The 57659-nt window shown below is 50.2% G+C and overlaps 1 protein-coding gene across 1 annotated transcript; it reads left to right on the plus strand.

Moving 5' to 3' along the window:
• The first annotated feature begins 29930 nt into the window (after positions 1-29930).
• On the plus strand, positions 29931-56098 carry OVOL2 (ovo like zinc finger 2). Its single transcript, XM_040981185.1, has 4 exons — positions 29931-30030; positions 30692-30927; positions 41265-41454; positions 55782-56098. Exons 1-4 carry the CDS (start codon positions 29931-29933, stop codon positions 56096-56098), a joined length of 843 nt encoding a protein of 280 aa, XP_040837119.1.
• Positions 56099-57659: the final 1561 nt, after the last annotated feature.

Genomic DNA, 57659 nt, shown 5'->3' on the forward strand with positions numbered 1-57659 from the left:
AACAGCCATGTGGGATACCAGCACCGTAGGCAGATGATTAGCCTGCTATACCACTGGGCTAGCCCCAAAAGCTGATTTTTGAGAGGATAAAATCAGTAAGACTCTAGGTAGGCTGACCCGTAGGGAACAAAAAGTAGGGAGAGTATAAATGATTAAATACCAAAAATTGAAGAAGGGATAGGGGCAGGTGTTTGATATAGAAGCTAAGTTGCCATCCCAGATGCCTAGGTTGAGTCCAGTTCCCCTTCTAATCCCAGCTGCCCACTGAAGTAGTTCAGTGTGCACCACTCGTGTGGACATCCACACCGAGTTCTCGCCTCTGGTTTACCCTGGCCCACCCCTAACTGCAGTAGGCTTCTGGGTAAAGAAATGGACTCAGTTTCTCTCTCTCCTCTCTGTCTCTCTGTTTCTCCATCCCTCTCTCTCTCTCCCTCTTTCCCTCCTTCCTTCTCTCTGCTTTCAAGTAAACAGAAACAGAAATGCACACACACGCACCCCCCCCCCCAAAAAAAAAGAAAAGGGGGATATCATTGGAGTCCAGGGACATGAAAAGGGCAGTAAAGGTGTGATATGCAGACAAGCGTTTGACAAGGCTTTGAAGTCGTTATTCAGGATGCCTTCGTCCCACATCGGAGTGCCTGGTTAGAGTCTTGCCACCCAAGCAGGCAGCGGGTGCTGATCCAAGGACCTGAGTTCCTGCCAGCTACATGGGAGACCCAGATTGAATTGTATGCTCGTGGCCCAGCCGCAGTTGTCGCAGGCATTCAGACAATGAACTAAGGAGATGTCTGTCTTTATCTTTCAAATAACTAAAAATAAATCAATAAGCATTTTTTAAAAAGAAAGACGCTATTCAGCCATGAAGAGCGATGAAAGAACACAGGCATATTACTGCATGAAAGAAGCCAATCTCAAATGGAGGGCAGCATTAAGACCAAGGAGTCAGGGGAGGAAATAGAGGAATTTTTTTTTTCAAAAGATTTATTTTCATTATTTTTATTGGAAAGGCGGATATACAGAGAGGAGATACAGAGAGAGAGGAGATACAGAGAGGAAGATCTTCCGTCTGATGATTCACTCCCCAAGTGAGCCGCAACGGCTGATACTAAGCCGATCTGAAGCCAGGAGCCTCTTTCAGGTCTCCCACGCGGGTGCAGGGTCCCAAAGCCTTGGGCCGTCCTCGACTGCTTTCCCCGGCCACAGGCAGGGAGCTGGAAGGGAAGCGGGGCTGCCGGGATTAGAACCGGCACCCATATGGGATCCCGGGCGTGCAAGGCGAGGACTTAACCACTTGCGCCACCGCGCCGGGCCCCTAGAGGAATTTTTAAGGTGGCAAAAACACTCTGTATGAACACATCCCATGTCCAAGTCCATGGGAAGTGCAACACTGTTTTGGTCATATTTTTGTTACTGTAACCAAACCTAAGGGTAGCTGCTTAGAAAGGAGGAACGTCAATTTTAATTCATGGTTTTGGAAGCTCTCAGTCCAAGGTTGGAGAGCCCCATTGGTCTGGTACCACACGAGGATGAGGCTGAGAAGGAGCAGGATGTATGGAGGAGCGTGGAGAAGCCACATGGGATTCCTCTGGCTGACAGTTAAGATCCAGCCCTGCAGCCAGCACTAACCACCAGATGTGAATGTGGACAATCCTTCGGATGATTCCAGCTGCACCTTTGAGAGTCGGCTGAGTCCCTTGTACCACACAGCGGGAATTACCCTTCCTTCCGGTGTCCTGTGAGGGTTCTTGTTCTCCAGGAGCTGTGACAAATAATATCCGGGCATTATTGTGCAAGGCAACAGCCACATCCATATCAGAGTACTGGTTCATGTCTGTACACTAATTTTGATCCAGCTCCCTGGGCAACAGGAGAAGTAGCCCTCTCTGAGTTATGTGAATTCATCTGGGGGAGATGTAAGTTTTCATCATTTGTCAATAGCAACCAATTTCATAAATATCACACTTCTTAATCATAGTTTAAAATTTGGTTGTCTTAGTTTTTGCTTTGAATGCCTTTTCTATATCATAAGGATAGGCTGAGAGCATCTTGGAAACTTGAGAAACACTAAATGTAAAAAATTACCGAAGAAATTAAATCAAACCTAACATACATAGATAACTTCCTTGAAAAAGTTTGGAAGCTCCAAGGAATTTGAATCATAAGACAAAACTGAAGCAGGGGCTTGCTTTGTGGCATAGCGGGTAAAGTCGCCACTGGTGATAACAGCATCCTATATGGGTGCCAGTTTGTGTTCTGGCTGCTCCAGTTCCTAGCCAGCTCCCTGAAAATGACCTGAGAAAGCAGCAGAAAATGGTCCATGTATCCAGATTCCTGCCACTCATGTAGGAAACCAGAAAGCTCCTGGCTTCAACCTGGCACAACCAGGTCATCTGGGGAGTGAACCAGCAGATGGAATACTGCTCTCTCTGTCATCTCTCCTCTCTCTGTAACTTTGACTTTCAAATACGTATTTCCTTAAAAAAAAAAAAAATACAGAACAGGTATAAATCACACTAACATGAGTATTTTTTTAAAGATTTATTTATTTTTATTACAAAGTCAGATATACAGAGATTAGGAGAGACAGAGAGGAAGATGTTCTGTACAGTGATTGACTCCCCAAGTGAGCACAACGGCCGATGCTATGCTGATCTGGAGCCAGGAGCCAGGAACTTCCTCCAGGTCTCCCACATGGGAGTAGGATGGGTTTGGGCCGTCCTGGACCGCTTTCCCAGGCCACAAGCAGGGAGCTGGATGGGAAGTAGGGCTGTTGGGATTAGAACCGGCGCCCATATGGGATCCTGGCGCGTTCAAGGTGAGGACCTTGGCCACTAGGTCACGCCACCGGGCCCTAGCATGAGCATTAAAAAAAAAAAAAAAGAATAATACACTCTCAGAAAACTTTTATAAATCACACACACACACACACACACGCGTCTCTCTGGACAACCAGGCATGAATTCTGATCTACGCTCTTTTTACCATGGAAAAGCAAGCTTTTCATTCTTTTAGTGCGAAAGTCAATGTAGGTGAAGGTCAATGTCCCTCTCAGCATCACACTGATGTTTTAGGTGCTTTTAGAACCGTTTTTTTTTTTCTCTCCCCATCCCCCAGGAAGAGGAGTGCCGTTTATTGTGGTGCAGCTGCCTTTACACCAAGCAGGACCACATCCAATTGTGAACTTGGTGAACTCCAAACACCATCACCCCCGTGTTATCGATGGCAAATATTTATCGAGGGCAGGGATGGCGTCTTTGTCCTCCGTGTCCCCAGAGCCCAGCACTGTGCCCTGTGCGTGTTTATTGAGTGGAGATAAGGAGTCTGCGGTCAAGAAACCGACAATTGACAGCGAATGTTGGCACTTTGGGAGCACTTCCTACACATGTACAGCTCCAGTGAAGCCACTCGAGGATGTTGAAGGACTTTGAAACGGTGGGGTGTTATTTATCCTAGTAAAAGCACAAATCTGAAGTGTAGAGCTCCGTGAACTTCAGCAAAGGAAGCTATGCTCTTGGGTACATGACAGCATCTACCCTTACACCCGTGACACGTCCTTTACACGCCTCTACATCCCCTTCCCATTGGCATCCTAAATCATCCTATTGCCGTTTATACAGCACACTGTATAAAAGGAACCTTCCTATGTATTCTTATTTAGTTATTATTTATTTATTTTTATTGGAAAGGAAAATTTACAGAAAGAAGGAGAGACAGAAAGATCTTCCATCTGCTGCTTCACTCCCAAAGTAGCCACAACAGCTGGAGCTGAGCTAACCCAAAGCCAGGAGCCAGGAGTGTCTTCCAGGTCTCCCATGCAGATGCAGGGTCCCAAGGTTTTGGGCCATCCTCCATTGTTTTCTCAGGCCATAAGCAGAGAGCAGCCAGGATATGAACTGGTGCCCATATGGGATCCTGGCACACACAAGGCAAGGATTTAGTCACTGGGCTACTGTGCCAGGCCTGTGGTTTTTTTGTGTTTTTTTGTTTTTTGTTTTTTTATTTTTCATATGTGAATTCTTTGCACCTGTGGGCTTATTCTCTGCTATTGTGTATCCTGATATCTTATCTTTTTAAAATTTTCAGATTCTTTTATTTGTATTTGAAAGATTTACAAATAGGAGAGACAAGCAGAGAGAACAAGAGTGAGATATTCCACCCACTGGTTCATTCCACAAATGACTGCAACAGCTACAGCTGAGTCTGCAACTTCTTCTGGGTCTCCCACATGGGTGCAGGGCCCGAGGACTTGGGCCATCATCTTTTGCTTTCCTAGGCCATTATCGAGGAACTGGATAGGAAGTAGAATAGCTGGGAAAAGAACCAATGTCCATATGGGATGCCAGTGCTTCAGTAGAAGGATTAGCATGTTATGTCACCATACTGTCCCCTTTTATTTATTTTTTTGCTCATTTATTTAGTTGAAAGAGTTCTTCATCCTCTGGTCTGTTGACAACAGCCAATGTGCACAACAGATGGGGCTGAGCCAGGCCCAACTCAGAAGCCAGAATGTCCATACTGGCTTCCAAAGACTCCTCCTGCTGCCTCCCAGCATATGGAAAGCAGGGAGAAGAAATCGGGAGTGGAGTTGGGACTTGCACTCAGACACTGCCATTAGGATGCCCACATCCCAGCAGCTGTGTAACCTCTGTACTTTAATTCCCACCCTGGTCACAGGGTCCTGATATGTTTCATTTGAGTGGGTTCAGCCATTTAGTTTCCAAAGTGGTTGAGCCAGCTCTCGTCGTTTAAGAAGTATGCCTAACATTCTAGCCATTCTTATAGGTGTTTGTACAAAATAGATGTTAAGGCTTGTCATATAAATCATGGAAGGAGGGCTTGATGAGGTAGCCTAGTGGCTAAAGTCCTCACCTTTCACTCACCAGGATCCCATATGGGTGCCAGTTTGTGTCCCAGGCAGCCCGGTTCCCATCCAGCTCCCTGCTTGTGTCCTGAGAAAGCAGTTGAGAATGGCCCAAAGCTTTGGGATCCTGCACCTGTGTGGGAGACCTGGAAGAGGCTTGAGGCTCCTGGCTTCGGATTGGCACAGATCCAGCCATAGCAGCCACCTGAGGAGTCAATCACTGGACAGAAGCTCTTCCTCTCTGTCTCTCCTCCTCTATAGCTGACTTTTCAATAAATATAAAGTAAATCTTTAAAACAAACCAACAAGCAAATCATGGAAGGAACTAATGGTCTTCTTCTGGGTAGTTTGCAGTGGGCCCTGCTCAGATCGCCGGGAATCCTGTAGAGTCCCACAGCTATTGCAGGTGCTGTTGCTGAAAGCTTGCAACTGGGACTGGCTCTGTTGTATCCCCTTGGGCACTTGGAGCTCTGGCAAGGTTTTCAACCTTCCCTCTGCCCTCAAGCACAATCTCTCTCTCTCTCTCTCCTCTCTCTCATATACATACACAGACAGACACACACTGCAGCCAAAGTACAGGGGCCCAGTTTCCTTGCTTCAAAGGCAGGCTGGTTCACAGTGTTGTAAGTTCAGTTTCACAGCTCCCCACGGGTTCCAGCTGAGAAGGGGAGAGGAGCTTTCTCCTCCTGGCCACTCTGCACTTCTGTCACAAGGCCTTCCTGGGGAGCACAGATCCCCATTTGCAGCTCCCACCATTAGGGAATCTAACCCAGGACACCTCTGCCACATCCCTGCTTTCATCCTCTCTCCCCAGAAGCTCTGCTTTAAGCAGCTTGACTGCCCAGTTGGAGGGGTACCTCACTGAGTGGTCGCTGAAACCAGGACGTGTTCAAGTTTCTCCTTCAGCTTGCCCAGCAGAACCAGGGGACACCAGGGATCCTCCTGGGCCATGCCCCTCGCCCTCAGGCCCCTGCCTCCACTCCCCCACCCCCTTTCAGATTGCTTCCCACCTCCTACCCCCAGGGACAATTCCAACATCTTGGAACAATACTCCCCACCTGCTGAGAATTTTCAGCTTTTCTGTGTTTTTCTCCCTCAACTTTCAGCTTTTATCAACATACGTACTCTTTCATATCCTGAGATTTTTTTTCAAAAAGATCTGTTCATTTTTATTTAAGAGAAAGAGAGAGAGAGAGACAGAAAGAGAGATTGAGAGAGAGAGGAGTAAAGAGATCTCCCCAGATGGGCACAATGGTCAGAACCGGGCCAGTCTGAAGCCAGGGGCCAGGAACTGAGAGGTTCCTCTGAGTATCCAGCATGGGTACAAGGGCCCAAACACTTGGGCCATCCTCCACTGATTCCCAAGTTATTTTAGCAGGGAGCTGGATTACAAGTGGAGATGTCAGGACTTAACCATGGGAGATGCCGCAATTGCAGAGCACAGCTCAACTTACTATGCCACAGCCTCATTCAGATCCTGAAATTTTTATCACTGGGTAAATTAAAAGCTAGGTAAGGGGCTGGCATTGTGGCATCAAAGGTTAAGCTACCGCCTGCTATGCCTCCATCCCATATCGAAGAACCTGGTTCACGTCCCAGCAATGCCACACCACTCATCCAGCTTTTTGTTATCATACACTGTGGGAGGCAGCAGATGACAGCCCAAGTTTTTGGGTTTCTGATATCCATGTGGAAGATGCAGTTTGTGGCTCCTGGCTTCAGGCTGCCCTACCTCTAGCTGTTGTAGACCTCTGGGGAGTGAGCTAGTAGATGGAAGATCTCCTCCTATATCGCTCCCTCTTCATCATTCTTTCAAATAAAGGAATCAACATTTAAAGAAAAACAGAAGGAGAAGGAAGAGGGAAAGGAGAAAAGAAAGCATGGCAGTTAGGGCCTTTAAACTTTTCAAGATGTTTCTGTATTTATTTCTCTTTTTAAATTATTATTTTATTTTGATGATCTTAACATAGTTGATTAGGGCACAAAGGGCCAAGGGCTAGAAGAAAGTGGTAAGACCATTGTTTCCACATTCTCTTTTTCCTTTCCTGTATCTGGGGCGAGGGCAGAGAGAAAGGGAGAAGCCACACACAGCCTCCCAGCCATCCCAGAGGCCCGATGTGGGGCATGCTCCAAGGGCACTGTTCAAATGCTTTTGATAGTTCCACAGTTCTGAATTGCTGCCCATCTCACCATTCCAAGCACGATGAAATCTCCCCAGAATCCACTGGCTGACATAATCCACCTTATCTCCATTTGCCCAGATTTTCACTGCCAACATTTGTCTGGGGTAGTTGATCAATTTGTTCTGTCCTTCATCCTCTGTGTGGCACCAGGTGTCCTCTGCAGGCTCCAATGTGCTGCCCTATCCTCCATGTGCACCTAGATACGCTGTCCACTGCTCCATCTGAGCAGTTCTGGGCCAATTGCTGGGCCAGTTCTGCCTCCAGCCCTGTCTTCTACACACACCAATGGATGTTGGGGCCCAGTCCACCACACACTTGGCCCTCACACAAACCAGTGGGAGATGCAGCCTAGTTGGAGTGGCCCACAATAACCCCAACCAGGCCCGCTCCCGGCCCCAGTTCCCCTGCTTGCCAATATGTATGGCAGACTGGTCCCACATCCCATTCAGCTCTCATATATGTCAGTAGGTATTGAAGCCTAGTTCAACCCAGCCAGGCCCACTCTCCAGCCCACACATGTGCCTGTGGGTGCCTTTCTGTCTAGTCATGCCTGCCCCAGTCCTGGTTCTCATGCTCACCAGTCAGAGTGGCAACTCAAGAGGGAGAGGCCCACTATTTCCTTAATGGGCCCACTCCTACTCCTGGATTATGCACTCCCCAGGTGGTTTTGCAGTTTAACTTGACAGAATTAGCCCCCAGTGCTAGTATCTGCTAGCTGATGCTGCAGCAAAGCCCAACCAACCCACACCTACTCCGAATAATGGTTGAAAAGGTAGGAACAGTCAAGCCAGCTTGGCTTTTCCCTGATCCAGCTCACACGAGGCCAACAGATGTTGTAGCTGTACTGGGTCTGCTCTGCCTCTATCCCAACTCACACTCTGCAGCCCCCCATGCAAGGCCCCCCCACCAGCCTTGCCCCTTCCCTCCCTGGTTCTCACGTGTGCTGGTTGGGTGCTATGGCCCAGTCTGGCATGGCCTGCCTCAACTTAGCATTTGCCAGTGGGTGTTGTAGCCTGGCTCGGCCTGGACCTGGCTCAGCCCAGCCTAGCCTGGTCCACACGCAGACACAGCTCACACTTGGCTCAGCAGGGGCATAAAACTAACCTAGCCTGTTTTACACCTACCTTGGTTCTCATGAGCACCAGTTATTGCTGGAGTCTAGCCCAGTCTGGTGTGCCCGCCCCAGTCCACACTGGTGCTGAGGGATATTGCAGCCATATCCAGACCAGAATGCAGTTTCCATTCCAGCCTCCACACTCACCAGTGGAAACCACAACCCAGCCAGGGTGTCCCCTTAGTTCCCCAACCAAGCCTGTTCCAAGCCATAGATCTTGCACGTGCCAGTGGTTGTTCTGACCCAGCCTGTCATAGTCCCTCACCTGTCATGACCTTTGCCTTTGGATGCTGTAGCCTGACCTGACCCAGCCTGCCCCCAGTCCTACCATTTACTGGCCCCTACGTGGTAGACCCAAATCAAGTTCCTAGCTCCTGACTTCAGCTTGGCTCAACCCTGGTTGTTTTAGGCATTTGGGGAGTGAATCAGTGGATGGAAGATCTCTCTCTGTCTCTTTGTCTCTTCTGTCTCTCCTTCTCTCACCCACAATCCTATGATCCTTGATCCTTCTCACCCTAATCAAATATGTAAACATCATCAAAAACAAAATTTTTTAAAAGGATAGAAAAAAAGAAATGGTCAGATAAACTGATTTGTGCTCAGATGTTCATGAGATTCATTAATTTTATGGCTTAATTCATATTTGTGTAAAGGGACCCAACCTTAGAATTAAGTATAGGGACTATAAATATCAAAAACTGTATTGACTTCTGTTTTGAAGTCCTTGTGTCTTTTATTTTTTGTTTTTATTTTTTGAGATAAAGCTTCTGAGAGAAGGAGAGACAGAGAGAAAAATCTTCCATCCACTGGTTCGTTCTCCAAATAGCCACAACGGCCAGAGCTGAGGAAGCCAGGAGCCAGAAACTTCTTCCAAGTCTCTCACATGGAGATAGTTTTGGGCCACTCTCTACTGCTTTCTCAGGCCACAAGCAGAAAGTTGGATGAGAACTGGAGCAGCCAGGACACAAACCAGCACCCATATGGGATCCCAGCACTTATAGAGAGAGGATTAGGCCACTGAGCCATTGTGCTGGGTCTTGAAGTCCTATATGTCTTATTGAATTTCCACTATTCCCTGCAGTTGTCAGTTGGCTGGTTTATTGAGTCCATTCAATTGCGAGGCCCTGAGATCAGGAAATATGTTCGTCTTAGCACTCCTTCCCAGCGACAGTGGCGGGTATATACGATCCATGTTTGTGGAAGCAGCAGGAGTGAGGAGGGTAAGGAGAGAGAGAGGCCTGGCTATGGGTCTGGAGGTGCTATGAGTGTGGCTCCCAAAGCTTCAAGCACCGGAAGCTTGCTCCTCTGGGTGCTGGAGGTGAGGTGCTAGGACTTTTAATACGTGGGCCTGGAGCTGCTTCTGCTAGCACAGCAGGATATTGCAGCACTTAGGTATGGGGCAGGATATGGCTCTGCTCCCTAGGCAGTTTCCGTCTGATGCACCTAGGAAAACAGCTAAAGATGGATATACCTGGGCTCCTGCCATCATGTGGCTGACCACGATGGAGCTCCAGCCTTCAGATTTTGGCTTGGGCCAGTGCTGGCCATTGCAACCACACAGGGAAAGAGCCATATAGGATGAAAGAGCTCTCTATCTCTCTCTTTGTAACTTTGCCTTTCAAACAAATACCTCTTAAAAATACATACATACATACATACATACATACATACATCTCTCTGGTTTCTTGTCTGACCATGTGATCTTTTCTCCTTGTGTTGTCCCCCATGTTGAGATGCAGCTGGAATGCCCTCACCACTGCTGCCTGGATGCAGGTGCAGGCATCCTGCTCTCGACTCTCCAGAACTGTAAGCTGCCTAAACTGCCCTTCTGTGCTAACTGTCCAGCCTGAGCTATTTGGTTAGGACTGACACTGGCAGGAAGGGACGTCAGTTGAAGGACACGCACTGCTGCCTGGCAGCTTCACCCAGTGACAAAGGGAGGCTGTTTCCATGCTCTTTGAGCCCGTGCTGACCTTGTGACTTGCTCTCCCTGACAGAGAGCAACATGCACCAAGAGGTTCCAGTTCCAGATCCTGGTGGCATCCGCAGTCATTCTTTGTATAGCTTGTCCCCTCCCCTGAGGCAATTGTGCTGTAAGGAGGCCAAAGGGGTCAGTACAATGTCTCAACTGGCTAATCCTCCACCTCCAACACCCAGAATCCCAGATGGGCACTGGTTTTTGTCCCGGCTGCTTCACATCCCACAGCTCCCTGCTTGTAGCCTGGGAAAGCACTCAAGGATGGCCCAAAGCATTGGAACTCAGCAGAAGTTCTTGGCTCCTGGCTTCAGATCAGCTCAGCTCTAGCCATTATGGCCATTTGGGGAGCGAACCAGTGGACAGAGGATCTTTCTCTAGCTCCTTCTCTCTGTAAATCTGCCTTTCCAATAAAAACAAATAAATCTTTCAAAAGAAAATAAAAAAGAAAAGAGTTACAGATAGAAGGAACAATCGAGAGTGATCTTCCACCTGCTGGTTCATTCTCCAAATGGCAACAATGGCCAGAGCTGGACCATTCTGAAGTCAGGAGCCAGAAGCATCATCTGGGTCTCCTACATGGGTGGCAGGGGCCCAAGAACTTGGCCATCTTCCTCTGCTTTCATAAGCAAGGATCTGGATTGGAAATGGAGCAGCTGTGATAGGAACTGGCGTCCATATGGGATGGCAGTGCCTCAGGCAGAGGTATAGCCTACTCTACCACTTTGTGAGCCCTCCAAAAATTTGTTTGCCAAAGCAGAGTTGGCAAAATGTAGCTTTTGCTCATTCTGCCTGAGTCCTACAGCACCAACAAACAGCAGCCTGGAGCAAGGCTTCAGCCTGCCTGGGGTAGGCGTGAAACATGGGGTGGGAAAAGGAGTCCAGGGTGCTAAGTCCCCACAGTGCTGTATGTTGTTGTGAGCCTGCAGATGTTTCCTCCTCTCCCCCTTGGGCTGTACAACAACTCCTGGCTGCTGACAAGTTGCATTTCCCAGCCTGCAACACTGGGACCAGCGTCAAGGAGGTGGAAGTGCGTGAAGGCAGCACCTTGTGGAGTATCTCCACCTTACCAGAAGCCACTTTTATCCGTTTTCAGATCCCGGAGTGTGGAGACGGTAAAGACTGATCTTGGAACAAGAAGACAAGAACAGAATCCTGACTGGGGAGGGGCAGAGCAGAAAGGGCAGGGAGTTGGCAGAACCACTAAAGCCAAATAATCCAGGTCTCTGAATGACCCCTGTGCCCACTGGATGGTGACACATGGAGGAACTAACTTCTTGCCTAAGTGCCTAGATGCAGAGGAAGCACTTTGTTCCAACATATGATCTCTGGGGTTTCCTAAGTTTCCACTGGCCACCCCCCAGAAGCAGGGACATGGGCTTTGGAATCGCCCAATGGACCAAGGTTGGGCAGACTCACACAGTAGTCTGGAGCCCAAGCAGCTGTAACGGTGAAGTTGCGTTCAAGGTCGATCTGGTCATATTACCTGGGGGCTTCTCTAAGTGTGGTCCCTGGAACAGCCTGTTGAAAATGAATAGGTGACCTGGTCCTGGGTGTGAACCAGCTCGGGTCTGGAATATGGCCATCTGGGTGTGACTACAGGGATTCAAGGCACCCTCAAGCTGGAGGACCGCCAACTTTGATGAGTCGTCACGCTTTGCCTGGAAAGGGCCAGGGGTGGACATTTTAAGCTTTGCAGTTTGCTTGGTTTCCATGGCAACTGCTCAGCTCTGTCACTAGCTAGGAAAGAAGCCAGAGAGGCCAGGTAAGTAGATGGGCCAGATTTGTTCTCTGGTGGGCCTTGGAGACAGAGACTCCAAGTGTTTGGAGTGTAATGTGAATGCCAGCAACACAATTGCCTTGTTTTTAAGAAACATAATGTAACCCCTGTGTCTCCTGCTCCCTTCTTATCATTCTTGATTAATTCCTAAATTTTTTTAAATTTATGTTGCTTTAAAGTTAGTTACAGAAAGAGGGAGAGAGAGAGAGCTCTTCCATCCACTGGTTTAGTCCCCAAATGGCCACAATAACCAGAGCTGGGCCAGTCAGGAATCAGAAGCCAGCAGCTTCTTTCTGGGTCTCCCACACAGGTGCAGGGTCCCAAGGTCTTGGACTATCCTCTGGTGCTTTCCCAGGCCATAAGCAGGGAACTGAATCAAAAGTAGAGCAGTCAGGGCTTGAACCAATTCCTATCTGGAATGCTAGCACCAGAGACAAAAAATTAGCCCACCATACCAATGTGCCGGCTCCTATACTCTTCTCCTTTTTTATGAAAGGCTTATTTTATTTATTTAAAATGTACATTTAGAGAGATAGAGATTTCATATTCTCTGATACACTGCCCAAATGCCTGCAGATGGCCAAGCCTAGGTCAAGCCAGGAGACTGGAATTCCACCTGTGTCTTCCTTGTAGATGGCAGGAAACCAAGTGCAAGCCCCCAGGATGCATGAGCAGGTGGCTGGAAAAGAGGCAGCGTAGCCAGATACTCCAGTGTGACAAGAAGGCATGCCAGGGGAGCCACAACTTTTGTGCCATTCTTTATCCTCCAGCCTCCTGTAGGCACGTGGAGAAATCCCAGTTCTGAATGGCTCATCTGCCTCCAGGAACCTTACCACACACCCTGCCCACTCCCCAGTCTGCTTTCCATGAAATCCTACAACAAGTAACCACTTAGGGATCAAGGTCAAGGGCAGTGAACAATGCCTCTTCTTGTAGTGGCATGGGCACTTTGGACATGGAGCAGACCTGGGTTGTACCCCATGTGGGCCTGGGGTAGATGGCAGATGGGTGTCTGTGGCGTAGGAGGCCACTCTGCTTGCCTGTAAGTCCTGACATGTCTCTCTGGGGGCTCAGATTCTTCCAGAAAGAAAATAGGGGTGCACTGCCTTGGCACCTTGCCCGGAGGTATCCCATACATAAACCTAGATGGCCTTGCTCACTGCACAGCTAGGCTATATGTACATGTAGATGTAGATACATACATACATACATACATAGTACTCCTAGGGCCATGGTGAACAAACCATGATATTAAATGGAGCACTAGGGGCTGATGCAGTGGTTCAATAAGATATTCCTTCACCTATAAGCACCAGTATCCCATACGGGCATTGGTTCATGTCCCAGCTCCTCCACTTCTGATGCATCTCCTTGCTTATGGCCTAAGTAGGCAGCAGAGCATGACCCAAGTCCTTGGGTCCCTGCACTCACACAGGAGACCTGGGGTTGACTCTTGGCTTCAGATTGGCTCAGCTCTGGTTATTGTGGCCATTGGGGACTAAACCAGTAGATTGAAGATCTCTTTGTCTCTCCTTTTCTCTATAAATCTGCTTTTCAAATAAAAATCAGTAAATCCTTACAAAAATACAGAGCACTAAGACAAAAATGGTGCAAACAAGGTAGTTAAATCAGGATGTTGGAAGCTGTTGCTACGTAACATAACACACTTACAAGTTTTTTTTTTTCAGAGATTTATTTTTTATTGGAAAGTCAGATATACAGAGAGAAGGAGAGACAGAGAGGAAGATCTTCCATCCGATGATTCACTCCCCAAGTGAGCACAACGGCCGATGCTATACCAGTCCGAAGCCAGGAGCCAGGAAATTCTTCCAGGTATCCCACATGGGTGCAGGTTCCCAAAGCTTTGGGCCGTCCTCCACTGCTTTCCCAGGCCACAAGCAGGGAGCTGAATGGGAAGTGGAGCTGCCAGGATTTGAACCGGCGACCATATGGGATCCCGGCGCTTTCAAGGCGAGGACTTTAGCCGCTAGGCCACGCCGCTGGACCCTAACTTTTTTTTAATGTGTAGAAGGAATGCACTCTAAAACCACGATAAAAAACCTCAGATATCTAAACCAGTAACACTGTCATGTATCACCAGTTTTTCAAGTATCATGGACTGTTTAAGTCTTACATAACTGAGCGCAGTAGGTTTGTTTACACCAGTGTCACCCAAATTCCTGAGTCACACGTGGGCTTCACAGCTCTAAAGCTGTGGCACCCCCAGGTGACAGGAAGGTCTAAGCTCCTTTAGGATCCTCCGGGGCTCCCCGGCCCCATCTTCAGCTGTGTGTTGCAGTCTGGGACACTGTGATGCAGTGCAGGACTTCATTCATAGGCAAGCAGCTCATTTCAAAGATGATCTCAAGCGAGCAAGGAAGCAAAATAAAGTGGGAAGGGGTGACAAAGCCTATGCTACCAAGCAGACCTCCCTGTGGGTCTTCCGGGGGCCCCATATCCCTGGGCAAGCCTGGCACACTGCGAGGACTAGGCCTCAGAGCTGTCCCAAGCTGGGGTTCCCCTCCGGCCCCCCATCTATCATTCCTGTGAAGCTCTTTCCAGGACACTCAAATTCTGTAGAATTTTTGGCTTGTCTGTTTTCCAGCCACATTTGCTCTCAAGTACCCCAGGTAGAGGACTTGAGGTTTGGAGGTAAATGCTGAGCAGATGTGTGCAGCACACGGTACCCTCCCTTGTCCCAACAGTCAGGGTCTCCTCCCAGTCCAGGGCTGGAACCTTCTCTGCTCCATCCAGTAGGAGAGACATCATCCCCCTCTTCTGATAAAGAAGAATCTGGATTGCTTACTGTGGAAATAAATAGCAAAAGCTCCTGTCAGTCCTGCCCCTGAGAAAGGTAAGACAACTACCCAGGGGCCGAGGCCTGGCCCACAGGCTAAGAGAATGGCATGGTTGAGTTGTCTGGCAGGTGTATGTATGCTGGCTCAGAGGCAGCACCCCTGGAACAGCATCCAGAAGGGCAGGTGTCCAGACAGAACTCAGGACAGTCACCAGAAGTGCAGAGAGTAGGAGTGGTTATTGGCTGCCATGAATTCTTTTACTTAACTATTTTATTTATTTGAAAGAAGCAACCGTGCCAGAACAATGGCTAAACTGGCTAATCCTCTATTTTATTTATTTACTTATTTTTTAATTGTTAATTGTTAATTTTTTAATTGTTATTAACATTGTATTATATGATACAGTTTTATAGGCACTGGGATTCCTCCACCTTGCTGCATAACCACAGTTCAAGTTCAGTTGAGATTCCTTCATTGCAAGCATATACCTAGCATAAAGTCCAGCATCTTATTGTCCAGATAAGTTCAGTGGCTTCTTGGGGAGACCTTCTCTGGTCTGAAGGTAGAGCTAACAGAGTAAAGTTCCGGTCAGTTAAAAGCCCCAACAAAACATCAGCATCAATATACAATGTTATGGAATTAATTGACATAGTATTGAGTAAACAATATGTTAAAAATAATACAAGTTCAATTCTTCAAAACATCTGGGTTGAGACAGTATCAATGACAGGTTCAAACAGTAACAAACAGGGCCCAGCGCGGTGGCGCCAAGTGGTTAAGGTCCTCGCCTTGCACGCCTGGGATCCAATATGGGCGCTGATTCTAATCCTGGCAGCCCCGCTTCCCTTCCAGCTCCCTGCCTGTGGCCCGGGAAAGCAGTTGAGGACGGCCCAAGGCTTTGGGACCCTGCACCTGCGTGGGAGACCCGGAAGAGGCTCCTGGCTTCAAATCGGCATAGCATCGGCCGTTGCGCTCACTTGGGGAGTGAATCTTCGGACGGAAGATCTTCCTCTCTGTCTCTCCTCTCTGTATATCCGCCTTTCCAATAAAAAAAAATAATAAAAATAAATCTTTAAAAAAAAGTAACAAACAACCAAACAAAAATTACAAGTTAAATCAAGGCAAACATGTGGTATCTAACCTTTTGGGATTCGCTCATTTCCCTTAGCATTATAGTTTCCAGTTGGGACCATTTAGCCACAAAGAACTGCATTTTGTTTTTTTAATAGCTGAGTAGTATTCCATGGAGTAGATGAACCAAAGCTTTCTTATCCAATCTTCTGCTGATGGATATTTTGGTTGCTTCCATGTTTTTGCAATTACTGATTGTGCTGCTATAAACATAGGGGTGCATGTTGGTTTGTCGTGAAACAGGTGTTCTGGATATATTCCTAGGAGTGCTATTGCTGGGTCATATGGTATGCAGATTTTGAGTTGTTTGAGTGTTCTCCAGACTTAATCCTCTATTTTCAAGCACCAGAATTCCATAGGGGTGCTGGCTCGAGGCCCAGATGATCCACTTCCCATCCAGCTCCCTGCTTATGGTCTTGGAAAGCAGTAGACAATGGTCCAAAGCCTTGGGACTCTGCACCCACATGGAAGACCCAAAAGAAGCTCAGCTCAAGCCATTGTGGTTGTTTGGGGAGTGAACCAGAAGATGGAAGATCCTTCTCTTTATGTCTCTCTTTTTCTCTGTAAATCTGCCTTTCTAATAAAAGTAAATCATTTTTTTTAAGGCACAGGAAAAGGCCAGAAGCTTATCGTGGTATCCCACATGGGCTCTGCTATTTTCCATGCATATTAACAGGCTGGATTGGAAGTGGAGCAGCTACAACTCAAATAAGCCTGTCTGATTTAACCACTAACTACAACAGCAGCCCTCTGGAAGGGCACTCTTGTTTGCCCCTTTACACTGTTTTTTTTTTTAAGACGTATTTATTTTTATTAAAAAGGCAGATCAAGGCATGGTGCAGTAGCCTATTGGCTAAAGTACTCGCCTTGGCATGCACCTGGATCCTGTATGGGTGCTGGTTCCTGTCTTGGCAACTCCACTTACCATCAAGCTCCCTGCTAGTGGCCTGGGAAAACAGTGGAGGATTGCCCAAGGCCTTGGGAATCTGCATCCACATTGGAGACTTGGAAGAAGATTCTAGTTCCTCGGTTCAGAGTGGCTCAGCTTGGCAGTTGCAGCCTTGGGAAATGAACCAGTGGACAGATCTTTCTGTCTCTCCTTCACTCTGTAAATATGACTTTGCAATAAAAAAAATAGATCAATCTTTAATAAATAAAGAAAGAGAGAAAAAAAGAAATATCAGATTTACAGAGAGAAAGAAAGGCAGAAAGAAAGGTCCTCCCTCCACTGATTCACTCCCAAACTGGCCGCAACTTTGAAGCTGAGCCAATCCCAAACCAGGAGTTAGAAGTTTCTTCCGGGTCTCCCACGAGGGTGCAGGGTCTCAAGGCCTTGGGCCATCCTCTGCTGCTTCCACAGGGCACGAGCAGGTAGCTGGATGGGAAGTGGAGCAGCTAGGACATGGACCAGCATCCATATGGGATCCTGACACTTGCAAGGTGAGGATTCAGCCACTAAGTTGTCACACTGGGCCCTTCGCATGGTTTCTTTGGAAGGATGTTCCCAGATAGCCCATGCACAGGAGGAGCAGCAGGTGGGAGAGGGTTGTAGCCCATCTCCTGGAGGGGAGAACCCTACGTAGAGTCATGTCATCCCCAAGGATGTGCATGTACTAAGCCCCAGAAACCTGTGAAGATGCTGTCACCTGCTAAGAGGAGTTCAGGTTACTAATGGAATTGAGGCAGCTAATCAAATGATAGTACTTTTTAAAAATTTATTTATTTTTATTGGAAAGGCAGATTTATAGAGAGGACAGAGAGAAATCTTCCATTTTTTGGTTCATCCTCCAAATGGCTATAACAGCCAGAGCTGAGGCAATCCGAAGCCAAGAGCCAGGAGCTTCTGCCAGGTTTCCCACATGGATGCTGGGGCCCAAGGACCTGAGCCATCCTCTGCTGCTTTCCCAGGCCATAAGTAGGTAGCTGGTCGGGAAGTGGAGCAGCTGGCAAAAAAAATCTAGCACCTGTATGGGTTGCCAGTTTAGTCAAACATGCTGGTGCCATGGTTACGTAAGAATCTGTCTTGAAACAGGAACAGATGAACTGATATATCTGGATGTGTTTCAGGATAATCCCAGGGATGGAAGGGTGAATGTGGGTTGTCAGAACTGATGATGGGTGCCTGGGATTGCATTATAGTGCACTATTCTATGGTAGGTTACCTGACATTTTCCAAATACCAAATTTAGATAGTAATGACACTTTAATACTGAAGTCTCCCTCTTCGTTTGTTTATTTGTTTGCTTGTTCTGTTTTTCCCCGGTGGAAACCTGCCTAGATCATGTTTTCACAGCCAATTGTCTTGAATGGATCTTCTTTACCTTTTGCTCAGGTCCTCACCTTCCAGCGTGCTGTTACCCTCTGCAGCCTCACCTCAGCTCTCTGTCCTACCCCAGCACTTGTGGGGAGAAGTTCCCCAGGCCCTTCACAGCCAAGGGGTGTCTTCCTGCCATCAACAGTCTGGTCATCCCTGCCTTTTCAAACTCTCCCCCAAAGCAGGACCCCTTGCCCCAGACAGTAAGGACTGAGGCTCATCTGGGCGGCCTCCTGGGGTGATACTCTCCCAGCAGAGGTCAGCTGGGACCCCAAGTCCCCCTCTCCAGACTGATGGTGACAACTGTGTTGAACCATCTGGGGTAGCTAATGCTGAGTAACAACTAGGAACGCAGGGATGAATGCTGTCCCCAGAGCAGCTGGCACTTGCCTAGTGTAGTTACAATCACATGGGGCCAGAGGTGTAGTGGGTTGCCTTTGCTGACATGCTTAGACTGGAGCGGCGAGAGCAGCCAGAACTGTTGTGTGTCAATGGGTGCATTTATCTGTCTCGCATCAGCCTGTCCAGCACCGGTCTAGCTATCTCAGCTCTCCCTGAACCTGCTCTGGGCTTCCTTGGAGGGTATCTGGATTTGCCCCTCTCACCTGACAATGATCTTCCCAGAGTAAACAGAGACACAGGAAGTCGAGCTGTGTGTTCTCTTGCAGTCAGCATCAGGCCTGGAATCATCTCCAACATGTCCCATTGGTCCAGGTCCTAGAGAACCTGCCGAAGTGCCAGAAGAGGGCCTTTAGCAAGGGACAGGGGAGAAAGTCTCGAAGTCATTGAGAGGTGAAGTCAATTACTTCCTCTCTCCCCACACAAATATACAGCCTCCAGATCACAGCAGTTCACAGTCTTAATGTGTTGGGTATACTTCTGACTGCAAAAAAAATAGCACCAACTTAATAAGTAATATTTTTTACTACTTTTTAAAAGATTTATATATTCTTAATGGAAAGTCAGATTGGAGACAGAGTGAAGGAGACAGAGAGAAAGATCTTCCATTCACTGGTTCATTCCCCAAGGCTGCAACTGCCAAGGTGAGCTGATCTGAAGCCAGGATCCAAGAACTTCTTTCCGGGTCGCCCACGTGGGTGCAGGGTCCCAAGGCTTTGGGCCATCTTCAACTGGTTTCCAAGGCCACAGTCAGGGAGAAGATGGGAAGTAGAACAGCCAGGAAAGGAACCAGTACCCATATAGGATGCTGGAACTTGCAGATGGAGGATTAACCTGTTGAGTCATGGTGCCTGCCCTGGGAAGTGGACATTTCATGGGCAAAATTCTGTTCGCCAGACTTGTGTATCTCATTACTCAGCTCTTGTTGTGTTTGCTAGTGTATGATGCATGTAACAGGTGACAATGTTTGCGGGATGGTGGTCACTGCGGCTCTTGCAGTCAAGATTCACAAATCATCCACTCCAAGGATGCTGCCTGGCTTCCTCCTGCAGAAGAGGTGACAACTGCTTTCTCTGTCCAGCAACACTCAGCGTTCAGCAAGATTTGGGGGGCAGGCATTTAGCCTGGGGTTTAGATGCCCGTACCCCCTCACAGGGCTTCTGAGTTCAACCCCCAACTCTAACTGCTGACTCCAGCTTCCTGGTCAACCCAAGGAGGCAGTGGTGACAGCACAAATAATTACACGGCTCATGCGCGCTCTCTCTCTGACCAATACACATTTAAAGAAAAAAAAAAAAGCCCTGGAAGAGATGAAATCTCCTCCTAATGTACATTTTTATATATTTCCTCTGCTGATGAACCTTTGAGACTAGAAATGAAAACTTACTCAACCCCGTGTCCCCAGCACTTAACACAGGTTTTGGAAAGGAACGTAATATGGAGTTGCAGGTTTGGGCAAGCTTGTGGTTAAGTGGAAGATCTATCTAAGAAAGGTGAGGGAAGCCACACAGAGAGAAATAGAAAGCAGAAGAAACATTCCAGGGCCATCCCAAATGCTCCTGAACGATGGGTGTGTTAGGGATGTGGGTTAGCAAGTAAAGGTGTGATGATTCAGTGGAGAAGAGAGTTGCAGAATCAGGAGATGGTTAAAAAGAAGCAACTAGGGAGAAAGGGTGTGTGGGTCAGTTTCCTAAGGCCTCTGTAACAAATCACCACATATTTCCTTAGAGGCTTAAAGGGAAAAAAAAAAATTGCCTCACCTTTCTGGAGACAAGAAGACCAAAATTATTAGCCACTGTGTCACCTGGGCCACACGCACTCCATCCTACCTTCTTACATCTGGTTTGGTGGCACCTACAGCCCTACCTTGGGCAAATCACTTCCCTCTCTACCTACAGTCACCCTATCGCCTTGTCTGCCTGTGGGAAATTCTTCTCTCCCTCTCTCAAGGATAGAATTACACATACCCCGCATCATAATATAGGATAACCCTTATACCTTCAGATTCCTAATGATGTTGGCAATTCCCTTGGTACAAACAAGGCTATGGTTATGGTTTCCAAGAATCAGGATGTGGAGAGCTCTGCGTTGTTCAGCCCCGCATAGGAGGCACAGCAAGGAGGAAAGGGACCAGGCATGGGGGTGCCAGCTTCTCCCACTTGAAAGACCCCCTCCCATTAGGATAGTGCAGTCCCCTCCATCATCTGTTCCGGCAGCACCTGCAGGGTGGACGTACTGCCCATCTTAACGTTCATCCGGCATGAGAACGTGCCGCTCACATCCCCAGCTGTAGGTGTGGGATGGACCCATGGCCTCGGCTGCTGCCTCATGCTTCTCATGGGCTGCTCTAGCCAGGGGCAGGCACAGGAAGGGTAGGCCCATCAGGAGACAACTCTAGTGGGATAACTCTTGGTAGGCTGAGGACCCCACCAAGTCCTGGCTGGATCTACCTGGCAGTGGAGAGACACTGCTATGTGCTCTCTTTAGCTTGCTCTCTTCCAGGGCCGAGCTGTCAGCTGTCTTTCTCAAACTCCCGGCTCTCTTTCCATTTCTCTTATACGTTCTTACCCAGGACATATTATTCCATTTCTGGCCAGACTTCCTTCCTTCCTGTCTGCCTGCCTTCTTCTTTCTTGGAAAGGCAGAGTAACAGAGAGAAATCTTCCATCTGCTGGTTCACCAGCCAAATGGCCACAACAAGTCTGGGCCAAGACAGAGACATGAATCCAGACCTTTATCTGAGTCTGTCGCATGGATGGCAAGCACGTAAGCCATCATCCTCTGCTTTCCCAGAGGCAGAACTGGGAGCTGGATCAGAAGTGGAGCAGCCAAGACTCAGACCAGTGCTGTGACAGATGGGGTGGCCTTGTCATAGCAGGCTGCTTACTGTACTAAGCCACAACATCGGCCCCAACATCTATTACTTAGGCAACCTAAACTAATACGTATTTTCTACTTCCCTATTTGCTTTTCAACCAACTCTTCATTAAATTTATGTGCTTAAGAAGAAAATATCAGGGGCTCGGCGGTGTGGCCTAGCGGCTAAAGTCCTCGCCTTGAATGCGCCGGGATCCCATATGGGCACCGGTTCTAATCCCGGCAGCTCCATTTCCCATCCAGATCCCTGCTTGTGGCCTAGGAGAGCAGTTGAGGACGGCCCAATGCTTCCTGCACCCATGCAGGAAATCTGGAAGAGGTTCCTGGATCCTGGCTTTGGATTGGCGCAGCACCAACCATTGCGTTCACTTGGGGGAGTGAGTCATTGGATGGAAGATCTTCCTCTCTGTCTCTTCTCCTCTCTGTATATCTGACTTTGTAATGAAAATAAAATAAATCTTGAGAAAAAGAAGAAGAAGAAAATATCAGAAAGTCTTCGCCTTGCACAGTCGGGATTCCATGTGGGCGCCAATTCCTATCCCAGCTGCCCCAATTCCCTCCTATCTCCCTGCTTGTTGTCTGGGAAAGCAGTGGAGGACAGTACAAAGTCTTGGGGCTCTGCACCTGCACGGGAGGTTCGGAAGAAGCTTCTGGCTCCTGGCTTTGGATCGGCTCTGGGAAATGAATCATTGGATGGAGGATTTTCCTCTGTCTCTCCGTCTCTCTATAAATCTGCCTTTCCAATAAAAACAAATAAATCTTAATATATACATAATATAATATATAAAAATCTTAATACATATCTATATAAATCTATATCAATCACCGGGCTCAGTGCCGTGGCCTAGCAGCTAAAGTCCTTACCTTGGGTGCACCAGGATCCCATATGGGCGCTGGTTCTAATCCCGGCAGCCCTGCTTCCCATCCAGCTCCCTGCTTGTGGCCTGGGAAAGCAGTCCAGGCCTTGGGACCCTGCACTCTTGTGGGAGACCTGGAGAACGCTCCTGGCTCCTGATTTTGGATTGGTTCAGCACCGGCTAATGCAGTCACTTGGGATGTGAATCATTGGACGGAAGATCTTCTCTTTCTTTCCTCTCTGTATATCTGACTTTGCAATAAAAATAAAATAAATCTTTAAGTATATCTCAGTCATTTTTGTGATGATTTTCCATTTCTTCCCAGGCCATCCAAGCATTTCCACGTGTGTTTTCACAGTACTCCAAATAGATACACTTAACACATGAAACCCTAACCTCTGACTCTTCAGATGAAACCAGAAAGGTGTTGTGGCCAGGTGGCCTTGGAGAACCAGCTCACAGGTCACTGGGAAAAGGTGTACTTTTCTTGAGTCACGAGGCAGGGAAGCAGTGAGGAGAACAAGGGTCATTTTCACAGGCGTCAAGTGAGAAAGTGTAACTTCAGGTGTTTAAAGAAGGGAGGGCGGAGAGAGAAAGAGAAGCAGGAAAGCAACTCCAGGCAGGGCTGCACCCAGGACTCTCTGGAAGACCAGGGTGGCCTCCCTCGTCTCTGGGCTTTGAGTCCGTCTCTTGGCCGCATTCTCAGAGGCTGTGAGGGAAACAGGTGTCTGCTGGCCCCTCCCCCGCCCCAACCCCAGGCTGCTGTTACCACAGGATGCCTCCCCTTAGGGGCAGGGCAACAGCTCACACACAGCTGGTCCTGTTTGGGTCTCAAGTCAGCCCTGATATAATCTCCATAGTCAGATTAGCAGAAGGCTCATTTAGCTGAGTTGGAGACAGCCTGTGTGAACTGTACAGGCTGAAAGGAGAGTCAAGGAAAAGAAGCAATTTCTCCAGGAAGTGTGAATCAAGTTCCTGGGTGATGAGGGAGACACAGGTTCATCCAGAAGCATGTGGGGAAGTTGCTGCCATCCTCTCCTTGGCCAAGTTCAAGGATGCTTACTGGGCCCAGTGCAGTGACCTAGTGGCTAAAGTCCTCACCTTGAACACACTGAGATCCGATATGGGCACAGGTTCTAATCTCGACAGCCCTGTTTCCCATCCAGCTCCCTGCTTGTGGCCTGGGAAAGCAGTTGAGGATGGGCCTTGGGATCCCGCATCCACATGGGAGACTTGGAGGAAGTTCCTGACTCCGGACTTTGGATCAACACAGCACCAGCCGTTGCAGCCACTTGGGGAGTGAATTATTGGACAGAAGATCTTTTTCTCTGCCTCTTCCGCTCTCTGTATATCTGACTTTGCAATAAGAATAAGTAAATCTTTTTTTAAAAAGATGGCTATCACATCTGTCAATGAAAGTTTGAAAAAAGAAAAAAAGGATGCTGGTGCCAGCGTGTGATTCGGTTGGTATGTCGGTCCCCAGTGTGGCACCTTCCAGACTACTCTGATGGTCTGGCCGCTGAAGTCATCTGAGCTCAACGTGCACAGCTCTGCCGTTCTAGCATCTCCTGCAGGAGTGGCCCATGGCCACCAACCACCCCTTTCCCTGCCTCTTGGGTCTGGGTAATGTCCTCCCTGCACCTGCCCCTTCCTTGGCACCGCAGTGACTTGGTTCAGATCAGCCTTACAGCAAGCTCGCAGCTTCCAGCACAGTAACAACAACAACAAAAGCAAAACAAGACCCCAAAAATCCCATCTTCATCTCAAATATTTCTAGCAACTGGACTAGGTCTCCACAAAACTTTGTGGCTTTGGAGTCTCTTTTTGATGAATATTTCAGTTCATTTACAAGATAAATTTTTCCATTAATATCTTTGTTAATGCTTTGCAATAAAGCATTTGAACCACAAAAAACTTGCACGGTATTTTTTTATTTTAGTTTAAAAAAAATTTATTTATGGGGACTGATTTTGTGGCACAGGTGGGATAAGCCACTACCTAGAACATTGGCATCATATATCAGAGCGCTGATTGGGGTCCTGGTTGCTCTGCTTTCAATGCAGTTTCCAGATGGTACACCTTGAAAAGCAGCAGAAGATGGTACAAGCACTTTGGACCGCTGCCACCCATGCGGAAGACTTGAATGGAGATCCAGGCTTATCTCTAGCCATTGTGGTCATTTCGGGAGTAAATCAACAAATAGAAGGAATATCTTTCTCTGTGTCTCCTCCTCTTGCCCCTAGACATTCTACCTTTCAAGTAGAATAAACCTAATAAATAGTAAAGCATTTATTTAGTTAGTTATTTGAAGGACAGAGTGACAGGAAAAAAAAAAAAAGGCAATCTTAACATCCTCTAGTTCACTTCCCATATGTTTGCAACAGCCATTTCTTTCTTTCGCTGTCTTTGTTTTTTAAATATTTATTTTTATTGGAAAGGCAGAATTACAGAGAGAGAGGAAGAGATAGAGCAGTCTTTCATCCACTGGTTCATTCCCCAATTGGTGACAATGGCTGGAACTGAGCTGATCTGAAGCCAAGAGATTATTCTGGGTCTCCCATGTGGATACAGGACTTGAACCATCCCCTGTTGTTTTCTCGGGCTATAAGCAGGGAGCTGAACAGTAAGTGGAGTCGATGGGACATGAACCAGTGCCCATATGGGATGCTGGGACTGTAGGTGGAGGCTTAGCTTACTATATGCCACAGCGCCAGCTCCTGCAACTGCCATTTCTAGGGCTGGTTGAAACTAGAATCAGGAACTGCATCTTGGTCTCCCACATTGGTGCTAGGGGCCAAAGTACTTCATTGCTTTCCCAGTCACTTAGCCGGGAACTAGATCGGAAGCAAGCAGCAAGGTTCAAAGGGGCACTCCCATATAGAATGCAGATGCCACAAATGGCAGCTTAGCCCAATGCACAATCCCAAATCCTATCGTTTTGGGGAAAGAAATTACCTCAAACAAGAAGAGGAAAAACAGCAAAGAAAAAATACATTTTTGACAAATAAAAAATTGCAAATGACAGGACCAAATTACCACCCATACATATTAACTCTGAATGTAAATGGCTTAAGCTCAATCAAATGTCATAGATAAGTAGAGTGGATTAAAAAACAAAACCCACCTGTTGCCTACAGGAGACATATTTCACCAACAAAAATCAGCTGAAACTGTATCTCATGGATTCTGATTTTTTGGTTATGGTTAGTTTCATTTCTTCAAAACACTTTCTTCTGATTTAATTCTTTAATGACTCATAGATCATACAGTAGCATCATTTTCTTCTAGAAGGTTTTTGATTTTCTTTTTCATTTCTTCAGGGACACATTAATCATTCAGTAGCATGTTATTTAACTTCATGGTGTTGTTAATTTCTTTTTACTTCTTATTGTTGATTTTGTTTTGTGGCTTTTCATTTAAGGAGATGTATAGTAACTGTGTAATGGAGACTATCTTATCTAGCAGCATGTTATTTAACTTCATGGCATTGTAAATTTCTATTTTTCTTCCTTTTGTTGTTTTTGTATTGTAGCTTTTCATTTAAGGGGATGTACAGTAACTGTGAAATGGAGACTAATAAATCCAGATGTGAGGATACAATGAAGTGTGCATCTCTACTTCCAGGGCTAAAGATGGATTCCCAATGAAACTGCTTAGTATATGAGAATAGGATGATGGACTCTCTGCCATTGCCCATGCCTGCAATAATGGACATAATGACTGCATATGAAGAACTATATTTTATTAATGATAAAGGGGAACTCAGTGGTGGGGGGAGGGAATTGGGGAGAGGACAAGGGAAATTCCAGGGGCCTATGGAACTATATCATAAAATGACAATAATAATTAAAAAAAGATTTAAAATGTTTTTTAAAAATTGCATGTCAAGACCCCTTGTATTTTTATTGTTGTTGTTATTTTGCTCATTAGGCTTTTCTGACCACTGCTGCCATGTAGAAATGGAACTGACACACATCCTAACTTAGAGATTTTTAAATACAGCAATTTATCAGCTAAATCATCTAAAATTAATAAATTAATCTTAATTCATGTACTTGAAAGGCAGTTATGGTGGGACAAGGGAGAGAGAGAGAAAGAGAGAAGGAGACAGAGAGACTCATATGCCATGTGCTAGTTCACTTTTCAGGTGGTCACAGTGGCAGGGCCTGGGCGCGCTGGAAGCCGGGGCTCCAGCCAGCTCTCCGACCTGGGCAGCAGAGAAATGAGCGCTCACTCCAACTCCCGCTGCTTTCCCAGGTGCATCAACAGGGGGCTGAAGCAGAAGCAAGGCAGGCAGGACTTGAACTGTTGCTCTAGGGTGGGATGCTGTCATTGCAGGGAGCAGCTTACCTTGCCATGCCACAACGTCAGCCCCTGAACAATTTTTAACAGTATTTTCCCAACCAACAACATAGGCTTTTTTTTTTTTAAGATTTATTCATTCTTATTGGAAAGATTTACAGAGAGACGGCGAGACAGAGAGAAAGATCTCCAATCCACTGGTTCACTCCTCAAGTGGCCACAACAGCCAGAGCTGAGCTGATTCGAGTCAGGAACGAGGAGCTTCTTCTGCGTCTCCTATGTGGGTGTAGGGTCCCAAAGCTTAGGGCCGTCCTCCACTGCTTTCTCAGGCCACAAGCAGGGAGCTGGATGGGAAATGGAGCAGCCAGGGCATGAATAGCATGGATGGACTTAGCCGGATCTGTACCCAGGGAGAAGCCTATCCACTCCTCACACCAGCATCTCGTGGGATGGAGACCCATCAGGTGCCCTGTCTCTTCCAACTGCAAGCTTGAGGCTTTGAAGGATTGGACTCTTGCTTTTCTTTTGTTTTGTTTTAATGCAGAGTTACATCCACTGGTTCACTCCTGCAAGTACTGGGCCAGGCTAGGAACTTCAATCTTACTCAATCCCTGTGGGTGGCGGGCAAGGGGCCCACACACCTGAGCCATCCTCTTCTCCATTTCTCAGGCCATTCAAAGGGAGCTGCATGGGAAGCAGAGAAGCTGGGACTTGAACCTGCACCTAGAGAGGTTACTGGAATGGCACACAGCTGCTTGACTAGCTGTGAAACAACTGCAGCCCCTAGGGCTCCTTGCTTATCAACTTACAGGATGTCCTATAATCCCTGTCACAGTACTTAGAAAACATCAGAGAAAGCTCAGCCAAGACAAAAGCTGGTTCTTTGTGTATGCTAGTAATAATTAACCCCTATCAAGTCCGATCAAGAAGAAACAAAAAGAAAGAAAACACACCAGAAATGCTTTCCACTGTAGAAGTATTCAGCAAATGGCACAGTGGAGGCCCCAGCACAGTAGCCTAGCGGCTAAAGTCCTCCCCTTGCAAGCACCAGGATCCCATTTGGACGCTGGTTCTAATCTTGGTGGCCCTGCTTCCCATCCAGCTCCTGTTTGTGGCTTGGAAAAGAAAAGCAGTCAAGGACAGCCCAATGCCTTGGGACCCTGTATTCTTGTAGGAAATCCAGAGGAAGCTCCTGGATCCTGGCTTCGGACTGGTGCAGCTCCAGCTGCTGCGGCTGCTTGGGGAGTGAATCATTGAACAGAAGATCTTCCTGTCTCTCCTCCTCTCTGTATATCTGACTTTCCAATAAAAAAAAAAAAAACTTAAAAAATAATCATAGTGGATATGCACCCAACAATTCCATACCAAGGTGCAGCACGGTGCTTGTCAGTGTGTCTCCAAACCTCTAAAGGGTGGATTGGTGTTTATATTCCATCACCTGGATCTCAATAAAACACAGAGTGACCCTGGCATTCAGTGGTTGAAATTAAATGAAAGGATTGGGAGGGGGGAAAAAAAGCAAATCAGTGGGGTTGACTATTGAAGACTTTTAGAGGCAGGAGGGGGTTATTATTCCTTGATTTTCCAGTTCTTCATTTTTACTTTTTCATTCAGTCAATTCTAGGCAAACCTCCCGCTTCTCGCAGCCTAGTGAAAAACGCAAGCGCGAAGCTCCCAGGAGCCGTGTGCGCCATCAGCCTCGGAGATAAAGCAGCCGTAATTCCGCAAGCTGCTACAGAAATGTCTTCCCTCTGCTTCGGCTCACCGGGATCAAAGTCTCTTTTTCCTTTTTTATTCATACTAGGTCCGGAAAGGGTAGCTCCTTGAGGAAAGCCCCCGAGGCCTGGCACCCCGGGAGGAGTGGCCCTCCAGCCTCCATGTACTGCCTGCCGCGAAAGCACGCGGCAGCCAAGCCCACAAATCCGTTACCAGGCCGCTGTATCCCCAAAGGCCATTGCTGGGGCGGAAGAGGCCCTTGAGAACCGCTGCCTGTGCGTGGATTCCCAGGCCCCCGTGGGCTGGGAGCACGGCGGGTCAGGTTACAGACAGGTGAGGCTGGCGCGGGGGTGAGCAGACGCCAGGCGTCCCTAGCCCGGCGCGCCCAGGCGGCCGCCCGCCGTTAGGCGCTTGAGTGATTGCCCTGGGGCTCGGGCGCCAGGAGCGCGCGGGAGGGCTGTGCGGGTTGCGCAGGGCGCACGGGGCTTGGGCTTGCAGAGCCCCCCAGACGGTCCGAGAAACTTCTCATCTGCCTCTTACCCTACCCGCCAGACCAGGTGGAAAGGTGGATGGGAAGGCAAACAAAGTTCCTAGCCGGGGGGTGAGAGGGGGTTTCCTGGAAAGCCGTTTCCCAGCCTCAGAACGGGGGTGGGGGGTGTTTGCCGCGAGGGAGAGGCGACAGCGGGAGTGGGCGAGGGTCGGAGCTGGCCTTGGAAGCCGCAGTTGCATCACACGCCTCCTGGCCCGTTCTCATTGTGTGTTAATTCGGGGTGAGGGGTTTCTCCTGGCGCAAGCTACTTTGGCCGCTAGCCCAGAGCCCTAGGCGCTATGGCACCAAGCGGTAAAAATAACAGGTTCTGAAGATGCCGAGGGCCAGAATTTATTATTCCAACGATTGTCGGGTACACACCCGGTGGTGGACAAAGGGGGCGCTTAAGCCCCGCCAAAAATACCGGAGTTCCCCTCGCCGCCGCCTCCCCCTTCCAGACCTCCAGGATTTCAGAAAGCTTCCCGGAGCCAACCACAAGGTCTCGGGGAAACCGAGGGTCGGTCGCGGGAGACAAATCCACGCGAGGGTTGGCAATTCGAGAGAGGGGGCCGTGGGCAGCTAGGCGGGGAGCGTGTCTCCTGAAGAGTTCGCCCCAGGTGCGCGGTGAGGCTGGAGCGAACGGGTCAAGGGTTTGACTTAAACCAAACCAAAAAAAAAAGTGCTTCTTTTTTTTAAAAAGGGGAGGGGGAGGAATCAGACGTTAAATTCTTTTGCAAACATTCATGCCTTAGGAAGGGCTGCAACAGGCAGCCCCGGCCGCCGGAACCGGTCGGACAGGTAGCGAGCTTGTTGACACCGTTATGTTGCAGGGCGCATGCTCACTCCCAAGTTTCCTGGTGCCTTTTCTATTCCACCTTATGAAACTTTTTCCCGGCGTGGTCTCACCCGCGATTTAAGGCATAGGTGTCGCCGAGCCGGGCGGCTGCGAGTCGCCGGGCGTGCGGGAGCGGGAGAGGCCTGGGCCGCGCCGCTGCGGGGTTGGAAAAGGCGGACGAAGCGGGAAGCTGGGCTCTGAGGGACCGCGCCGTCGCCGAAGCTAGCGGGGAGCAGTCGGGAGGGGGGGTACACCCACCATGCCTAAAGTCTTCTTGGTGAAGAGGAGGAGCCCGGGGGTCTCGGTGCGCAGCTGGGATGAACTTCCGGATGAGGAACGAGCAGACACCTACATCCCAGGTGAGCGCGGCGCGGGGGGCTCCCGGCGTGGGTGGGGGAAGGGGTGGCCGGGGCTCGACTCCCCACCACCTCTCGGGTCTTTCCAAGGGTAGGGGCGCGTGGGTCCTTCCGGCGGGGCGGGGGAAAGGGGGGGACGCCCCGTGGTCCCTTCCCCCTAGGAGGAGCCTCTAATTGCCCGGCGGCGGGACCGTTGGCTGCAAGCGCGGGCCGAGGTGGCCCAGGAAGGGCTTGGAAAGACAGTCAGGGCTGCCCCCTCGAGCCTGTGTCCTCCAGGGGGGTGCTCCGAAGCCCGCCAGCCTCTCGGGGCTGGGAAGGGAGAGGGCTAAAGCCACCCGATCCCTCTCCCCAGTCCATGGGGGAACTTGTGGCGCGGGGGGTCCTGCGCTGTGCACCGCCCTCCTGGGCTCGCGGCCGCCGGGGCTCGGGCGGGTGTGTGCGTGGGGAATCGGCTCCCAGGGTACCCCGAGGCCGTTGGAGGAGGGGAGGCGGGGGCTTGCTCGACCACCCACCCCTGCGACGTCGCCCAACTTGGCGAGGTGCCCAGGTCCGGGGCGGGGCGGGGCGGCGGCGGCGGCGACACCGCCCGCAGGTCAAACTGCCGCGGGCGCCGAGGCCTGACGCCGCGTGTGTGTGTGTCGGGGCGCGGCCCCTCCCTCCGCAGTGGGCCTGGGCTGCCTGCTCGGAGACCCTCCCGAGGACTGCCGCAGCGACGGCGGCAGCAGCAGCAGCAGCAGCAGCAGCGGCAGCAGCGGCGGCGGCGGCGGGAGCAGCAGCGCCGGGGAGCCCGCAGGCGCCGAGAGCAGCTCGTTCCCGCACGCCCCGGAGCCCGGCGACGCCGAGGGCCTCGATGGACACCTGGCGGCGAAGCAGCACCCGGTTGCCAGGTCGAAAATCAAGGTAGGGTGTCGACTCTGCCCCCGCCGCCACCTGCACCACGCCCTGGCGTCGGGCTCCCGGGGCCGGCGCCCCTCCCTGCCGCGCCCGCCTTGTCCGCCCGCGCACCCAGGCACCCGCTTTCAGTGCGCGCCCGCCTCGCGGCTCCTGCACCTGCCCCTGGGCGGCGGCCAGGGCGCCTCGTGCGTCCTCCCGCCGCCTGGATTCTCCCGCACCCGCACCTCTAGGTCCACCCCCATTGGCTCCGCCAGACACCAAGTGTGGCTCTTGGGAACTGCCTGACTCGACCGAGCTTAGCGGTCGAGTACCGAGCTTAGCGGTGGAGTAGCCAGTCCTGGGCTCAGGCTTGGTGTAGCTCCGGGCGGTCAGGGTTCCCGGGGAGGATGAGAAAGGGTCTGGGTGCTCGGAAATCTCACTCCCCAGGACTCACGCAGTTCCTTTTGTCACCGGAGTCTGAGCGTTTCAGACTTTGTTGTATTCTGCAAATGGGAGCTGCGGCAGTTTTTTTGGGGGGTGGGGTGAGGTGGGCGCACAGTGAGCCAATCCCAGGGCCAGTTTTGGGGTGCCTGTCGGACCCAGGTCGGTGCTTAGAGCTTTAAATTTGTCATTTCATTCAAATCCTCTGGAACTTAATTGATGGCCAGACAGGAGGGTTGAGGGATTGAGGGGCAAGAGGTAGTGTTCATTGCAGATTCCTTTAGTGCCCTAAACCAGCGCCTTGTTTCCCCTTGTTGTGTTTTGGAGCACCCCTCAAATGTTCTAGACTTGTAGGCAAAATCTGGAACCCTTCCTGCCTCTGATAAAGGACAGACATGTCCTGCCCCTGGAGCTGGGTGTGGTGGTGTTTGCATAAATGGCCTGACCCCAGCTCCAAGCCTGCTGACCCACAGAGCTGCTGATACCCCAAACAGTGATTGCAAGGGTTCCCCAGGCCGCCCCGCCTGGCGGGGGGCGGGGGCGGGACCGGGAGTGGTGGTGACAGGATTTGGAGCCTGGGGGAGGGCTGGAGGGAGGAGCGGGTGGTCTGGCTGAGCCCGTTACTTTCCGGAACATTCTGGGGCCCCACCCTCCCCGCCGGGGTTGGGAATGGGTGGGCTGGGTATATTTGGTTATGAATTGAGGTTGGAGGCCAGAGCTGGAGTCCCGCGTGGAGACCTGGGCTGGCCCTCTGCTGCCTGAACGTCCACTTACCAATGACACTAAGAGTGCAGGCTGGCTCCAAGGCCAGTCTGGGTCTGGTGGGGTTAAGCGGGAGGGAGCTATGTGCCTAGGGCTGCTGGCTCTTGTACTAGTTCCCGGGAAATTCTGTGAGGTGTCCCACTTGCATATTTATCACCAGGCTGGAAGGACAATTGCCACGTTGTTTGGGGTGTGACTGTAGCCAGCTTGCCCCTCTGTCCCCTGCCCCCGCTTCCCAATTGCTCAGATTCCACTGTAGAAAAAGTAGTGCAATCCCATAACCAGCACTTTAGGTTCTCTCTCTCTCTCCCACTCTCCCTCCGTCGCCCCAGTCAAAATCCCAGGTTTAGCAGCCAGCCCATCTTATCCCCAAAGCAGTTACCTCCTGGCTGGGACTGGGACTAGGGAGGGGACGTGGTCGGCTTCGCTTTTGCACTGTTATCCAGGAGCCTTCATGCCAGTTTCCTAGGAATATCTATTTATTAGTAAAGATTTATTTAATTTTAAAGGCAGATTTAGAGAGAAGGAAAAATAGATCTTCCATCTGCTGGTTCACTCCCCAAATGATTGCAATGATCAGAGCTGAGCCAATCTAAAGCCAGAAGCCAGGAGCTTCTTCTGGGTCTCCCATGTGGGTGCAGGGTCCCAAGGCTTTGGGCCATTTCTTGACTGCTTTCCCAGGCTATCGCCAGGGAGCTGGATAGGGGATGGAGCAGCTGAGGCTGGAACCAACGCCCTTATGGGAAGTGGTTTTCAAATAAAAACTGAGTTCCACATGACATAGTACATTATGGCCCAGTATACTTAACTCACAGAGTTTCTGCAAATTCACTTTTTAAGTGGGAGAGGAGGAAGAACGTCACACCAGGATTAGCTGAGCCAGAGCGGAAAGATACGGGGTCAAGCTGAGAGGTGTGGGTTTCCCAGGCGCACAGGAAGGTCTGACTAGCTTTTGAGAACGGAAGCCTCAGTGGGTGCCTTTTTCTGGCTATGGCGTTGGATGTGTGATCCCCTCCCAGCGTCAGTTCCCTGTTCGGTAAAACGGAAATAGTAGAATTGGCCTCTCCGACATGTTACGTATTTTGGGTGAGACCATAGATGCGTAGAATGCCTTGCAAGAAGTCCGCCAACAGAGACACGCAGCAAGCTTTGTTGATGTCCTGTGTTTTCTAGGAACGTGGGGGGTTGACCAGTGGCGCTGGGAAGGAAGTGTGCGCCTAGGTTAGGAAGGGTGACTTTGCCAGTCGTGTAGATGGCTGCACAATCAGCTCTGCACTGCTGGGATGCTTTCAGCTGCTCACTAGGATTGGCTGGGGTCAGCACATGCCAGCTTCTGTGGGTCTGTGTGTGTACATACGAGCATGCACACACTGGACCCATTTGCAGGTCTCCAGCTGTGGTACAGGTACAGAGAAACACGAAATAGGAACAGTCCTCTGCCCAGCATCCCCGTTTGTGTCAGAATCTGCAGGTGCCCTGATAGAAAGTGGTGCCCTGTTTGCACATGACCCGTATATATACGTCCTCTGCCTAGACTTTAAATGACATTGCAATTACTTCTAACACCTGCTACAATGTGAATGCCAAATGGACCCTTGTTAGACGGAATTGCTCAGGGAACCATGACCAGAGAAGGCCACACGTTCAGGAGGATGCAAGTTTTCTAATTGTGAAACTCTTTGGGGTTGGGAGAGGTGGGAGCGGTAGTTGTACTGATCCCTCAAGGTCCTTCAGAGGTTTATTGGGGACAAAGTCCCTTTGAAGGTAGCCCCGCTGATGATCCGTCCTGACCCGGTGTGGCCTCTGGGCTGGTCTCAGGGGCAAGTCTCAACCAGCCGGTCAATTTGTCCTCTCACCCCATCCACCTCTACTTCCTTCCTTTGGCCTCTTTAGGAGTTAGTTCTTTAGGAGACTCCAAGTTTGGATCCTTTAGTGGTATTTTTATCCTTTCACTGGAGTCCTCCAGCGGTGATGACTGTGACAGTGTGGAGGTGTCTGTTGACTCCAGTGCTGCTCATTAGAACATGTGAAAGGCAGAATGGCAGGGATCGGTCACCTCTCGCCAGTCCCCGCCTACCACTTCACACCGTAGTGCCTCTCCCAGACACGTGCTTTTGAAGCAAATCTCAGATATTATTTTAACCATAAATAATTTTGGACGTGCCCCTAACAGATAAAGACCAAATTCATGATCTTCCCCATTCGAGTATTGGTGTCCTCATTGCTGAATATCTTAAATTCCTATCTCTCCAACACGCACACCCAAGCACACACCTGGCTTAATCAGATCCATATAACGTTCATACATGGACCTTGCCTGACATGCCTCTCGGTTTTGTTTTCTGTTTCTTTTATTTTAAAGGCAGAGTGAGGGAAAGAGAGATCTTCCTTCTGCTGGTTCATTCCCTAAATGGCCTCATTGGCGAGGGCAGGATCTTGGAAAAAAAGCGAGGAGCCAGGAACCCCATCAGGTCTCCCACGTGGACAGCAGGGACCCAGTGCTTGGCCGTTTGCTGCTTTCCCAAGCATGTGGACCCAGTGCAGGAGCAGAGCACTGGGAGCTAGCACTCAAGTCAGCATGGTGACGCAGCGTGCTGGTGTTGCAAACGCAGCGTGACTGCTGGGCTCGCTCCAGTCCAGTCTTGCTTCCCTCCATTTTTTTCCCCCACATCCTTACAAGTTAATTGTGGAAGAAGCGAGTAGCTCTTGCTTTGTGTTGTGTTGGTGGGAATTGTAATTACAAGCAGAATTGTTCAAATTCCAACAGTTTAATATTTGGAAGGGCATATGAATTCTGTCCCCAAGGCAGGATTGAATACCCTGCACTGATCATCTGTTGTAACTTACTGATCATCTCTTTGGATGTACTTTTGGAAAAGTAGAAGAGGCTCCTCAAAGCCAGGGAACACTTCCGTCTGGTCCTGTCTCCCTGCACTCTGTGCACTGGAGCCTGACACAGTCACCCAACAGCGAAGAACAATTCCTAAAGGGAAGGACACGGCATTGGAAGGAGAACACAGGAAGTAAGAGAGAGAGGGAGATGTGGGAAAATGCTTGGAATGGATCCTTGATAACGGCTAAGTTCCTTAAAAGGGGGAAGAGAAGGAATAGAGCCTTTGTTCATTGGATCAGTTTTAAGTTTGAGTAGAGATGAAAAATTTTTTAAAAGATTTATTTAATTTTTATTGGAAAGTCCAGATATACAGAGAGGAGGAGGAAAGACAGAGAAGATCCTCCGTCCGATGATTAACTCCCCAAGTGGCTGCAACAGCTATAGCTGTGCTGACCAGAAGCCAGGAGTCAGGAGCCTCTTCCGGGTCTCCAACATGGGTGCAGGATCCCAAGAAGCTGGGTGATTCTTGACTGCTTTCCCAGGCCACAAGCAGGGAGCTGGATGGGAAGCGGGTCTGCCAGGATGTGAACCAGCACCCATATGGGATCCCAGTGCGTGCAGGAGGACTTTAGCCACTAGGCTATTGTGCTGGGCCCTATGAAATAGGTTTTAATCGTTGGAAGGAGCTGTGAATTGCAGTCCACAGAATCCACTATAGCAGGTTGAAGCAGAGAATGATTAATTTTAATGGTACTTAATGAACCAAAGAAAGACCAAGCCGGCTCTGAGCATAACTTGCCCATCCAGGGAACTATTGCTGCATAGAGAAACTGTAGTCTCCATGGCTGCCTGTCGCTCCCCAATACACCTAGCTCCTGTTAGGGCATGTAATTGGTGGAGCCCGGTCATGGCCTAGCCCCTGGCTGCAAAGGCTTCTGGGAAATGTAGTTCCTAGCTCTCCTGCCCCTGAAAGGGAATGGATAACTGAGAGTGTCCCTCCATTGGCTCCACTTCAGGTTTCTTCCCAGCCTGTGTGGCTCCACTTGCATTCAGCCGTAGCATAAGCACAACTGGCCCCAAGGTTTGTTCATTGAATGTACTTGGCTGGTGGCAGCATCGACAGAAAGCAAAGGGTTGGTCTTTGTTTCTTCAGAAACTTGCACAGGTAGGCCAGCACAGCCAGCTGTGAAGTTGATCCAAGAGGCCGCCTCGGTTCCCGCCTCCCTGCATCGCGCACAAGTTCTCAGTGGCCCTGACACAATGGCCGGCTTGTTTGTGCTGCAGAGACCTGGTTTTTTTTTTGTTTTGTTTTTGTTTTTTTCAAAATTGAAGGACTGAGATCCTGCAGAAAACTGATGGTGAGCAGAGAAGGGATCCTGGAGTCAGGGCTGGGAGAATCACTTTCTCATTGCCCTGCAAGCATCTATGGGCCGGTGTCCTCTCTGGCCGGCCTGCGAGCCTCCTTGGGAAGCTCTTTTTTGCACCATCTTCAGGTGGGATGGAGACCATGCAGCTTTTTGAGGAGGCAGCGACAGTGCAGATCCTGCCTCAGGTGGGTCTGGAGCAGCGATCTCCCGTTCTTTAGCTGAAATCCAGCACTGCTTTCCAGCTGAAGTTGCCTGAATGTTGACCCCGAATGCGATAGCAAGCCTGTGATAGTGTTTTCTCACCTGCTCAGATCTGCCTCCCCAGCCGAGGGAGACGGGAGAGAGTGTGGGTTTGCAGAGCCTCTTTGGAATGTGGGGTTCAGGGATGAGGGTCTGGGGAGGCTGCTGGCCCACCCTGAAAGTTATAGTTCCCATTCTGTTCTGCCGGAGAGGACAGAAAGAAGTGAGAGGGAAGGGGTTGTGACCTACGGCTCTTGGTTGAGGACCACAGATTTCAGGAGCTTGCTGGTTCAGGGCTCTCAGAGCACTTTTCTCCTTGAATTCCTTCCCTTATGTCCAGGAGGCCATGCTATCCTTGTCCGCTTGGGAGGAAATCAAGGTTGAGGGAGGTTTGGTGGCTTACCTGCATCCCACAGGCTCTAAGTTGGTAGAGCAGGAATTGAATTTGGAAAAACAGACCTGTTCTTAGCCTTTTGGGCTGCTGAAGAAATCATAGGTATTTTTTAAAGATTTAGTTTTGGGTCTGGTGTGGTGGCCTATCGGCTTAAGTCCTCATCTTGAAGGCTCCAGAATCCCATATACGTGCCGGTTTGTATCCCAGCAGTTCCACTTCCCATCCAGCTCCCTGCTTGTGGCCTGGGAAAGCAGTTGAGGATAGCGCAAAGCCTTGGGACCCTGCACCTGTGTGGGAGACCCGGAAGAGGTTCCAGGCTGTTGGGGTCAGGCACATCGCAGGTCACATCCAAGTGTCTTGGTGGGGCCCGGCTGCCTTGACTTCTGTCCCAGCCTCCTGCTACTGCACGCCCTGGGGGACAGCAGGTGGTGCCTCAAGCCCTCAGATCCCTGTCACCCACACAGGAGATCAAGGGAAAGTTCCAGTCTCTTGGTTCTGGCCCAGCCTTTGCTACTGTGGGCGTCTGAGGAGTAAAGCAGCAGGTGGAAGGCCTGACTCTTTTACTGTGGCTTTCTACCTTTCAGTAAAAGTGAAAATCAAAGAAGAAAGAAGGAAGGAAAGATGCAACAGTGAGGAGCCTAGAAAAAAAAGGGGAATGAAAAATGGATTTCAAAGATGAGCTTATTTTAGGGCAAATATTTTTGAAAATCCGTGCATGAAAGAGGTTTCAGAAAGTTCATGAACTGCAGTTTTTTGCATCAAAATAAATGTCTAGCTTTGAATTCAGTGTTTCAGCAAATCCTGGGGGTATCCCTGGAGGATGGTCTCCTGGCTTGTACATGAAGTGCAGGGTTAATTGTGTGAGCTTAGGTGCACAGTGAACAGAGGTGAGATGTGGGGAGGGAGAACTGTCCCCTGGCCTGGGGGATGGTCTGCCAAGAACAATCTGTGTCTGGGTCATGGGGCCGTCCTGGGCAGACTGGGACAAGACTCTCTGGGTTCCAGTTCCCCCAGTCAGCATCACAAAGAACCAGATGTTAACAGCTGAATCACATCAGACTGCAGCTTCTACTTCCAGGGCATGATAGGCTGCTAGTGGGGAGGGTGCAGCTTTTTGTTTGTTTGTTTTAAGGTTTATTATTTTTATTGGAAAGTCAGATATACAGAGAGGAAGATCTTCAGTTCGATGATTCACTACCCAAGTGGCTGCAATGGTCAGAGCTGTGCCAGTCTGAAGCCAGGAGCCTCTTTCGGGTCTTCCATGTGATTACAGGGTCCCAAGGCTTTGGAACGTCCTCGACTGCTTTCCCAGACCATAAGCAGGGAGCTGGATGGGAAGTGGAGCTGCTGGGATTAGAACCGGCGCTCATAAGGGATCCCAACATGTGCAAGGCGAGGACTCTAGCTGCTAGGCTACCGTGTTAGGCCCAGGGTGCTGTTTCTTTTTAAGATTTATTTATTTTTATTGGAAAGTCAGACTTACAAAGAAGAGAGACAAAGGAGAAGATCTTCCATCTGCTGGTTCACTCCCAAAATTACTGCAATGACCAGAGCTGAGCAGATTTGAAGTAAGGAGCCAGGATCTTATTCTGGGTTTCCTACATGGATACAGCAGCCCAAGAACCTGGACCATCTTCCACTGTGCTCCTAGCCCATAAGCAGAGAACTGGATTGCAAGTAGAGCAGCTGGGATAAGAACCAGTGCCCGTATGGGTTGTTGTCACCACAGGGTAGAAGATTAGCATGCTGTGCCATTGCACTGGTCCCAGAGTAACGTATAGATAACTTTCAATCTTGCTATTGCATACTGCATTTGGGGGTTAGTATTGTGCCATAATGGGTTAAACTGCCACTTGAAGTGCCATTGTCCAGTATAGCCCCAGTTTGAATCTTCGATACTCCACTTTGATCCAGCTCCCTACTGATGAGCCTAGGAAAGCAGCAGAAGGTGGCCCATGTCTGCAATGACTAGAGTTGAGCTGATCCGAAGCCAGGAGCCAGGAGCTTCCTCTGGGTCTCTCACATGGGTGCAGGGTCCCAAGGCTTTGGGCTGTCCTTGGCTGCTTTCCCAGGCCACAAGCAGGGAGCTGGATGGGAAGTGGGGTAACCAGGATTAGAACCAGCACTCATATGGGATCCCAACGCCTGCAAGGCAAGAACTTTAGCTACTAGTATATACAGCCTGTGGCTTGGGGGAAGGTGCAAGCACCACCAGCAATAAATCAAATCTTAAGGAGAAATAACTTCCCATCATCTTTGCCACCTGTGTAGGAGGGTGCACCTCTGGGTGAGCTCCCTCAGGGACTTGTTCTGTGATGACTCAGTTTTCCCTGCTGTGAAATGGGAAGTGGACAAGTTGCCAATGCTGAGGAGGGTTGTTTTGAAGAATTTTTTATTTCTGTTCCAAGAAAACCAGAGGACCAGCCCTTGCCCCATGGAAATGCGGCTCCCTTCGTTTCTGCTCCTCTTCATACCCATCCCTGCCCTGATTTAAGACACTGGCTCTGTCTGCCAGTCTGGCATCTCATTCTCACTCCCTCCCTTGATTTCTTTGAGGTTTGACCCCTTTCATTCTGGGCTGTAGAAGTTTTCTATATTACAGGTAGGGTGTTTGACCAATAGAATTTTACCTGAAAGCTGAAATAAGAATTCGAGTTTGATCTGTGGTTGGCAAGACTTTGAAAGGCAGTTCTAGATTATCAGAGTTTTTTTTTTTAATTTATTTATTTATGTAAAATGCAGAGTTACAAAGTGAGAAGGAGACAGAGATTGTCCATTCACCAGTTCATTCCTAAAATGGACACAACAGCCAGGACTGGACCAGGCTGAAGCCTGGAGTCTGGAACTCCGTCTCGGTCTCCCACATCAGAGTGCAGGTCAAGATGCAGACCATGACCTGTGCTGGTGACAGGAAGGGCCTGGGCACAGCTGAGCCTTCCCTGGGCTGAGGGCGAGGCAGTGACAGATCTAGGGAGTGGCGAGCTTGGCCCTAGATGGCCGCTCGGCTTTGCCGCTGCCCTTTGCCCTCTGACAATCCCAGATCCATGGGTGTCCATAGCACACCCCACGGGCATTCTGCTTCTCCAGCTCTCACGGTTAGGCCGGGCACACTGAAGCATGCACCGTTCCCCGATTCCCACCAACCCAGCTGCTGTATGGCCAAGGGCTGGGTGCCACTCAGAGAGGCCCACCTGCACCTGCGGATGAGCCATTTGGGTGACTGGTAACTGTCTCCAGCTCAAAGCTCAAGAATCCGGACCCCACAGGCCTTTGCTAGCTGGGACTCATCAAGCTCCAGGCAGGTGAGAGTGAGCTGGAGGAAGAACGCCCTGTTCTAGGCTCTTGGGTCTCTTTGCATTGACCACCTGTTCCCCATTGGCTCGTCTGTGCTTCTTGAGTGTGCACTGGCCCCAGGCAAGGCCTGGGGCAGCGATGTGGGAATGTGAGTGAGCAAACCAGGTGAGCGCTGAAAAAAAAAAAAAATGTGAGCACTATGAACCCGCTGGTACGAACTGGAATGACACAGTCTTATGTATCTGCAGATTTTACAAATGAGGATTCTACCAACTACCAATCAGAAGTGCTGGGAGGGGTGGAAAAATGCTGGGGGTACATTTGCATCTGAACAGGATACCAGTTTTTCCCTGTCATCACTGTACAGTGTTTTGACTATTTGAACTGCCTTTACAGGGCATGAGTTAATGTAACTGATTGGAGGATTTGTGCCGGCCACCTGTAGGTTGCACTCTTCTTTATTTGAGCTCCTACATGAGCATCTGTACAGTCTGGCATCCTCGGAGGGGGTCCTGGAACTGACAGAGCATGGCTTGTTCCACTGGCACACGTGGTTATAGGTCAGATGCAGGGGGAGGAGGAGTCCCCATGCCTTGATGGATGGAGCCGTGTACTTGCACTTGGAAGTGGGAATGGGTGCAGCTTCCCTTGGGGACCGCCCATGGAAAGCGGTGTGGCTCATCGGGACCCAGACCCCTTGCTTCTCCATGCTCCTCCACCCTCACCATTTGCTTCTGCCTCCTCATGGGCTCAGGTGGTAGCCAGGGCTCTAGTCAGTGGGAAGTGTTCCTCCAGCCAGCCTGGTAGCCTTATGGTTGTACCTGTGGTCAGGTGGCGTCCGGGCTGGAAGTCAGGACCTTGTTCTGATGAAGGAGGGAGGAGGGCGAACGCGGCAGCACCTGCTGGTGATGCTCACACCTTTCCCCAAGCCACAGGCTGTGTGGAATTTCCAGGGAACAGAGGCGTTTCCCCACCCCCAAACATGTCCACTGCCTGCACCCCCTCAGAGCTTCTCTGTGTTTCCCCTTCCCAGTTCACCACGGGCACGTGCGAGGACGCGGTACTCCACAGCTGTGACCTCTGCGGCAAGAGTTTCCGCCTGCAGCGCATGCTCACCCGTCACCTCAAGTGCCACAACCAGGTGAAGCGGCACCTGTGCTCCTTCTGCGGCAAGGGCTTCAACGACACCTTCGACCTGAAGAGGCACGTGCGCACACACACAGGTGAGGCAGGTGTAGGTCGTTCGCTCTGGATCTGTTCTGGTCCCTTGCGCCTTCTCTTCCTGTCCCACCTTTGCATGGAGCAAAGGCGAGGTTTTCTGGAAAGATCCCAGGGGAGGTGCATCTTGCACGGCTCACCCTGGGCAGCACTCCGCCATCCCCCAGCCTTCTATTGGCCTTTGTAAGAGAATTGGGGATCATGGGATCAGTTTGAGCAAGGTGCAAGGCGGACCGCCTGCTGGGATATCCTGAGGACTATTGCTTGCGATGTGGATGCTGGGCGTGTCTCCTGGCTGCTAGGATGTGTTCGGTGGTCCTGCCACCACTGGTTGATACCCCTCCTGGACAGTGAGCCCGCTAAGTTGCCTCGTGTTCTGTGAGCTCACCTGTGAGCCTCCCACTTCAGCCTGCAAGCTAGCGCCTTCCTTGGCTTTAGGAAGTGGGGTCTGGGTCCTGGGCAGTCCTGGGGGTTCCCACTGGCACTGGCCACAACCTCATCAGATATGTCTTAGTTGCATTCAGCATCTGGACTGCCCTGTCGGGGGTGCTGGTGCATACCTCTGAAGAGTGGTCCCCTAGGGGAGTGTTCATGGGGGACCACTCCCTCCACCAAACTTCCCCAGTTCTGAGGGGAACAATCCAGGATCCCCCATCTTACTCATTCATGGGAAATCCCTCTGGAACCCATCCTTTAATTCCCTGCCTCCCATCATCTCAGCCCATCTTTAACCCTTTCAGTGCCACCCATCCACCTGCGTCGTAGCCTTATTAGAATTCACCCTGTGGAGTTCTCCTTCATCCTGTAAACCCTCCCAGGATTGGGGGTGCCCCTGGTAGTGGGGTACTGCTCCCTCCCAGTGGGGTTCCTTGACCTTAAGGTCCTTCTCAGCGCCCCAGCATTCCCTTTTCTTTGCTAGTGCTGCTGGTATTTCCTTACTCTTAGAATACCTGATGTGAGCTGTCACCCTGACCTGGGAAGATGGTCCCTTACCTTGGAGGGCTGGCAGGTGCACTGAAGGGGGCCTTTCTTTTCCTTTAAGTGCAGCATGCATCTAGAAAAGTACATGCTGTTGTGGGAGCTGCCAACGGTGAAGTTAGGGATTGTTGCAAAGCAAACCCAGGCAGTTTGCACCTACCCCAAGAATTAAAGCCTTCGCAGCCCCCGAAAGTTGCCATTTCCCTCTTGGTGGGGACCTGCAGTCGTGACCTCACAGAGCATACATTACCTTTGCCTGCTTTTGGACTTGCTATAAATGAAATCCAATCGTTTGGACACTTTGGATCTGACCACAGCTTATTGTTGTCTTTAAGTTTTGTTTGTTTTGTTTGTTTGCAAGACACAGTGATAGATGCAGGTGGAGAGAAATCTTCCATCTGCTGGTTCGTTCTCAAATGTCTGTAACAGCTAGGAGCCAGGAACTCTGTTGAGTCCTCTCCCATGGGTGGCAGGAACCCTCGTTCTTGGGCTGCCAGTAGCCTCCCAGGGTGCTAGGTCAGAAGCAGAGGCAGGCTGCTAGGTCGGGCAGTCTGAGAGCAGCTCCCAGGGCACCACACCGCAGAGCCTCCCACCAAGGCTGCTTTTCACTTTTTATTTATTTTTTATTAGAAAGGCAGATTACAGAGAGAAGGAGAGACAGAAAGATCTTCCATTCATTGGTTCACTCCCCAGATGATCCCATTGGCTGCTTTCCCAGGTCACAGACCAGTAGCTAGATGAGAAGTAGTGCAGCTGGGACAAGAACTGGTGCTCATATGGGATCCTGGCACTTGCAAGGGGAGGATTAGCCAATTGAGCAATCACGCTGGGTTCTAAAGGCTGCTCTCTAATCCCCTGCACCAGTGAACAAGTTGAAATTGGGCCCTGGCAGGCCAGGTTGACGATGAGCTTGGCATAGGGAGTTAAGTTTGGGGACTGGCTGGCATGTCCCCAGGGGGGTTGGCAGGTCCTGTAAGTGCTGAAGGGCTCTGAAGAATCTCAAAGTTGCATCTCAGATAGGTGCCTGTGAGATTTTGTCCAAAGCAGCTTTCTGCCTTAATGTTTTCATCTCTGAAATGGGCCTGCTTTTTTTTTTTTTTTTCCCCCTTTAACTCTCATGATGGCTGGGAGCTTCCAGATGGAAGTCCTGAAGTGCATTACTGTCACTGGTAGTGAATGTCACGATCCCTGGCCGAGGTCTCCTGGGGCCCTCATCTGAGCCAGGGAACGGAGGTGCCAGCACCTCTAACGCTTGTCCCATAGGCTTCACGCAGGAGCTGATTGCCGGGAAGGCTGGTGCTGAAGAGGGTCCTGGCAGTGGGCAGTGTGGAGCAGGCCTAGTAGGACAGTAGCCTCCGGCCACGTCCAGTTCCTCAGCCTCTGTATGGGGGATGCGGTGTGAGGGTAAAATGTATTTCTTTAAAAAGAATGCAAAGATCTCAGTTTTTAATATGGATTTCAGAGGGAAATGGTCGTGTTTTAGAAACATTGAGTTCAACAGAGTATTTCATTAGAATTCATTTTACTTGCTTCTCTGGTTTAATGAAGCTACTAGAGAATTTGACTTACCTTTCTTTCTCCTTTTTTTTTTTCTTAAAAAAAATCATGATTATTTCTTTTTAATTTGAAACAGAGGCAGGCAGAGATCTTCCATCTGCTGGTTCACTCCCCAAATGCACGGAACAGGCAGTCAGGTCAAGAGCATGGGTGGTGAGCACCCAAATACTTGAACCAACACCTGCTTCCTCCCGGATCACACTTGCGCAGGAATTCTGAGATGCAGGAGTCCCCAACAGCATCTTACCTGATTTTGAAATGTATTTCAGTTCATCAGGAGACCAACTTGTGGACATGTCTTGGGCATGTTTTCCCTGCCCTGACTTCTTTTTGGATGGAAATGTGTGCCCTTAAGGAATAAAGAGCCAAAAGGAGCTGGCCAAGGTTTCCTGACAGATTAGCAGGTGTTGATTAGCAGGTCCTGGGAGCTGGAGGATCCTTAGCAGGTGTTGATTAGCAGGTCCTAGGAGCACTTCCTAAGCTTTATCAACAAAAGGATCAGGGAGAAGCATAGGGGCACAGCAAGCTAATCCTCCACCTGTGGTGCTGGCATCCCATGTGGGCACAGGTTCTCTAGCCCTGGCTGCTCCATTTCCAACCCCACTCCTTGCCAGTATGCCTGGGAAAGCAGAGGAGGATGGCTTTGGACCTTTGCATCCGCATGGGAGACCCAGAGCACGCTCCTCCTGCCTCTTGACTTCAGACCAGTCCAGCTCCATACGTTGTGGCCATTTGGGAAGTGAACCAGTGCATAAGATCTCTCTCTGTCTCTTTAACAAGAATTAAGTAAACGAGTCAAGTAAAAGAAAGAAACTTTTTTTCTTAAAGGGAGGTAGTCGGCACAACAGGTGGAAAAATGAGGGACTCTCGGACTTTTAGTTCATGGTAACCAACATAGAGACCCTACTCGAGTTTGATGGGAACTTGGTCTTGGCTTTGAGGATCGGTGTGTGTCCCGGAAGTTTGCCGTTGAGTCTTCCAGATCCCTGTGGTGGTGAGGCCAGAAACAGGCAGACGCTCATGACATGTGCTACAGACGGTGAGCGTGGGCTGTGGCTGCCTCAGTGCAGTGAGCACAGGCCCTCCTGTAAGTGCCTACCTGGCCTGGCCAGACACAGGGACATGGAGGGCACGCACCCTGTCCACTGCATGTCAGCGTCTCTAAGCAGAAGGAAGCATCTTGAAGAACAGCCAAGGAAACCAGAGCCTTGGAAATGTATCCCTAAATATCCAAGTGTTGTTGTTGATGATGAGGGAGACACCTTACTATCCAGACAAATTAGAGCAATGTGTGTGGGTATGTGTGAAGATGGCCCGATGATGTCGGTTTGATTACAAGAGAGGAATGAACCACTGCACGAAAGACTCCCCGGGTTTTGGTGAAAACACGTGAGCAAGCGGCTGTTTTCAAGTGGATTGAACCTGTGAGGATCATGGGTGGACCTTAAGGGGCTGAGGGAGGGCTTCAGGAAGTGGCCTTAGCGCTGCCTTGTCCCTGGAGAGTGTAACAGGCACCCACAGTCACCTGCGACTTTCTGGGCACATTGAAAGGGGCAGCATACTTGACAGCAAAGGCACCTATGCTGACCCCAAGAGGGGAAACTGGGTGGGAATGTGGCAGCATCCACCCCACGCATCCTGGAGACCATTGCCCCATCTCAGAGAGAGGGGATGGGACGCTATGGGTGGACCCGTGGCGGGTGCCCACTTCCGGAGCCTCTTTCTGCTCATGCAAAGCTGCAAAACGCTGCAAGCCCATTATAGCCTGTGCTTCGAAGCTTATTTCAGGGTGTGTCGTGTTGAACCACCTGGGGTGCTTCCTAAGAATGGCTCAGGGTAACCCAACTGGGTTGCTGCTGCTGTTGCTCTTGCTGCTGTCGGAAAACAACGTATTCTTGCCTGGGCGGGACTCCGCCTGCGCGAGCATCCACGCACCCCCAGGCTGTCCCCCGGGAGCTGTCCACTGACCTGCAGCAAGCAGCCCCAGGCGCTGGGAGCAGCAGGGAGCCGCAGGCGCACACCTTCCGCCGGCTCCCTGCCGTTCTGCTGGTTCTGCAAAGCCCCACATTTCCTCCAAAGCCATCTTCCATTCATATGCTGGCTCTAAAGACCTAGGACGCTGGGCAAAGCTAGGGTGCCGGGGTAAGGGGTAGGGGCGGGTCGTGTGAGCCTCTAGGAAGACAGGGGCAGGGGGAGGGGTTTGCAGTCAGTGTGTTGGGGATGGGACGGAGGTAAGGGAGGGACAGCCCCGGGATCTCACAATGCTGCCTGGAAGGTGGGAATCTGTACCGAGGGTCAGCTTGGTGTGTGGTGGGGGGAGGGGGTATTTTCTGAAGCAGCAGTGCCGGCCCCTCCCCCTTGCCTTATCGGCCATCGCCGCGGGCCGCTGTGAGAGGGATGAGAAGGCAAACGAATCCCATCTTGATGGAAAGAAGCAGGAACAATGGTGTGTTTGTGTTTGAGCGTCAGGGGAAGGATGACTGGGTGGAGAGGAATGCTGGTCGGGAGAAGTCTGGAGTGGTAGCCGCTGCACCCGTGGGCTCCCTTGGGGAATTGCCCTGCCTGCTTATCCAGCTGACCTCTCCACTGCTTTGTTTCCTATTTTGCTATATTTTTTAAAATGAAAGGCACAGTGACAGAGAATCTTCCACCTGCCAATTTATTCCCCAGATGACCACAACAGCCAAAGTCAGGAGCCTGGGCTTATTCCTGCTCTCTCCCACGTGGGGGGCAGGAGGATGAAGGGCTCCAGAAGCCTTCTGCTGTTTTCTGAGGCACGTTAACAGGGAGTTGGATTGAAAGAGGAGCAATCGGGATTTGAACCTGCAGCCTGCAACCTTATGCTTTACTCTCTCTGTCTCTCTTTTTTAAAAGATGTATTTATTTGTTATTGCAAAGTCAGATATACAGAGAGGAGGAGAGACAGAGAGGAAGATGTTCTGTCTGCGGGTTCACTCCCCAAGTCACTGCAATGGCTGAAACTTAAGCTGATCCAAAGCCAGGAACCTCCTCCAGGTCTCCCATGCAGGTGCAGGGTCCCAAGGCATTGGGCCGTTCTGTACTGCTTTCCCAGGCCACAAGCAGGGAGCTGGATGTGAAGTGGAGCAGCCGGGATTAGAACCGGCGCCCATATCAGATTCTGGCATGTGCAAGGCGAGGACTTTATCTGCTGGGCTGCTGTGCCAGGCCCTTCTTTATTCTTTAATAGGTGTCAGAGTCATGCTTTATGCAAGATCATGACACCGTTTGCAACAAGGAGGCACCACCCTTTTCCTGTTCCTGATTAATGACACTAGTTTCAGTTGTTATTGTTTTTTTCTTAAAGATTTATTTTATTTTTATTGGAAAGGCGGATATACAGAGAGGAGAGACAGAGAGGAAGATCCTCCATCCGATGATTCACTCCCCAAGTGAGCGCAACGGCCGATGCTATGCCGATCCGAAGCCAGGAGCCTCTTCCGGGTCTCCAACGCGGGTGCAGGGTCCCAAAGCTTTGGACCATCCTCGACTGCCTTCCCGGGCCACAGGCAGGGAGCTGGATGGGAAGCAGGGTCGCCGGGATTAGAACCGGCGCCCATATGGGATCCCGGGCGTGCAAGGCGAGCACCTTAACCACTGTGCCACCGCGCCGGGCTCTGTTAGTTGTTTTTAAAAGACGGAATTACAGAGACGGTTTTCCATCTGCTGGTTCCCTCCTCAAATGGCCGTAACATCTGGAGCTGGACCAGTCTAAAACTAGGAGCCAGGAGCTTCTACCTGGTCTCCCACCTGGGTGCAGGGCCTCCACGGAGTTGAGCATGCTTGTGTTTTCCCAGGTGCACTAGCAGGGAGGTAGAGCCATGTGGGTGGCTTGTGCCCATGTGGGTTGTTGCTGCAGCAGGTGACAGCTATAGAATTTATTTATTTTTTTTATTTCAAGCAGCATCGCCTTGAATATTCTCTATTTCCAGGGGCCCTGATGACCCCCACATAAAAGTATATGCATTATGTGTGTGAGTCTGTGTATTGCTGGAACAGAACGTGGGGACATTTTTTTCTTAATGGGCTCTGCTAAAGTCTTCCAAGCAGGTTGCTCCAGCTGTCTACCCCTTAGAGGAGACCCTGTAAAACTGCTCTCTGAAGTTCATGTTGAGACAAAGCTCCATGAAGGAACTGCTGGGCAGAAAGTGCTGGTAGTGAAGAATTTCCTTGGAGTTGTGTGATAGGCAGTTGATTGGGGATTAGGATAACTGAACAAGCAAAATTCGGGGGTGGGGCAGGGAAGGTAAGCCTGTGATGCCTGGTCTAAAGGGCATCACAGTTTATTATTATTGTTAGTAGTAGTATTTTATGTTATTTTTACTTGAAAGACAGAATTAGAGAAAGATTTTTAACTGGGTGGTCCAGAGCCAGGAGCTCCTTCTGGATCTTCACGTGAGTGCAGAGGCCCAAGGACTGAGGCCCTGATCGACTGCTTTCCCAGACACCTTAGCATGGAGTTGGATAGGAAGTGGGCCACTTGAGAATCAAACCCGGGCTCATATGGGTTGCTGGTACCACAGGCAGAGGATTAACCTACTATGCCATGGCGCTGGCCCCAAGTGATCATATTTTAAAGCATGACCTATGAACAACAGTTGAAAGACAAGTATGTTGTGGCTGCTGCTATAATATTGCAATCTCCTATTAGAGCAAGATTGCATCTTGGCTGCTCTGCTTCTGCCCAGCTCGCTGCTGCTGTGTCTGCAGGGGCGGCAGAAGACAGCCTGAGTGCTCGGGTCTCCGGCATCCGCATGGGAAAGATGGGGTTCCTGGCTCCCAGCTTTGGGTTTCATAGGTGTTTGTGGATTGAAATAAGGAATGGGGACTCTCTCCCTGCCTCTCCCTTTCTGTCTGTTGCTGTCTTCAAGAAGGAAGTAAATAAATAAATGCATTTTTCAGAGCAGTACAGCATGTCCATGCACCCACAAGGTGTTCTTCCTATGGGACATTTTGTTATGTTGAGCTATGTCCCATTGCTGGGACCCTTGCAGGGGAAACCTTCATTAATCCTTAGTGTAGCCCTAACCAGGGAGGTCTGGGTATTATGCCCATTTTGCAGATGGGGCTACTGAGGAAGAGCTGCGCCATCTGACTGCAGACTCAGTTACTGAGCAGTAGGGTGTATTGCCAGGCTTATGGGTGGCCCTGGACTCTGGCCTCGCGTGTGTGTCAGTAGATTAATGATGGCCAGCATGCAGCTGGATGTTTTTAGTCCCCAGCTCGCCCTCCCCACACGGGCAAGATCGGCCCTTGCTCTGAACACAGCCTAGGAGTACTTGGCGTTGGCTTCCCTTGGTTCTGAGTGTCCGAGGGGGCCGGGTGACGGGCGTGTGTCCATCCAGGCCTTGTGGGTGGGGAGTCAGCTGCCCAGGAAAGAGGGGTGAGTGGGGAGGGGTAACAGGTGTGCAAAGTGGGAGCAGGTGAGCAGAAATCAGAAATGCCGGATCTAGACCTTTCTAAGGCTATCCGCAGATCACCCAGCCCCCATCCCTTGGGGAAAACCACGCATCAGTCATGCACATGCCGTAGGGCTCCAAGTTGCCTAGCCTTGCCTATCCCACCCTTGTTGGACGTCTGCCCCTGGCGCAGGGTGAGCTGAGTGCAGACAGGAAGGAGATAGGACCTTGTGCACACTGGGTGTAGCTTGGTGACACAGCCGGCCTCTCCCCTGGGTGGCAGATCGTTGGCCATTTCCAGGCATGGGAACCTCACGGAATCAGGTTGGAAACACCCGTATGTTGGGTCCAGGTTAGAGGCTGGTGTTGGTGGCCTGATTTCCCTGCCTTTTTGCACCTGCCTGTTTTGGAGCTGCAGCAGCTATACAGCGCCTGGGGCGGAGCAGCTGATCTCTGGCTGCCTTCGTTTGGACCAGCCCTCCGCTTCAAGGCAGGTTTGCTGCCTGGTCAGCTGGGATGATGGCAACCCTTATCCAGCTCTCATTATCTGCCCTCCAAGACTCGCTAAAACACCCGGTTAGACTCATGCAGCCCTGGATACTGGAATGGGCGAGTTTCCTGGGCTTGTGGGAAGGAGCCCCCAGAACCCTTCACTGTGTAGCAAACTAGATCCTGAATTTTAACATCTTCTTCCAGAGGCCAGGGACTCATTCATTTAAAATCAGTTTGCTGTGTGTGCCATGCCCAGAGGAATTTTTTTCCCTTAGATTTTTATTTGTCCAAAAGGCAAGGTTACAGAGAGGTCATGGGGTGGGAGAGAGAAAGAACCATGTGCTGGCTCATTTCCCTAACTAGCCCAACAGCTGGAGCTGGGGGTCAATTCAAAGCCAGGAGCTTCTCCCCAAGCTCCCATGTGGGTGCAGGGGCCCAAGCACTTGGGGAATCTTCTGCAGCTTTCCCAGCTGCATTAGTAATGGAGCAGTCAGGATTTGGATCCGTGCCCACATGCTGCCATGTGCTGGTGTTGCAGGCAGAGGCTCACTGTGCTATGCCACAGTGCCAACTCCAATTCAGGAATTTTCTTAGACTCTGGCATTTGTCCTAGAATTAGTGGAATGTCACAAAGACCTGCTTTCTGCTTGGTTTTTATCATCAGTGCACTTGAGCAGGAAAATTCACAAAGCCCGGAATAGCCGAGTGGCTCATCTTAGGGACTTTACCCTTGGAGAGGGGAGCTGTGGGGTGTGGCTTCCTTTCGATAGCTCAAGGACTGTCCTTGAGACTGGCTTATACAGCTGTGGCCTGTGGCTCTCTGAGGCCAGTCCTGACAGAACGCTGCATGTCAGCATCACTTGAGAACTTAGAACTGCCAGTTCCTGTCTCCACCCCAGACGTAGACAACCCAAGAACCTGTATTTTGCAAGCCACCAGGCGACTGGAAGTCCCACCGGGCTCTGAGCACTTCTGCTCTCGCCTCTGCGTTCACAGGAGGCCCGAGAGTGTGCATTCCAGCATGCTCGCAGGTGACGCGGAGACTGTTGGTCACACACCAGGCATGAGTGGACCAGCTGTACGTAACAGTGCAATGTGACATGAAGATGTGTGCCGAAAACTGTGGCCTCTGCTGTTCTTGTAAACATTGTGTATTTATTTATTTGTTTAAAAAGAAAGATGTAGAGACAAAGATCTCCTGTCTGCTGTTTACTTCTCAGGTACCCACATAGCCAGGGCTCGGCCAAGTTGCAACTAGAAGCCTAGAACTCTTAAGTCCCTTTTTGGGTTAGGGCGTGCAGGGAGAGGTACTGAGGCAGCACTCCCTATCTCCCAAGGTGCACATGAGCCAGGTGCTGGCTGGTATGGAGTACGAGCTGGGACTCGAAGCCAGGAACTCTGATAGGAGATGCGGGATTCTCAGGCAGTAACTGCCGCACTAAATGCCCTTTCCCATAGTTGTTCAAGTAGGGGGGTTGGATATGGCTGTACAGAGCACACCACGGTGTGGTCAAAAGGAAGGAAACCGGCACCAGCTCTGTGTTTCAACAGGCTGATCCTCTGCCTGCAAGCGCCAGCATCTTGCACAGGCACTGGTTCGTGTCCCAGCTGCTCCACTTCCCATCCAGCTCCCAGCTTGTGGCCTGGGAAAGCAGTAGAGGACGGCCCAGAGCCTTGGGACCCTGCACCCATGTGGGAGACCTGGAGGAGTTTCTTAACTCCTGGCTTTGGGTCTGCTTAGCTTGGGCCATTGTGGCCATTTGGGAAGTGAACCAGCAGATGGAGGATCTTTCTGCCTTTCCAATAAAAACGAATAAATAATAAATCTTTTAAAAAGATAAAAAGGAAGGAAGATGAGCAATAAGCAGCATTAAAGAAGAATCTCCAGAAGCACTATTCAGGAGAAAAGGAGATTTTTACAAAGACTCTTTTGGTAGATTTGATTGCATTAAAACTAGGGGTGGAAAACTTCTTGCTGGGGCATTAGAAAGATACTTAGGCATTTTAAAATGTGACTTTGATGCACCTGCTTTTCCTTTTTTTTTTTTTTCTTTTTTTAAAGAATTATTTATTTGCATTAGAAAATCAGATTCACAGAGAGAAGAGACAAAGATCTTTCATCTTTTGGTTCACTCCCCAGATGACTGCAACAGCCGGAGATGAGCTGATCCGAAGCTAGGAGCCAGGGGCTTCTTCTGGGTCTTCCATGAGGGTGCAATGTCCCAAGGCTTTGGGCCACCTTTACTGCTTTCCCAGGCTACAAGCAGGGAGCTAGAAGGAAAATGAAGCAGCTGGGACACAAACCAATGCCCATATGGGACACTGGCAGTTGAACCACCGTGCCAGTCCCAATGCACCTGCCTGCTTTTCAACTTCCCAGTATGTTTTTAATTACTTGAATATTTAGGGGAAAAATAACCATTAAAATACGCATAAAGGGTAGCTGTTGTGGCACTTTGGCTTAAACCAGTCCTTGCTTAGAATGCCGGCATCCCTATCAAAGTGTCCAGGTTCGAGTCATCCTCCTCTAGATCCAGCTTCCTGCTGTTGTGCACCTGCCACCCACGTGGGAGACCCGGATGGAGCTCCCGGCTCCTGGCTTCACCCCAGCCCCAACCTTGGCTGTTGTGGCCATTTGGAGAGTAGACCACAAGAACACCTGCAGAGGATACGTATTTTCCTTTTACCGCGTGTCCCAGTGTGGCTTGACAGGGCACAGTCAGGGCCTGTGGTCGTGTCGAGTTTTGAGGATGTTTAGCTTTGATTCTTAACCATATGGCCTTCAGATGCTTTTTGTGCTGACTGGTAAGGTTTTTGTTCCCCAAGTGCATCACCGTCACCACTCAGCTCAGCCTGGCCCGAGTGTAGGCTCAAGAGGAAAGGTGGGGGTTTGTAATCCCACTGCCCAGGGAACCATAGCTTGAGCATCTCTCATCCGAGATGCAAAATCGGGAATGTTCTAGAATGTGAAACTTTGTTTTTTTTGGAGTGCCTATGTCCTAGCACCCAAGGCCATTCATGCAGCAGGTGGCAAGTAGTCAAAAGGCAGGTGTGCTGGCAGTGTTGTAGGAAATCCTCCTTGGGGCTGTGTGTCCAAGGGGCATGTGTGTGTGTGCGCATGCATAGATGAGTTTAGTCCAGTCCTGTGTCCTCTCTAATTTGTCGTAGCGTGAACAGGCAGATATTCCACAGCCCAGGGAAATCAAAAGGAAAGCTGAAATGCACCTGGGCTAGGGGACACTCAAGGTTGGGAGTTCCGTGGCGGGCGCTAGCCTCACCTCCGTGTCTGGGTTTGCTCTGCTAAGCTTAAGCTTCGTGTGTGTGTGTCTCCGGAAAGAGGTGTGCAGGGTCCGTGTCAGTGCACGTTGCTTCAGAATGAGAAGGCTTCCCATGTGCTCCTGTGGCAGCTTTTGAAACATTCACCTGCTTAGGCCACACCCACAGCAATTGAAATAGGCTTTTAAGTGTGTTTGTGCGTGTAGAGAATTTGTAGAAATGAAGAAATCCCAAGGACCTGTTGCCAAGTTAAGGCTGTGAGAAAGGAGGAAGTGCTTGGGGTAAAAGAGGGATCCTTTGCATTTAGATTTTTCTAGTTTTATTTTTTTTTCAGCCTTCATCCTGGGATATATGGCTTCCAGATCCAAAGGGTGATTGACTTTTCAAAAATAGATACATACAAACGGGCCCAGCATGGTGGCCTAGTGGCTAACGTCCTCGCCTTGAACACGCCAGGATCCCATATGGGTACCAGTTCTAGTCCCGGCAGCCCCGCTTCCCATCCAGCTCCCTGCTTGTGGCCTGGGAAAGCAGAAGAGGACGGCTCAAAGCCTTGGGACCCTGCACCTGTGTGGGAGACCTGGAAGAGAATCTGGGCTCCTGGCCATTGCAGTCACTTGGGGAGTGAATTTTCGGACAGAAGATATTTCTGTGTCTCCTCTCTCTATAATATCTGACTTTGCAATAAAGATAAATAAATCTTTATATATATACATTTATATATATATACATACACACACACAGAAATGAAGGTGCAGTTTCCTGGCTCCAGCCAAATGCTTGAAGTCCTGTTGCTTATGCAGAATGGGCAAGGGCTGCAGGGACTCCTGGGTGGCCCTGTTCCCTTGAGATTCTGGGGTGACCTGGGGGCCATGCACCTCTAGCATGATCTTCTTCTTCTCCCAAGGCCTCACATCCAGAGACAGGTGCTATGATGCCTCACTGGGTTTATTTCCCTGTACTGTTTAGAGGGCCATGATCTGCCTACAGCACGTGCTGCAGCCCCGTGGCCGATGTGCTCGGCCAGGCTCTCTTGACATTGGCCATGCGAGATTTAGACTCAGCGTCTTTGCTTCTGTCGCAGTTCTACTCCATCCCTTCCTGTGACGGTCAGGCTGTTAGAGCTGTGGTGCTGAAGATGAGCCGTGGCCGGAAGATGGCCCTGAGCTGGCCATTGTCCAAGGTCTCTGTCCTGCCACTAGCACACCTTGGCCTTGGCACAAGTCTTTCATCAGGGACTCTTCCATAACATTTGACCACCCAGGGGCTTTTGTTGCGAAGTGTGCATTCCAGATTCCCCTGGATGAGTCTTAGGAGAAAGGAGTCTAATAGTCAGCTTTTCATCATACTGCTACTGCTACTAAACAGATACCCGACACAGCTATGAATGAGGGAGAGGGTTATTTTAGCTCACAAGTTTAGAGAGTTTCAGTCCAAGATCAGACAGGCCATTGGTGTCCCATGAGGACAGTAGATGGGAGAGGAGGACATGTGGACTGACTCAGGCTTATATAACCACCTCTTCCTCCCGAACTGCCTTCTGAGTGATGGTCCCAGTGACCTAAGGCCCTTTCCCCCTTATGGCCACTGCCTAGACTCCCAATCAAACCTCCCCCTCAATCCATAACCACTAGAATAAATCTACTAACCAGTAACATCGCACTTAGGACCTAAGCCTTTAACACGTGGGTTTTGGTGGCAGACGTGGGGGAGTGTCTGTTATCCAAACTGTTGAGTGAATCAGGTGCTGAAGCTCTGGAAAATACCTAAAAGCCTGTGTGGGGTTGCTTAACCATGGTATCTCTCTCACACACACATGCTGTGAGTAACTAGCGAAGCGAACAGGAATGACTGTGTTTGGATAAGACTGAGCTCCCTGGCATACACTGTGCGTGTGAACGCCCACGGGAGAAGGTAAGCCCCACAGATGCTGGCAGGAGACCAAGTTAGGACATGATTCCCATGGCCTTAGCAGGTGGGATCCCTCTCCTGCCCCCATGGCCTCAGCCCCTGTCGTTTCTGGGCACACGTGTCCAGTTCTACAGCTGCCTGACCTGGCACACCTGTCTGAGTGTTAGCTTGTGGGAGCCCACTTTGCCTGAGCGAGGTAGGCAAGGGGCAGCCCCCAAGAGCAGCCTTCAGCCAGTAACAGGTAGACAGGGCAGCTTGGAGGCATGTCCTCCCCCATCTCCCACCTGGCTGCTGTTACTCTGCCTGTCACTTGTAACTCATTTGTCTTACTTCTTCAGTGTGCCAACAGTACTTCCTGTCTCTTGATGGTGGTCTTCTGGGAAAGCCCATTCTAGACAAACTAAAGATCCAAAATGACACTGAATTCTGAATTACACTGAGGACTATCAGAAATGTGACAAAGCTAGCAGAATGACAGGAATGTCAGTCTTCCTCCAGGGCAGGTGGAGTCGGCCGTGCTGGTGTCCATGAGAACGAGGCTGACTCCTACGGATGCTGAGATGCCCCTTTGCTTAGGCCATGCCCGCCTCCCTCTTTGCCACAGATCCTACTCAGTCTGATACGTCCCAGCAGCTTTGCTGGCAGGAGCCCCCAAGTTGGTGGCAGCCAACGAGTGACATCTCTGTCCCTTGTTCCTGCAGGGATCCGCCCCTACAAGTGTGAGGTCTGCCACAAGGCCTTCACGCAGCGCTGCTCCCTGGAGTCGCACCTGAAGAAGATCCACGGCGTGCAACAGCAGTACGCCTACAAGCAGCGCCGCGACAAGCTCTACGTGTGCGAGGACTGTGGCTACACGGGGCCTACCCAGGAGGACCTGTACCTGCACGTGAACAGTGCCCACCCAGGCAGCGCGTTCCTCAAAAAGACCTCCAAAAAACTGGCAGCCATTTTACAGAGCAAGCTGGCACCCACACACCAGGAGAGCACCAGCTTGAGTGAGGAGGAAGAGAAGAAGTGAGGGGGAGGGGTCGCAGAGCCACCTGCAACACAGACTGGATCTTGCAGAGGCCCTCGTCCCCCACCCCAGCTGCTTTCCCCGAAGGGTGTTGAGCTCAACAGTCGTGTGCCCACCTGTCCTTCGGACACGGGGGCAATAGGATCCGTCCAGAGTGTGAGTTCAAGTCCTGTTGAACACAGTCGTGTGTGGCCGAGTGTGATGTCCACACCCCTTGCTGGCCGAGAGATGCAGGATTTTTGTTGTCGTTTTTGAGTGTGTGAGTGTGGGGATAGGATTCTCACATGGCTGGAGAGGCATTCCTAGAGAGACGATTACTTTATGGTGCCTTGAAATAAATGTTCTTCCACTTGATGTGTGGATTTAAGCAAGGAAAAGCGTTTATCCTGCTGAGTTTACAGAAATTATTTTAATAAATGAAATGCTCTTGTGCAACTTCTCTTTGCACCCACACTGGGTGTTTATTAACTATAGCTATCTATTTCTTATAGGTTTATTTTATTTATTAGTAATTTATTTTTATTGCAAAGTCAAATATACAGAGAGGAAGAGAGACAGAGATGAAGATCTTCCGTCCAATGATTCACTCCCCAAGTGGCCACAACGGCTGGAGCTGCGCCGATCAGGAGCCAGGAGCTTTTTCCAGGTCTCCCACACGGGTGCCGGGTCCCAAAGCTTTGGGCTGTCTTTTACTTTCTCAGGCCACAAGCAAGGAGCTGGATGGGAAGCAGGGCTGCCAGGATTAGAACTGGTGTCCATATGGGATCCTGGCACATGCAGGGGGAGGACTAGAGCCACTAGGCTACCATTCCTGGCCCTATCTTGTTTGGGGTTTTTTTTGTTTGTTATGTTTTGTTTTGTTTACAGCTATTTAGGGGTGGCTTTGAGGAAGCCTTTTTTTTTTAAGATTCATTTATTTGAAAGGCAGAGTAAGAAAAAGAGAGAGAAAGAAAGAGAGATCTTCTGTCCCTTGGGTCACTCCAAAATTATTGCAACAGCCAGAGCTAAGCTAGACCGAACCCAGGAGCCTGGAGTTCTGTCTAGGTCTCCCATGTGGATGTAGGGGCCCAAGCACTTGGGTCGTCTTCTAATGATTTTCTAAGTGCATTAGTGGGAATTAGATTGGAAGCCAAGCAGCCAGGACTCAAACCAGCTGCCATGTGGGGATATTGGCATGTCAGGTGGCAGCTTAATGTGCAGTGCCACGGCACCAGCGTCAAGGAGGCAAGTCTTGACTGTGGGTAGACAACATGCAGGGCTCTAGAAATCTCATAGCAAGTAAAATTCAAAGATAGATGATGTGTTTTGGTGCAAAGCTATTGAAAATCCATTCAGATTTGGCGGGGGCGGGGGCAGGATCTCCAAAGAGTTCATGGAAATGCACATTCTGAGAAAGCTGCTTGGGTTTCCCCACTGCTTCCTTATGATGGCCCTGGGCTTTCTGAGGCCAAGCCTCCCCCGAGAGGCTCCTTGGGCTGGGCTCTGGCACTAGGCGAGCCCACAGTGACCCCTGGAGCAAGAGTGGCTGGTCTGCAGTGTGTGTCCCTCAGGGCCGTGACCGCTG

The sequence above is a fragment of the Ochotona curzoniae genome, unplaced genomic scaffold (genome assembly GCF_017591425.1).
Source record: "Ochotona curzoniae isolate NIBS_2020 unplaced genomic scaffold, NIBS_Ocur_1.0 contig_3520, whole genome shotgun sequence".
Lineage (NCBI taxonomy): Eukaryota > Metazoa > Chordata > Mammalia > Lagomorpha > Ochotonidae > Ochotona > Ochotona curzoniae.

What these genes read in the sequence shown, in the direction of transcription:
- OVOL2 (XM_040981185.1), top strand. Translation starts at nt 29,931, where the DNA reads ATGCCTAAAGTCTTCTTGGTGAAGAGGAGGAGCCCGGGGGTCTCGGTG. An exon ending in AGCAGACACCTACATCCCAG is followed by an intron (nt 30,031 to 30,691) that starts GTGAGCGCGGCG and finishes CTCCCTCCGCAG; the next exon opens with TGGGCCTGGGCTGCCTGCTC. An exon ending in GCACGTGCGCACACACACAG is followed by an intron (nt 41,455 to 55,781) that starts GTGAGGCAGGTG and finishes TTGTTCCTGCAG; the next exon opens with GGATCCGCCCCTACAAGTGT.